At 42.9% G+C, this 72,089-nt stretch overlaps 4 protein-coding genes across 4 annotated transcripts; all 4 read right to left on the reverse strand.

The window, feature by feature from the left end:
* Positions 1 to 8,226: 8,226 nt before the first annotated feature.
* Positions 8,227 to 9,535, reverse strand: LOC138657796 (olfactory receptor 4E2-like). The gene has a single exon (XM_069745451.1). The coding sequence runs from the start codon at positions 9,437 to 9,439 to the stop codon at positions 8,408 to 8,410; it is 1,032 nt and encodes a 343-aa protein (XP_069601552.1). The 5' UTR covers positions 9,440 to 9,535; the 3' UTR covers positions 8,227 to 8,407.
* A 6,448-nt stretch (positions 9,536 to 15,983) lies between these two features.
* Positions 15,984 to 17,181, reverse strand: LOC138657797 (olfactory receptor 4E2-like). The gene has a single exon (XM_069745452.1). The coding sequence runs from the start codon at positions 17,083 to 17,085 to the stop codon at positions 16,042 to 16,044; it is 1,044 nt and encodes a 347-aa protein (XP_069601553.1). The 5' UTR covers positions 17,086 to 17,181; the 3' UTR covers positions 15,984 to 16,041.
* A 6,448-nt stretch (positions 17,182 to 23,629) lies between these two features.
* On the reverse strand, positions 23,630 to 24,827 carry LOC138657798 (olfactory receptor 4E2-like). The gene has a single exon (XM_069745454.1). It carries the CDS (start codon positions 24,729 to 24,731, stop codon positions 23,688 to 23,690), a length of 1,044 nt encoding a protein of 347 aa, XP_069601555.1. The 5' UTR covers positions 24,732 to 24,827; the 3' UTR covers positions 23,630 to 23,687.
* Positions 24,828 to 31,275: 6,448 nt separating this feature from the next.
* Positions 31,276 to 34,327, reverse strand: LOC138657799 (olfactory receptor 4E2-like). The gene is made up of 2 exons (XM_069745455.1): positions 34,246 to 34,327; positions 31,276 to 32,479 (listed from the first exon to the last, which is right to left on the reverse strand). The coding sequence occupies exon 2, from the start codon at positions 32,375 to 32,377 to the stop codon at positions 31,334 to 31,336; it is 1,044 nt and encodes a 347-aa protein (XP_069601556.1). The 5' UTR covers positions 32,378 to 32,479; positions 34,246 to 34,327; the 3' UTR covers positions 31,276 to 31,333.
* Positions 34,328 to 72,089: the final 37,762 nt, after the last annotated feature.

The following is a 72,089-nucleotide window of genomic DNA, read 5'->3' on the forward strand; positions in this document are numbered from 1 at the left end:
TGCACCACCAGGTTCAAGGTGTGAGCCACGCAAGGTATGTGTTCTGAAAGGGCTATGGCAGCCATAATATTCCTTCCGTTATCACTGACTACCTTGCCTGCCTCAAGATGTACACTGCCCAGCCATGACTGAGTTTGTTGCTGTAAGTACTTGGCCAGTACTTCCGCGGTGTGTCTGTTGTCGCCCAAACACTTCATTTATAACACAGCCTGCTGATGCTTACCACTAGCTTTTCGATAATGGGGGACACCTCGTGTGCAACACTGGCAGCTGCGGATGGAGTGGTCGTGCAACTGCGCTCTGTGGACGAGCTTTCGCTTCAGGAGGAGGAGGATTGGTGGCGAACGCCTACAGCCAACTGTTTCCTAGACCGTGGGCTAGGCAGAACTGTCCCACTATGGCTGTCCTCTGTGGACCCTGCATCCACCACAATAACCCAGTGCGCCTTGATAGACACGTAACGTCCCTGGCCATGCCTACTGTTCCATGCATCTGTTGTGAGTTGCACCTTTCAACTGCCTCAGTGCATGGACAATGCGGTCTTTGACATGCTGGTGGAGGGCTAGGATGACTTTTCTTGCAAAGAAGTGCCGACTGGGTAGGTCATAGCGTGGTACTGCCTAGACCATCAGGTCTTTGAAAGCTTCGCTTTCAACCAACCGGTAGGGCATCATCTCTAACGAGATTAGTATAGCAATGTGGGCGTTCAAACCCTGTGTACACGGATGAGAGGATGAGTACTTTCTTTTGATAACGAGAGTCTCTTGTAGGGTGAGCTGGACTGGAGAGCTGCATATGGTGGAACTAGCGGTGGTGGTGGTGGACATGGCGGATTGAGAGAGGGTTGGTGATGGTATTCTTGGTGTTAGCCTACATACAGTGTTTCCTACCAATAACCTTGCGATTCCCTGACTGCTTTGGCCTTGTGACGATACCTCCACATTTGCTGCTGGTGGTGTCCTAACAGGTGGGCTTACAGTGAGGGAAGCAATGTAGCATTGCTGACTACCTTAATTCTGAGCAGGTGCACCAACGGTGCGGGACGTTTGGTAGTTAGTCCAGGCTTGCAAGTGCATGCTGGTTAAATGTCTAAGCATGCACGTTGTATTTAAATTTTGAAGATTCTTCCCTCTGCTAAAGGTCTTTCAGCCTTTCTTACAGATAACTTTTGACTGGTCATTCGGATCCTGGTTAAAAAATTGCCACACTGCACTCTTCCTTCTATGGAATACCTTTTCAGGCATTGCATGCTGTGGTACTTTCACCGGATGGCCATGCTGTCCTAAAACTGTTTTTGTTTTTGACAAACATTTTTGGCCTGATACGGGCCTGCCAGATGACAGCTGTTGCGATGTAGATGGCTGCTGCGGATCATCCTCCTCCGCTTCTGAGCTACTGGCAGCGGCACCCTCTTCCCCCAATGGCTGCCAATCTGGGTCAACAACTGGGTCATCTATCACCTCCTCTTCAATGTCATGTGCACCTTCCTCTGTGTCACCGTGTAAGGTGCTATAGCGTTCGGGACGGGGCACCATAGTCTCAGCAGGGTCAGATTCTGGCTCAGTTCACTGCGAGGGCAATGTAGTGATCTGAGTCAATGGAACAGCATAATAATCTAGCTGTGGCTGTGCATCAGTGCACTCCATGTCCGATTCATCTTGTAATGGGCAGTTAACAATTTCCCTTTCTAACCCAGGCACAGTATGTGTAAAGAGCTCCATAGAGTAACCTGTAGTGTCGCCTGACGCATCCTTCACTTTTGGTTTGGGTGAAGGACACAAGGAAACGTCTTGTTCCTGACCGGGAGCATCCACTGACGACTCGCTGCTTTTATATTTGGAACTTTCTGAAGAGGAGGCGAAAGAGCTAGAGGCTGAGTCAGCAAGGAAAGCCAAAACTTTTTCCTGCTGCTCCGGCTTTAAAAGCTGTTTTCCTACTCCAAGATAAGGGAGCCTTCGAGGCCTCGTGTAGCCAGACGATGACGCTGGCTCAACACCTCCAGCCTTAGGTGCTATTGTGCTTTTGCCACTACCACCAGATGCACCACCACCACCACCACCATCAGTACCAGCTGGCAACCACTGCCCACTGGCTCTTCCACCAGACTTCCTCATTTTTTTGGAAAATCTAAGCAAAATAACAACCGTTATATGGTACTGTAAAACAAGGTAGAAGGTGTATATAAACTTCTTGAGAATTTAAATCTCCCTTTTTTGTGGGAGACTGAACCAAAACTCAGGCCCAGTGTATATAACATCGCAATCTAAGTGGCAGAAAGTGGCTGGCTGACATACGACAAACTAACAGAACTGAAGTATATCCACTTTGTGAGAATTTGAATCTCACTTTTTTGGGGGGAGACTGAACCAAAGCTCAGGCCCTGTGCATAAAACAACACAATGTAAGTGGCAGAAAGTGGACTGGCTGATATACGACAAACTAACAGGACTGAAGTATATCCACTTTGTGAGAATTTGAATCTCCTTTTTTTTGGGGAGACTGAACCAAAACTCAGGCCCAGTGTATATAACAACGCAATCTGAGTGGCAGAAAGTGGCTGGCTGACATACGACAAACTAACAGGACTGAAGTATGTCCACTTTGTGAGAATTTGAATCTCACTTTTTTGGGGGGAGCCTGAACCAAAACTCAGGCCCAGTGTATAAAACAACACAATGTAAGTGGCTGGAAGATATTTGAAAAAATACAAGGACTGTAGTACAATTTCAATCTCCCTACAATGATCTCAGCAAAAGTATGGCAGCAATAAAAAGGACTGCTGCACACAAAAGTGTGGACAAATAAACAAGATAACTGTGCAGAAAGGAGCAACAGGATTTTTGCTTTTAAAAAAGCAGTTGGCTTGCACAGCAGTGTGCAAACAGCAATGCAGCTATCAGGGAGCCTTATAAGGCAGTCTAATAAGCTACAGAGATGTTGCACAACAATATAGCCTCCACTGTCCCTGCAAAAAAATGGTGGTGTTGGACAGTGGAAATCGCTACAGCAGAAGTAGTTTGGGGGTTAGTTTTCCCCCCCTAACTATATCCCTTCTTCTGATGAAGCTGCAGCAACCTCTCCCTATGCTAAGATTGGCAGAAGTAAGATGGCGGCCGGCATGCACGCCCCTTTATAGCCCCTTTGACGACGCAGAAAGCAAGCCAATCACTGTCATGCCCTTCTGTAAGATGGTGGGGACCGAGACCTATGTCATCACGCTACCCACACTCTGCGTCCTCCTTCATTGGCTGAAAAATGGTGCTAAAAGCGTCATATGAAATGCGACTTTTGCGCGCAGATCGCCGACCTCATGGCCGATCCCACACTACTAGAATCGGGTCGGGTTTCATGAAACCCGACTTTGCCGAAAGTCGGCGATTTTTGAATTTGTCCAATCCTTTCCACTCAACCCCAGTCCCGACTCCTCCCGATGCCCTTGCTTGTGTGCATCACATGCACATTGCTGTGTGTGTGCACTGCTGATAGGCTGAGAGACTGCACCGCCCCACTGTAAATGCGGGAAAGAAAAAAAAATGGAGATCGGCGTTATTTCAGCACAGATCTATCTCCCGCTCCCCTCCCCTGTCCACTATAGACTGAAACAGTCTATTAACAATGATAAACAGTTTTAATGTGCAAATCAAGTTAGGCTATTGGTGAACGAACAGTTATCGAACAGAAACTCGAACAGTCGAATTTTAAGCAAATTGTTCGAGTTCGTGGAACGACTCGAACACCGCCCAAAATAGCTCGAATTTGAAATTGGCGAACAGTTCGATTCGAACAACGCTCATCTCTAGTCCCAAGCAGAGACTGGGGTATTTGTCCATATTATTGCAATAAGCCAAACATCTCATAGGGTGGGCAGATAAAAGCCTTTACTTGCTTAAAAAATTGTAAGACTCATTTTAAGTCTGCCCAAAGACATGTAGGACACTCCACAAATGTATGGAAGAAGGTAACATAGTAACATAGAAAAATAGTTAGCAAGGCCGAAAAAAGACATTTGTTCATCCAGTTCAGCCTATATTCTGTCAGAATAAATCCCCTGATCTACATCTTTCTAAAGAACCTAATAACTGTAAGATACAATATTGTTACGCTCCAGGAAGACATCCAGGCCTCTCTTGAACCCCTCAACTGAGTTCGCCATCACCACCTAATCAGGCACGGAATTCCAGATTCTGACTGCCCTAACAGTAAACAATACTCCAGATGCAGAGAATGCCCCCTTGTGATCATCACCTTCCTTGGTATAAACAGATCCTCGGAGAGATATTTGTATTGTCCTCTTATATACTTACATATGGTTATTAGATCGCTTCTTAGTCATCTTTTTTCTAGACTGAATAATTCTAATTTTGCCAATCTCTCTGGGTATTGTAGTTTCCTCATCCCCTTTATGAATTTTGGTGCCCTCCTTCGTATTGCTCTAGTTCCGTTATAACCTTCCTGAGCACCGGTGCCCAAAACTGTACACAGTACTCCATGTGTGGTCTAACTAGGGATTTGTACAGAGGCAGTATAATGCTCTCATCATGTGTATCCAGACCTCTTGTAATGCACTCCCTGATCCTGTTTGCCTTGGCAGCTGCTGCCTGGCACTGGCTGCTCCAGGTAAGTTTATCATTAACTAGGAACCCCATGTCCTTCTCATTGTCAGATTCACCCAGTGGTTTCCCATTCAGTATGTAATGGTGACATTGATTCCTTCTACCCATGTGTATAACCTTACATTGACTGCATTACATTGCTTAGTATCATGTGCAAAAATAGATATTTTACTGTGCACACCTTCTACCCGATCGTTAATAAGTATGTTGAAGATGCTGTGGTCAGACGTGACAAAAGTTAAATTGTTAGGTTAATGATATGCCTGGCGCCAAATCAACACAGGTGATCATCCCAAGAACACCATCCCCACAGTGAAACATGGTGGTGGTGGCATAATACCGTGAGGATGTTTTTGGCAGCATCGACATGGAAAATGGTCGAAGTCAAGGAGAAGATGAATAGTGTGAAATACAGGGATATCCTTTAGCAAAACCTGATTGTCTATCAGTTATTTGAGATGGGGATGAAGGTTCACCTTCCAACAAGACAATGACCAAAAGCATACTGCTAAAGCAACACTTGAGTGGTTGAAGGGGAAACTTGTAAATGTTTTGGAGTGGTCTAGTCAACATAAATACCTTAATCCTATTGAGAATCTGTGGACAGACTTGAAGATTCTTGTTCACCAGAGGAAACCATCCACTCCATGGTCAAGCCTTATCTGGAATACTGTGTCTAGTTCTGGGGACAACACTTTAAAAAAGACATTGAAAAACTGGAGCAAGATAAGAGAAGAGTTACCAGTATGGTGAGCGGATTGTAAAGTATATCCTATGAGGATACAGGATTACAGGATATGGGAATGTTTAGCTTGCAAAAAAGAAGACTTAATAGATGTCTTCAAATATCTGAAGGGATATCACAGTGTAGAGGAATCATTCTTATTCTCTTTTGCCCATGAAAAACAAGAAGCAATGGAATGAAACTGAAAGTAATATACAGGGTGGTGTACCATATTATGGGTGTCATGTCCGAGCATTCCTACATGAACAGTTGTCTGAAAAGTGGATTGGTCTTTGTGGACCCGTTGAATGGCCATCAAGGTCTCCCGATTTGACCCCCTTAGACTTTTATCTTTGGGGTCATCTGAAGGCAATTGTCTATACTGTGAAGATACGAGATGTGCAGCATCTGAAACAACGGATACTGGAAGCCAGTGCTATCATTTCTACTGCAGTGTTGCTATCAGTGTGTCAAGAGTGGGAGAAGCGGGTTACATTGAAAATGCAACACAATGGTCAGCACTTTGAGCACATTGTATAAGTGGTAATAAACTTATAAATAACTCACGAAAGAATAAAGTTACATTAAAACCAAGCACACCATTGTTTTTCTTGTAAAATTCTCAATAAGTTTGATGTGTCACATGACCCTCTTCCCATTGGAAAAAATAAAGATGGATCCAAAATGGCTGACTTCAAAATGGCTGCCATGGTCAAAACCCATCTTGAAAAGCTTTCCTCCTCCCATATACTAATATACCACAAACAGGAAGTTGATATCACCAACCATTCCCATTTTATTTAGGTGTATCCATATAAATGTCCCACCCTGTGCAATGTTATCAGTAATATAATTTAAAGTAAAAACTTGTAACATAAAAAACAAAATGGTAAAATGCCCTGCCAAAATATTAATTTGTTTTTTATTAGAATATGTAAAAAAAATCACATTATGCCTACACATTTTGGAACTGTGAATTTGTGTAATTTATTTTGTCTAGTTTTTGGTGATTTTATGGTGTGTTTTTTATTTGTACCTTTTTCTTAATTTTAAAATTTATTTTAAATGTTTTTGCCTGTTTTTTATGTTTACCATTGTGAGTGGAGTTGAGAGTTTCCAAATGTTTTAGATTGATTTATCATTTGCAACCTGAAAAAAAGCTGCAAAGTTTGTTGCAAATGTACATTTTCCCACATAGTGATTTTATGTACATCAGAAACATTTTGCAAAAATGTGTAACTTTTTGCACTAAAAATAATAAAAATGATTCTTGACTTTGCCCATGATTCATTAATGTACATCATTATGAGGAACTTGGTGCAAAAAAAGTATACCACAAGGCAAAAAAAGAAAAGTGAGGAAGAAGAAGAAGCCAGTGGCAAAACGTGCGTTGGGATGAGAGGACGTTACTCCAGGATCCTGACTACAAGGTGAATCGGTCTCCTATTATTGCGGACACGATCCTTACTACTTACGGGCACTTTCTTTGATTCTATCTAAAGTTATTTGGTGGGTTACTTCTCACTAGTAGATATTACTATACAAACTGTTGGGCCAAGCATTGTATACATGTTGCCATTTTTACGTGTGGTATGCATAATACGTTTCAGTATTCTCCTTGCACTCCCGCGTTATCTGATCGATATTATACCTTTATTCGCTATGGCTGTGATCTAATCATTTAATTCATTACTCATATTGAGGTAGTTACTAAGCAAATGACCGAAACGTTTTGATATTGTGATATGTGAAGCACTAGTCACTTTATAGGGGCTACCAGTTTTGCAAGTTTGTGATTCAGTCCTACTTAAGCATTCAAATATTGTACCTCTACGGAGTGTTAGTTTCGGGTAGCCTGGACCGTCCTCTATGTGAAGCACACTGCTATGTTATTTTTTATTCTTGCATTTTAAATCTTTATGAATAAAAGTTAATTTTTAACCTTCCTTTTGTACCTTAAATGGGATGCGTTTATAACATCTTTTAATATATTGTATGTGATTTTTCCAAAAATTTTAACTTTTTACTTTTGCATCCCATATAGCTTAAATAAGTTTTTTATCTTCAATTAGTTCATCTGTAACTGTTTTCATTATTTTTACTTAAGGAAAGTACGGTAAATGGGGTGAGAGAATTTGAAGATGGGGACAAGCGTTTATCACTTAAGGTACCTTCACACATAACGATATCGTTAACGATATCGTTGCTTTTTGTGACGTAGCAACGATATCATTAAGGAAATCGCTATGTGTGACAGCGACCAACGATCAGGCCCCTGCTGTGATGTCGTTGGTCGCTGAACAAAGTCCAGAACTTTATTTCGTTGCTGGATCTCCCGTGGACATCGCTGGATCGGCGTGTGTGACACCGATCCAGCGATGTCTTCACTGGTAACCAGGGTAAACATCGGGTTACTAAGCGCAGGGCCGCGCTTAGTAACCCGATGTTTACCCTGGTTACCAGCGTAAAAGTAAAAAAAAAAAAACACTACATACTTACCTACCGCTGTCTGTCCCCGGCGCTGTGCTCTGCACTCCGCCTGCACTGGCTGTGAGCGTCGGTCAGCCGGAAAGCAGAGCGGTGACGTCACCGCTCTGCTTTCCGACCGCTGTGCTCACAGCCAGTACAGGAGGAGTGCAGAGAAGCAGAGCGCCGGGGACAGACAGCGGTAGGTAAGTATGTAGAGCTGTCTGTGTGACAGCTCTGCAGCGACCAAACAGCGACGCTGCAGCGATCCGGATCGTTGTCGGTATCGCTGCAGCGTCGCTTAATGTGAAGGGGCCTTTACTATACTGTATATTCAGGTTCTGAAATTATCCCAATAAGGCCACATAGTCATAAATGTTTCATTTTGTATCTCAAAATACGTTCCATGTCAGTAATTAGTAATTCAGTCTCCATTTTTTATTAGACATATATGGTTATATGGTATATGGTTACACAATTGTTAAGAAATTATATAGTATGTTTACTTCTATATAGCATGTTTACTTTACTTTGGAATGTGCTTATATGCTTTAAGAAATTTGTTAAGAGGTCATATCTGCCACAAATAAATTATTTGGTTCTTCTACCCCAAAGTTTTTTTTATAGCTGTCTTCATCTCTTTATTTCGCAAGGTATAAATGATTGGGTTCAGCATTGGTGATATGACTGTGTAGAACACCATAACCACCTCATCAGCCTGAAAAGTTTTGGAGGGTCTCATATAAATAAAAACACAAGGTCCAAAGAAAAAAGTTACCACTGTAAGATGAGAAGCACAGGTTGAAAAGGCTTTGCGTCGTCCTTCCACTGTTCGTATTTTAAAGATAGCCTTAGCAATGCCAATATAGGAAATTAAGACAGTCAGAAAGCAGCCTAGTGATACGATACCACTATTGGCCACTATCATAGCATCAATCATGGCTGTATCAGTGCATGCAAGCCTGATTAATGGTGGGACATCGCAAAAAAAACTGTTAATTTCATTTGGGCCACAGAATGGCAAACCCATTGTTAGTGTTGTCTGGATGTTAGAATGAACAAAACCAATAGCCCAAGTTGCTGCCACCATCCATAGACAAAGCTGTTTACTCATTATGGTGGAATATTGCAAGGGTTTGCATATAGCTACATAGCGATCATATGCCATAGCTGTGAAAAGAAAACATTCTGCACAGGCGAAGAAGTGGAAGAAGTATAGTTGAGTGATGCAGCCATTGAATGTAATAGTTTTTCTTTTAAAAAAAAAATCAATCAACATCTTGGGTACAGTTACACTCGAGTAACAGAGATCAATGAAAGAGAGCTTACCAAGGAAGAAATACATTGGATTATGAAGACGATAATCTGCTCTGATGGTCAACATGATTAAAATGTTCCCGCTGAGAAGTAATATATAGGCCAACAGAAAGATGGAAAAGACAAAGTACTGAAGTCTTGGATTAAAAGCAAAAATCACAAAAACAAATTCTGTTACTTCTGTTATGTTACATGTCTCCACAGTAGACTTTAAAGAACTGGATTTCGTAGCATCTACATGATGATCCGATACGTTATAAAATGAGTCCAGTCCCCCAAAGTTTATCGACAAAGGTTCTACTGTACAGTTGTGCCACATAGTTGAAAAGAAAAAATGTGTAAATCTAATGGATTAAAATGTAAAACTCCTTTTTTATTTTGTGCTTGTCCATCAAAAAGAACCATGTAGACAGCCTAACATCTTTAGAAAAAGTAAGATAAACATTGATAAATCAGTTATTTAGCTAAAAGAATTAACTAGATAATAGATACAAAATCAACAAATGTTAAAACTAGTAAAGAACCTACAATTTACCATGTATATAGGAAGAATTTATTATTTTGACCTCACAATCTTATACTTTAGTATTGTCACTCGATGTATATTTTCAGTGATCCCACCACGGATATTTCTTAGTTTTTTTACTTATAAATGTTTAAAAAAAAGCTGGAAAAATTGTAAAAATATTAAGTGGTAGTGGCACAAAAATTTACATATAAAATATAAAAATGGAAATTCAGCAGTATAAACATAGAGACAAGCGAAACACAACAAAATTATGATGTTTCAAAATTGTACCTTTGGAGACAAATACATGAACAGATCCAGCAAGAGTCCCCTTTCACACTTACAATGTTCTCATACATGTTCTATCCGTGTTTGTCTATTGGGCTGTTTAGTGAAAAGCAAATTGGTGACATTCTAATTGCAGTCTGACTTTCATAGGGGAATTTCATAGGATTTTTTTCATATGTGAATACTAATGAAAGATTTAACACACGCATGCACGCACACACACGCACACACACGTAGTTTGTACCCACCACGAGTACAGTTTTTTGGGGGGAGCCTGAACCAAAACTCAGGCCCAGTGTATAAAACAACACAATGTAAGTGGCTGGAAGATATTTGAAAAAATACAAGGACTGTAGTACAATTTCAATCTCCCTACAATGATCTCAGCAAAAGTATGGCAGCAATAAAAAGGACTGCTGCACACAAAAGTGTGGACAAATAAACAAGATAACTGTGCAGAAAGGAGCAACAGGATTTTTGCTTTTAAAAAAGCAGTTGGCTTGCACAGCAGTGTGCAAACAGCAATGCAGCTATCAGGGAGCCTTATAAGGCAGTCTAATAAGCTACAGAGATGTTGCACAACAATATAGCATCCACTGTCCCTGCAAAAAAATGGTGGTGTTGGACAGTGGAAATCGCTACAGCAGAAGTAGTTTGGGGGTTAGTTTTCCCCCCCTAACTATATCCCTTCTTCTGATGAAGCTGCAGCAACCTCTCCCTATGCTAAGATTGGCAGAAGTAAGATGGCGGCCGGCATGCACGCCCCTTTATAGCCCCTTTGACGACGCAGAAAGCAAGCCAATCACTGTCATGCCCTTCTGTAAGATGGTGGGGACCGAGACCTATGTCATCACGCTACCCACACTCTGCGTCCTCCTTCATTGGCTGAAAAATGGTGCTAAAAGCGTCATATGAAATGCGACTTTTGCGCGCAGATCGCCGACCTCATGGCCGATCCCACACTACTAGAATCGGGTCGGGTTTCATGAAACCCGACTTTGCCGAAAGTCGGCGATTTTTGAATTTGTCCAATCCTTTCCACTCAACCCCAGTCCCGACTCCTCCCGATGCCCTTGCTTGTGTGCATCACATGCACATTGCTGTGTGTGTGCACTGCTGATAGGCTGAGAGACTGCACCGCCCCACTGTAAATGCGGGAAAGAAAAAAAAATGGAGATCGGCGTTATTTCAGCACAGATCTATCTCCCGCTCCCCTCCCCTGTCCACTATAGACTGAAACAGTCTATTAACAATGATAAACAGTTTTAATGTGCAAATCAAGTTAGGCTATTGGTGAACGAACAGTTATCGAACAGAAACTCGAACAGTCGAATTTTAAGCAAATTGTTCGAGTTCGTGGAACGACTCGAACACCGCCCAAAATAGCTCGAATTTGAAATTGGCGAACAGTTCGATTCGAACAACGCTCATCTCTAGTCCCAAGCAGAGACTGGGGTATTTGTCCATATTATTGCAATAAGCCAAACATCTCATAGGGTGGGCAGATAAAAGCCTTTACTTGCTTAAAAAATTGTAAGACTCATTTTAAGTCTGCCCAAAGACATGTAGGACACTCCACAAATGTATGGAAGAAGGTAACATAGTAACATAGAAAAATAGTTAGCAAGGCCGAAAAAAGACATTTGTTCATCCAGTTCAGCCTATATTCTGTCAGAATAAATCCCCTGATCTACATCTTTCTAAAGAACCTAATAACTGTAAGATACAATATTGTTACGCTCCAGGAAGACATCCAGGCCTCTCTTGAACCCCTCAACTGAGTTCGCCATCACCACCTAATCAGGCACGGAATTCCAGATTCTGACTGCCCTAACAGTAAACAATACTCCAGATGCAGAGAATGCCCCCTTGTGATCATCACCTTCCTTGGTATAAACAGATCCTCGGAGAGATATTTGTATTGTCCTCTTATATACTTACATATGGTTATTAGATCGCTTCTCAGTCATCTTTTTTCTAGACTGAATAATTCTAATTTTGCCAATCTCTCTGGGTATTGTAGTTTCCTCATCCCCTTTATGAATTTTGGTGCCCTCCTTTGTATTGCTCTAGTTCCGTTATAACCTTCCTGAGCACCGGTGCCCAAAACTGTACACAGTACTCCATGTGTGGTCTAACTAGGGATTTGTACAGAGGCAGTATAATGCTCTCATCATGTGTATTTAGACCTCTTGTAATGCACTCCCTGATCCTGTTTGCCTTGGCAGCTGCTGCCTGGCACTGGCTGCTCCAGGTAAGTTTATCATTAACTAGGAACCCCATGTCCTTCTCATTGTCAGATTCACCCAGTGGTTTCCCATTCAGTATGTAATGGTGACATTGATTCCTTCTACCCATGTGTATAACCTTACATTGACTGCATTACATTGCTTAGTATCATGTGCAAAAGTAGATATTTTACTGTGCACACCTTCTACCCGATCGTTAATAAGTATGTTGAAGATGCTGTGGTCAGACGTGACAAAAGTTAAATTGTTAGGTTAATGATATGCCTGGCGCCAAATCAACACAGGTGATCATCCCAAGAACACCATCCCCACAGTGAAACATGGTGGTGGTGGCATAATACCGTGAGGATGTTTTCGGCAGCATCGACATGGAAAATGGTCGAAGTCAAGGAGAAGATGAATAATGTGAAATACAGGGATATCCTTTAGCAAAACCTGATTGTCTATCAGTTATTTGAGATGGGGATGAAGGTTCACCTTCCAACAAGACAATGACCAAAAGCATACTGCTAAAGCAACACTTGAGTGGTTGAAGGGGAAACTTGTAAATGTTTTGGAGTGGTCTAGTCAACATAAATACCTTAATCCTATTGAGAATCTGTGGACAGACTTGAAGATTCTTGTTCACCAGAGGAAACCATCCACTCCATGGTCAAGCCTTATCTGGAATACTGTGTCTAGTTCTGGGGACAACACTTTAAAAAAGACATTGAAAAACTGGAGCAAGATAAGAGAAGAGTTACCAGTATGGTGAGCGGATTGTAAAGTATATCCTATGAGGATACAGGATTACAGGATATGGGAATGTTTAGCTTGCAAAAAAGAAGACTTAATAGATGTCTTCAAATATCTGAAGGGATATCACAGTGTAGAGGAATCATCCTTATTCTCTTTTGCCCATGAAAAACAAGAAGCAATGGAATGAAACTGAAAGTAATATACAGGGTGGTGTACCATATTATGGGTGTCAGGTCCGAGCATTCCTACATGAACAGTTGTCTGAAAAGTGGATTGGTCTTTGTGGACTCATTGAATGGCCATCAAGGTCTCCCGATTTGACCCCCTTAGACTTTTATCTTTGGGGTCATCTGAAGGCAATTGTCTATACTGTGAAGATACGAGATGTGCAGCATCTGAAACAACGGATACTGGAAGCCAGTGCTATCATTTCTACTGCAGTGTTGCTATCAGTGTGTCAAGAGTGGGAGAAGCGGGTTACATTGAAAATGCAACACAATGGTCAGCACTTTGAGCACATTGTATAAGTGGTAATAAACTTATAAATAACTCACCAAAGAATAAAGTTACATTAAAACCAAGCACACCATTGTTTTTCTTGTAAAATTCTCAATAAGTTTGATGTGTCACATGACCCTCTTCCCATTGGAAAAAATAAAGATGGATCCAAAATGGCTGACTTCAAAATGGCTGCCATGGTCAAAACCCATCTTGAAAAGCTTTCCTCCTCCCATATACTAATATACCACAAACAGGAAGTTGATATCACCAAACATTCCCATTTTATTTAGGTGTATCCATATAAATGTCCCACCCTGTGCAATGTTATCAGTAATATAATTTAAAGTAAAAACTTGTAACATAAAAAACAAAATTGTAAAATGCCCTGCCAAAATATTAATTTGTTTTTTATTAGAATATGTAAAAAAAATCACATTGTGCCTACACATTTTGGAACTGTGAATTTGTGTAATTTATTTTGTCTAGTTTTTGGTGATTTTATGGTGTGTTTTTTATTTGTACCTTTTTCTTAATTTTAAAATGTATTTTAAATGTTTTTGCCTGTTTTTTATGTTTACCATTGTGAGTGGAGTTGAGAGTTTCCAAATGTTTTAGATTGATTTATCATTTGCAACCTGAAAAAAAGCTGCAAAGTTTGTTGCAAATGTACATTTTCCCACATAGTGATTTTATGTACATCAGAAACATTTTGCAAAAATGTGTAACTTTTTGCACTAAAAATAATAAAAATGATTCTTGACTTTGCCCATGATTCATTAATGTACATCATTATGAGGAACTTGGTGCAAAAAAAGTATACCACAAGGCAAAAAAAGAAAAGTGAGGAAGAAGAAGAAGCCAGTGGCAAAACGTGCGTTGGGATGAGAGGACGTTACTCCAGGATCCTGACTACAAGGTGAATCGGTCTCCTATTATTGCGGACACGATCCTTACTACTTACGGGCACTTTCTTTGATTCTATCTAAAGTTATTTGGTGGGTTACTTCTCACTAGTAGATATTACTATACAAACTGTTGGGCCAAGCATTGTATACATGTTGCCATTTTTACGTGTGGTATGCATAATACGTTTCAGTATTCTCCTTGCACTCCCGCGTTATCTGATCGATATTATACCTTTATTCGCTATGGCTGTGATCTAATCATTTAATTCATTACTCATATTGAGGTAGTTGCTAAGCAAATGACCGAAACGTTTTGATATTGTGATATGTGAAGCACTAGTCACTTTATAGGGGCTACCAGTTTTGCAAGTTTGTGATTCAGTCCTACTTAAGCATTCAAATATTGTACCTCTACGGAGTGTTAGTTTCGGGTAGCCTGGACCGTCCTCTATGTGAAGCACACTGCTATGTTATTTTTTATTCTTGCATTTTAAATCTTTATGAATAAAAGTTAATTTTTAACCTTCCTTTTGTACCTTAAATGGGATGCGTTTATAACATCTTTTAATATATTGTATGTGATTTTTCCAAAAATGTTAACTTTTTACTTTTGCATCCCATATAGCTTAAATAAGTTTTTTATCTTCAATTAGTTCATCTGTAACTGTTTTCATTATTTTTACTTAAGGAAAGTACGGTAAATGGGGTGAGAGAATTTGAAGATGGGGACAAGCGTTTATCACTTAAGGTACCTTCACACATAACGATATCGTTAACGATATCGTTGCTTTTTGTGACGTAGCAACGATATCATTAAGGAAATCGCTATGTGTGACAGCGACCAACGATCAGGCCCCTGCTGTGATGTCGTTGGTCGCTGAACAAAGTCCAGAACTTTATTTCGTTGCTGGATCTCCCGTGGACCGATCCAGCGATGTCTTCACTGGTAACCAGGGTAAACATCGGGTTACTAAGCGCAGGGCCGCGCTTAGTAACCCGATGTTTACCCTGGTTACCAGCGTAAAAGTAAAAAAAAAAAAACACTACATACTTACCTACCGCTGTCTGTCCCCGGCGCTGTGCTCTGCACTCCGCCTGCACTGGCTGTGAGCGTCGGTCAGCCGGAAAGCAGAGCGGTGACGTCACCGCTCTGCTTTCCGGCCGCTGTGCTCACAGCCAGTACAGGAGGAGTGCAGAGAAGCAGAGCGCCGGGGACAGACAGCGGTAGGTAAGTATGTAGTGTTTGTTTTTTTTTTACTTTTATGCTGGTAACCAGGGTAAACATTGGGTTACTAAGTGCGGCCCTGGGCTTAGTAACCCGATGTTTACCCTGGTTACCGGCATCGTTGGTCGCTGTAGAGCTGTCTGTGTGACAGCTCTGCAGCGACCAAACAGCGACGCTGCAGCGATCCGGATCGTTGTCGGTATCGCTGCAGCGTCGCTTAATGTGAAGGGGCCTTTACTATACTGTATATTCAGGTTCTGAAATTATCCCAATAAGGCCACATAGTCATAAATGTTTCATTTTGTATCTCAAAATACGTTCCATGTCAGTAATTAGTAATTCAGTCTCCATTTTTTATTAGACATATATGGTTATATGGTATATGGTTACACAATTGTTAAGAAATTATATAGTATGTTTACTTCTATATAGCATGTTTACTTTACTTTGGAATGTGCTTATATGCTTAAAGAAATTTGTTAAGAGGTCATATCTGCCACAAATAAATTATTTGGTTCTTCTACCCCAAAGTTTTTTTATAGCTGTCTTCATCTCTTTATTTCGCAAGGTATAAATGATTGGGTTCAGCATTGGTGATATGACTGTGTAGAACACCATAACCACCTCATCAGCCTGAAAAGTTTTGGAGGGTCTCATATAAATAAAAACACAAGGTCCAAAGAAAAAAGTTACCACTGTAAGATGAGAAGCACAGGTTGAAAAGGCTTTGCGTCGTCCTTCCACTGTTCGTATTTTAAAGATAGCCTTAGCAATGCCAATATAGGAAATTAAGACAGTCAGAAAGCAGCCTAGTGATACGATACCACTATTGGCCACTATCATAGCATCAATCATGGCTGTATCAGTGCATGCAAGCCTGATTAATGGTGGGACATCGCAAAAAAAACTGTTAATTTCATTTGGGCCACAGAATGGCAAACCCATTGTTAGTGTTGTCTGGATATTAGAATGAACAAAACCAATAGCCCAAGTTGCTGCCACCATCCATAGACAAAGCTGTTTACTCATTATGGTGGAATATTGCAAGGGTTTGCATATAGCTACATAGCGATCATATGCCATAGCTGTGAAAAGAAAACATTCTGCACAGGCGAAGAAGTGGAAGAAGTATAGTTGAGTGATGCAGCCATTGAATGTAATAGTTTTTCTTTTAAAAAAAAAATCAATCAACATCTTGGGTACAGTTACACTCGAGTAACAGAGATCAATGAAAGAGAGCTTACCAAGGAAGAAATACATTGGATTATGAAGACGATAATCTGCTCTGATGGTCAACATGATTAAAATGTTCCCGCTGAGAAGTAATATATAGGCCAACAGAAAGATGGAAAAGACAAAGTACTGAAGTCTTGGATTAAAAGCAAAAATCACAAAAACAAATTCTGTTACTTCTGTTATGTTACATGTCTCCACAGTAGACTTTAAAGAACTGGATTTCGTAGCATCTACATGATGATCCGATACGTTATAAAATGAGTCCAGTCCCCCAAAGTTTATCGACAAAGGTTCTACTGTACAGTTGTGCCACATAGTTGAAAAGAAAAAATGTGTAAATCTAATGGATTAAAATGTAAAACTCCTTTTTTATTTTGTGCTTGTCCATCAAAAAGAACCATGTAGACAGCCTAACATCTTTAGAAAAAGTAAGATAAACATTGATAAATCAGTTATTTAGCTAAAAGAATTAACTAGATAATAGATACAAAATCAACAAATGTTAAAACTAGTAAAGAACCTACAATTTACCATGTATATAGGAAGAATTTATTATTTTGACCTCACAATCTTATACTTTAGTATTGTCACTCGATGTATATTTTCAGTGATCCCACCACGGATATTTCTTAGTTTTTTTACTTATAAATGTTTAAAAAAAAGCTGGAAAAATTGTAAAAATATTAAGTGGTAGTGGCACAAAAATTTACATATAAAATATAAAAATGGAAATTCAGCAGTATAAACATAGAGACAAGCGAAACACAACAAAATTATGATGTTTCAAAATTGTACCTTTGGAGACAAATACATGAACAGATCCAGCAAGAGTCCCCTTTCACACTTACAATGTTCTCATACATGTTCTATCCGTGTTTGTCTATTGGGCTGTTTAGTGAAAAGCAAACTGGTGACATTCTAATTGCAGTCTGACTTTCATAGGGGAATTTCATAGGATTTTTTTCATATGTGAATACTAATGAAAGATTTAACACACGCATGCACGCACACACACGCACACACACGTAGTTTGTACCCACCACGAGTACAGTTTTTTGGGGGGAGCCTGAACCAAAACTCAGGCCCAGTGTATAAAACAACACAATGTAAGTGGCTGGAAGATATTTGAAAAAATACAAGGACTGTAGTACAATTTCAATCTCCCTACAATGATCTCAGCAAAAGTATGGCAGCAATAAAAAGGACTGCTGCACACAAAAGTGTGGACAAATAAACAAGATAACTGTGCAGAAAGGAGCAACAGGATTTTTGCTTTTAAAAAAGCAGTTGGCTTGCACAGCAGTGTGCAAACAGCAATGCAGCTATCAGGGAGCCTTATAAGGCAGTCTAATAAGCTACAGAGATGTTGCACAACAATATAGCCTCCACTGTCCCTGCAAAAAAATGGTGGTGTTGGACAGTGGAAATCGCTACAGCAGAAGTAGTTTGGGGGTTAGTTTTCCCCCCCTAACTATATCCCTTCTTCTGATGAAGCTGCAGCAACCTCTCCCTATGCTAAGATTGGCAGAAGTAAGATGGCGGCCGGCATGCACGCCCCTTTATAGCCCCTTTGACGACGCAGAAAGCAAGCCAATCACTGTCATGCCCTTCTGTAAGATGGTGGGGACCGAGACCTATGTCATCACGCTACCCACACTCTGCGTCCTCCTTCATTGGCTGAAAAATGGTGCTAAAAGCGTCATATGAAATGCGACTTTTGCGCGCAGATCGCCGACCTCATGGCCGATCCCACACTACTAGAATCGGGTCGGGTTTCATGAAACCCGACTTTGCCGAAAGTCGGCGATTTTTGAATTTGTCCAATCCTTTCCACTCAACCCCAGTCCCGACTCCTCCCGATGCCCTTGCTTGTGTGCATCACATGCACATTGCTGTGTGTGTGCACTGCTGATAGGCTGAGAGACTGCACCGCCCCACTGTAAATGCGGGAAAGAAAAAAAAATGGAGATCGGCGTTATTTCAGCACAGATCTATCTCCCGCTCCCCTCCCCTGTCCACTATAGACTGAAACAGTCTATTAACAATGATAAACAGTTTTAATGTGCAAATCAAGTTAGGCTATTGGTGAACGAACAGTTATCGAACAGAAACTCGAACAGTCGAATTTTAAGCAAATTGTTCGAGTTCGTGGAACGACTCGAACACCGCCCAAAATAGCTCGAATTTGAAATTGGCGAACAGTTCGATTCGAACAACGCTCATCTCTAGTCCCAAGCAGAGACTGGGGTATTTGTCCATATTATTGCAATAAGCCAAACATCTCATAGGGTGGGCAGATAAAAGCCTTTACTTGCTTAAAAAATTGTAAGACTCATTTTAAGTCTGCCCAAAGACATGTAGGACACTCCACAAATGTATGGAAGAAGGTAACATAGTAACATAGAAAAATAGTTAGCAAGGCCGAAAAAAGACATTTGTTCATCCAGTTCAGCCTATATTCTGTCAGAATAAATCCCCTGATCTACATCTTTCTAAAGAACCTAATAACTGTAAGATACAATATTGTTACGCTCCAGGAAGACATCCAGGCCTCTCTTGAACCCCTCAACTGAGTTCGCCATCACCACCTAATCAGGCACGGAATTCCAGATTCTGACTGCCCTAACAGTAAACAATACTCCAGATGCAGAGAATGCCCCCTTGTGATCATCACCTTCCTTGGTATAAACAGATCCTCGGAGAGATATTTGTATTGTCCTCTTATATACTTACATATGGTTATTAGATCGCTTCTCAGTCATCTTTTTTCTAGACTGAATAATTCTAATTTTGCCAATCTCTCTGGGTATTGTAGTTTCCTCATCCCCTTTATGAATTTTGGTGCCCTCCTTTGTATTGCTCTAGTTCCGTTATAACCTTCCTGAGCACCGGTGCCCAAAACTGTACACAGTACTCCATGTGTGGTCTAACTAGGGATTTGTACAGAGGCAGTATAATGCTCTCATCATGTGTATTTAGACCTCTTGTAATGCACTCCCTGATCCTGTTTGCCTTGGCAGCTGCTGCCTGGCACTGGCTGCTCCAGGTAAGTTTATCATTAACTAGGAACCCCATGTCCTTCTCATTGTCAGATTCACCCAGTGGTTTCCCATTCAGTATGTAATGGTGACATTGATTCCTTCTACCCATGTGTATAACCTTACATTGACTGCATTACATTGCTTAGTATCATGTGCAAAAGTAGATATTTTACTGTGCACACCTTCTACCCGATCGTTAATAAGTATGTTGAAGATGCTGTGGTCAGACGTGACAAAAGTTAAATTGTTAGGTTAATGATATGCCTGGCGCCAAATCAACACAGGTGATCATCCCAAGAACACCATCCCCACAGTGAAACATGGTGGTGGTGGCATAATACCGTGAGGATGTTTTCGGCAGCATCGACATGGAAAATGGTCGAAGTCAAGGAGAAGATGAATAGTGTGAAATACAGGGATATCCTTTAGCAAAACCTGATTGTCTATCAGTTATTTGAGATGGGGATGAAGGTTCACCTTCCAACAAGACAATGACCAAAAGCATACTGCTAAAGCAACACTTGAGTGGTTGAAGGGGAAACTTGTAAATGTTTTGGAGTGGTCTAGTCAACATAAATACCTTAATCCTATTGAGAATCTGTGGACAGACTTGAAGATTCTTGTTCACCAGAGGAAACCATCCACTCCATGGTCAAGCCTTATCTGGAATACTGTGTCTAGTTCTGGGGACAACACTTTAAAAAAGACATTGAAAAACTGGAGCAAGATAAGAGAAGAGTTACCAATATGGTGAGCGGATTGTAAAGTATATCCTATGAGGATACAGGATTACAGGATATGGGAATGTTTAGCTTGCAAAAAAGAAGACTTAATAGATGTCTTCAAATATCTGAAGGGATATCACAGTGTAGAGGAATCATCCTTATTCTCTTTTGCCCATGAAAAACAAGAAGCAATGGAATGAAACTGAAAGTAATATACAGGGTGGTGTACCATATTATGGGTGTCAGGTCCGAGCATTCCTACATGAACAGTTGTCTGAAAAGTGGATTGGTCTTTGTGGACCCGTTGAATGGCCATCAAGGTCTCCCGATTTGACCCCCTTAGACTTTTATCTTTGGGGTCATCTGAAGGCAATTGTCTATACTGTGAAGATACGAGATGTGCAGCATCTGAAACAACGGATACTGGAAGCCAGTGCTATCATTTCTACTGCAGTGTTGCTATCAGTGTGTCAAGAGTGGGAGAAGCGGGTTACATTGAAAATGCAACACAATGGTCAGCACTTTGAGCACATTGTATAAGTGGTAATAAACTTATAAATAACTCACCAAAGAATAAAGTTACATTAAAACCAAGCACACCATTGTTTTTCTTGTAAAATTCTCAATAAGTTTGATGTGTCACATGACCCTCTTCCCATTGGAAAAAATAAAGATGGATCCAAAATGGCTGACTTCAAAATGGCTGCCATGGTCAAAACCCATCTTGAAAAGCTTTCCTCCTCCCATATACTAATATACCACAAACAGGAAGTTGATATCACCAACCATTCCCATTTTATTTAGGTGTATCCATATAAATGTCCCACCCTGTGCAATGTTATCAGTAATATAATTTAAAGTAAAAACTTGTAACATAAAAAACAAAATTGTAAAATGCCCTGCCAAAATATTAATTTGTTTTTTATTAGAATATGTAAAAAAAATCACATTATGCCTACACATTTTGGAACTGTGAATTTGTGTAATTTATTTTGTCTAGTTTTTGGTGATTTTATGGTGTGTTTTTTATTTGTACCTTTTTCTTAATTTTAAAATGTATTTTAAATGTTTTTGCCTGTTTTTCATGTTTACCATTGTGAGTGGAGTTGAGAGTTTCCAAATGTTTTAGATTGATTTATCATTTGCAACCTGAAAAAAAGCTGCAAAGTTTGTTGCAAATGTACATTTTCCCACATAGTGATTTTATGTACATCAGAAACATTTTGCAAAAATGTGTAACTTTTTGCACTAAAAATAATAAAAATGATTCTTGACTTTGCCCATGATTCATTAATGTACATCATTATGAGGAACTTGGTGCAAAAAAAGTATACCACAAGGCAAAAAAAGAAAAGTGAGGAAGAAGAAGAAGCCAGTGGCAAAACGTGCGTTGGGATGAGAGGACGTTACTCCAGGATCCTGACTACAAGGTGAATCGGTCTCCTATTATTGCGGACACGATCCTTACTACTTACGGGCACTTTCTTTGATTCTATCTAAAGTTATTTGGTGGGTTACTTCTCACTAGTAGATATTACTATACAAACTGTTGGGCCAAGCATTGTATACATGTTGCCATTTTTACGTGTGGTATGCATAATACGTTTCAGTATTCTCCTTGCACTCCCGCGTTATCTGATCGATATTATACCTTTATTCGCTATGGCTGTGATCTAATCATTTAATTCATTACTCATATTGAGGTAGTTACTAAGCAAATGACCGAAACGTTTTGATATTGTGATATGTGAAGCACTAGTCACTTTATAGGGGCTACCAGTTTTGCAAGTTTGTGATTCAGTCCTACTTAAGCATTCAAATATTGTACCTCTACGGAGTGTTAGTTTCGGGTAGCCTGGACCGTCCTCTATGTGAAGCACACTGCTATGTTATTTTTTATTCTTGCATTTTAAATCTTTATGAATAAAAGTTAATTTTTAACCTTCCTTTTGTACCTTAAATGGGATGCGTTTATAACATCTTTTAATATATTGTATGTGATTTTTCCAAAAATGTTAACTTTTTACTTTTGCATCCCATATAGCTTAAATAAGTTTTTTATCTTCAATTAGTTCATCTGTAACTGTTTTCATTATTTTTACTTAAGGAAAGTACGGTAAATGGGGTGAGAGAATTTGAAGATGGGGACAAGCGTTTATCACTTAAGGTACCTTCACACATAACGATATCGTTAACGATATCGTTGCTTTTTGTGACGTAGCAACGATATCATTAAGGAAATCGCTATGTGTGACAGCGACCAACGATCAGGCCCCTGCTGTGATGTCGTTGGTCGCTGAACAAAGTCCAGAACTTTATTTCGTTGCTGGATCTCCCGTGGACCGATCCAGCGATGTCTTCACTGGTAACCAGGGTAAACATCGGGTTACTAAGCGCAGGGCCGCGCTTAGTAACCCGATGTTTACCCTGGTTACCAGCGTAAAAGTAAAAAAAAAAAAACACTACATACTTACCTACCGCTGTCTGTCCCCGGCGCTGTGCTCTGCACTCCGCCTGCACTGGCTGTGAGCGTCGGTCAGCCGGAAAGCAGAGCGGTGACGTCACCGCTCTGCTTTCCGGCCGCTGTGCTCACAGCCAATACAGGAGGAGTGCAGAGAAGCAGAGCGCCGGGGACAGACAGCGGTAGGTAAGTATGTAGTGTTTGTTTTTTTTTTACTTTTATGCTGGTAACCAGGGTAAACATCGGGTTACTAAGTGCGGCCCTGGGCTTAGTAACCCGATGTTTACCCTGGTTACCGGCATCGTTGGTCGCTGTAGAGCTGTCTGTGTGACAGCTCTGCAGCGACCAAACAGCGACGCTGCAGCGATCCGGATCGTTGTCGGTATCGCTGCAGCGTCGCTTAATGTGAAGGGGCCTTTACTATACTGTATATTCAGGTTCTGAAATTATCCCAATAAGGCCACATAGTCATAAATGTTTCATTTTGTATCTCAAAATACGTTCCATGTCAGTAATTAGTAATTCAGTCTCCATTTTTTATTAGACATATATGGTTATATGGTATATGGTTACACAATTGTTAAGAAATTATATAGTATGTTTACTTCTATATAGCATGTTTACTTTACTTTGGAATGTGCTTATATGCTTAAAGAAATTTGTTAAGAGGTCATATCTGCCACAAATAAATTATTTGGTTCTTCTACCCCAAAGTTTTTTTATAGCTGTCTTCATCTCTTTATTTCGCAAGGTATAAATGATTGGGTTCAGCATTGGTGATATGACTGTGTAGAACACCATAACCACCTCATCAGCCTGAAAAGTTTTGGAGGGTCTCATATAAATAAAAACACAAGGTCCAAAGAAAAAAGTTACCACTGTAAGATGAGAAGCACAGGTTGAAAAGGCTTTGCGTCGTCCTTCCACTGTTCGTATTTTAAAGATAGCCTTAGCAATGCCAATATAGGAAATTAAGACAGTCAGAAAGCAGCCTAGTGATACGATACCACTATTGGCCACTATCATAGCATCAATCATGGCTGTATCAGTGCATGCAAGCCTGATTAATGGTGGGACATCGCAAAAAAAACTGTTAATTTCATTTGGGCCACAGAATGGCAAACCCATTGTTAGTGTTGTCTGGATATTAGAATGAACAAAACCAATAGCCCAAGTTGCTGCCACCATCCATAGACAAAGCTGTTTACTCATTATGGTGGAATATTGCAAGGGTTTGCATATAGCTACATAGCGATCATATGCCATAGCTGTGAAAAGAAAACATTCTGCACAGGCGAAGAAGTGGAAGAAGTATAGTTGAGTGATGCAGCCATTGAATGTAATAGTTTTTCTTTTAAAAAAAAAATCAATCAACATCTTGGGTACAGTTACACTCGAGTAACAGAGATCAATGAAAGAGAGCTTACCAAGGAAGAAATACATTGGATTATGAAGACGATAATCTGCTCTGATGGTCAACATGATTAAAATGTTCCCGCTGAGAAGTAATATATAGGCCAACAGAAAGATGGAAAAGACAAAGTACTGAAGTCTTGGATTAAAAGCAAAAATCACAAAAACAAATTCTGTTACTTCTGTTATGTTACATGTCTCCACAGTAGACTTTAAAGAACTGGATTTCGTAGCATCTACATGATGATCCGATACGTTATAAAATGAGTCCAGTCCCCCAAAGTTTATCGACAAAGGTTCTACTGTACAGTTGTGCCACATAGTTGAAAAGAAAAAATGTGTAAATCTAATGGATTAAAATGTAAAACTCCTTTTTTATTTTGTGCTTGTCCATCAAAAAGAACCATGTAGACAGCCTAACATCTTTAGAAAAAGTAAGATAAACATTGATAAATCAGTTATTTAGCTAAAAGAATTAACTAGATAATAGATACAAAATCAACAAATGTTAAAACTAGTAAAGAACCTACAATTTACCATGTATATAGGAAGAATTTATTATTTTGACCTCACAATCTTATACTTTAGTATTGTCACTCGATGTATATTTTCAGTGATCCCACCACGGATATTTCTTAGTTTTTTTACTTATAAATGTTTAAAAAAAAGCTGGAAAAATTGTAAAAATATTAAGTGGTAGTGGCACAAAAATTTACATATAAAATATAAAAATGGAAATTCAGCAGTATAAACATAGAGACAAGCGAAACACAACAAAATTATGATGTTTCAAAATTGTACCTTTGGAGACAAATACATGAACAGATCCAGCAAGAGTCCCCTTTCACACTTACAATGTTCTCATACATGTTCTATCCGTGTTTGTCTATTGGGCTGTTTAGTGAAAAGCAAACTGGTGACATTCTAATTGCAGTCTGACTTTCATAGGGGAATTTCATAGGATTTTTTTCATATGTGAATACTAATGAAAGATTTAACACACGCATGCACGCACACACACGCACACACACGTAGTTTGTACCCACCACGAGTACAGTTTTTTGGGGGGAGCCTGAACCAAAACTCAGGCCCAGTGTATAAAACAACACAATGTAAGTGGCTGGAAGATATTTGAAAAAATACAAGGACTGTAGTACAATTTCAATCTCCCTACAATGATCTCAGCAAAAGTATGGCAGCAATAAAAAGGACTGCTGCACACAAAAGTGTGGACAAATAAACAAGATAACTGTGCAGAAAGGAGCAACAGGATTTTTGCTTTTAAAAAAGCAGTTGGCTTGCACAGCAGTGTGCAAACAGCAATGCAGCTATCAGGGAGCCTTATAAGGCAGTCTAATAAGCTACAGAGATGTTGCACAACAATATAGCCTCCACTGTCCCTGCAAAAAAATGGTGGTGTTGGACAGTGGAAATCGCTACAGCAGAAGTAGTTTGGGGGTTAGTTTTCCCCCCCTAACTATATCCCTTCTTCTGATGAAGCTGCAGCAACCTCTCCCTATGCTAAGATTGGCAGAAGTAAGATGGCGGCCGGCATGCACGCCCCTTTATAGCCCCTTTGACGACGCAGAAAGCAAGCCAATCACTGTCATGCCCTTCTGTAAGATGGTGGGGACCGAGACCTATGTCATCACGCTACCCACACTCTGCGTCCTCCTTCATTGGCTGAAAAATGGTGCTAAAAGCGTCATATGAAATGCGACTTTTGCGCGCAGATCGCCGACCTCATGGCCGATCCCACACTACTAGAATCGGGTCGGGTTTCATGAAACCCGACTTTGCCGAAAGTCGGCGATTTTTGAATTTGTCCAATCCTTTCCACTCAACCCCAGTCCCGACTCCTCCCGATGCCCTTGCTTGTGTGCATCACATGCACATTGCTGTGTGTGTGCACTGCTGATAGGCTGAGATACTGCACCGCCCCACTGTAAATGCGGGAAAGAAAAAAAAATGGAGATCGGCGTTATTTCAGCACAGATCTATCTCCCGCTCCCCTCCCCTGTCCACTATAGACTGAAACAGTCTATTAACAATGATAAACAGTTTTAATGTGCAAATCAAGTTAGGCTATTGGTGAACGAACAGTTATCGAACAGAAACTCGAACAGTCGAATTTTAAGCAAATTGTTCGAGTTCGTGGAACGACTCGAACACCGCCCAAAATAGCTCGAATTTGAAATTGGCGAACAGTTCGATTCGAACAACGCTCATCTCTAGTCCCAAGCAGAGACTGGGGTATTTGTCCATATTATTGCAATAAGCCAAACATCTCATAGGGTGGGCAGATAAAAGCCTTTACTTGCTTAAAAAATTGTAAGACTCATTTTAAGTCTGCCCAAAGACATGTAGGACACTCCACAAATGTATGGAAGAAGGTAACATAGTAACATAGAAAAATAGTTAGCAAGGCCGAAAAAAGACATTTGTTCATCCAGTTCAGCCTATATTCTGTCAGAATAAATCCCCTGATCTACATCTTTCTAAAGAACCTAATAACTGTAAGATACAATATTGTTACGCTCCAGGAAGACATCCAGGCCTCTCTTGAACCCCTCAACTGAGTTCGCCATCACCACCTAATCAGGCACGGAATTCCAGATTCTGACTGCCCTAACAGTAAACAATACTCCAGATGCAGAGAATGCCCCCTTGTGATCATCACCTTCCTTGGTATAAACAGATCCTCGGAGAGATATTTGTATTGTCCTCTTATATACTTACATATGGTTATTAGATCGCTTCTCAGTCATCTTTTTTCTAGACTGAATAATTCTAATTTTGCCAATCTCTCTGGGTATTGTAGTTTCCTCATCCCCTTTATGAATTTTGGTGCCCTCCTTTGTATTGCTCTAGTTCCGTTATAACCTTCCTGAGCACCGGTGCCCAAAACTGTACACAGTACTCCATGTGTGGTCTAACTAGGGATTTGTACAGAGGCAGTATAATGCTCTCATCATGTGTATTTAGACCTCTTGTAATGCACTCCCTGATCCTGTTTGCCTTGGCAGCTGCTGCCTGGCACTGGCTGCTCCAGGTAAGTTTATCATTAACTAGGAACCCCATGTCCTTCTCATTGTCAGATTCACCCAGTGGTTTCCCATTCAGTATGTAATGGTGACATTGATTCCTTCTACCCATGTGTATAACCTTACATTGACTGCATTACATTGCTTAGTATCATGTGCAAAAGTAGATATTTTACTGTGCACACCTTCTACCCGATCGTTAATAAGTATGTTGAAGATGCTGTGGTCAGACGTGACAAAAGTTAAATTGTTAGGTTAATGATATGCCTGGCGCCAAATCAACACAGGTGATCATCCCAAGAACACCATCCCCACAGTGAAACATGGTGGTGGTGGCATAATACCGTGAGGATGTTTTCGGCAGCATCGACATGGAAAATGGTCGAAGTCAAGGAGAAGATGAATAGTGTGAAATACAGGGATATCCTTTAGCAAAACCTGATTGTCTATCAGTTATTTGAGATGGGGATGAAGGTTCACCTTCCAACAAGACAATGACCAAAAGCATACTGCTAAAGCAACACTTGAGTGGTTGAAGGGGAAACTTGTAAATGTTTTGGAGTGGTCTAGTCAACATAAATACCTTAATCCTATTGAGAATCTGTGGACAGACTTGAAGATTCTTGTTCACCAGAGGAAACCATCCACTCCATGGTCAAGCCTTATCTGGAATACTGTGTCTAGTTCTGGGGACAACACTTTAAAAAAGACATTGAAAAACTGGAGCAAGATAAGAGAAGAGTTACCAATATGGTGAGCGGATTGTAAAGTATATCCTATGAGGATACAGGATTACAGGATATGGGAATGTTTAGCTTGCAAAAAAGAAGACTTAATAGATGTCTTCAAATATCTGAAGGGATATCACAGTGTAGAGGAATCATCCTTATTCTCTTTTGCCCATGAAAAACAAGAAGCAATGGAATGAAACTGAAAGTAATATACAGGGTGGTGTACCATATTATGGGTGTCAGGTCCGAGCATTCCTACATGAACAGTTGTCTGAAAAGTGGATTGGTCTTTGTGGACCCGTTGAATGGCCATCAAGGTCTCCCGATTTGACCCCCTTAGACTTTTATCTTTGGGGTCATCTGAAGGCAATTGTCTATACTGTGAAGATACGAGATGTGCAGCATCTGAAACAACGGATACTGGAAGCCAGTGCTATCATTTCTACTGCAGTGTTGCTATCAGTGTGTCAAGAGTGGGAGAAGCGGGTTACATTGAAAATGCAACACAATGGTCAGCACTTTGAGCACATTGTATAAGTGGTAATAAACTTATAAATAACTCACCAAAGAATAAAGTTACATTAAAACCAAGCACACCATTGTTTTTCTTGTAAAATTCTCAATAAGTTTGATGTGTCACATGACCCTCTTCCCATTGGAAAAAATAAAGATGGATCCAAAATGGCTGACTTCAAAATGGCTGCCATGGTCAAAACCCATCTTGAAAAGCTTTCCTCCTCCCATATACTAATATACCACAAACAGGAAGTTGATATCACCAACCATTCCCATTTTATTTAGGTGTATCCATATAAATGTCCCACCCTGTGCAATGTTATCAGTAATATAATTTAAAGTAAAAACTTGTAACATAAAAAACAAAATTGTAAAATGCCCTGCCAAAATATTAATTTGTTTTTTATTAGAATATGTAAAAAAAATCACATTATGCCTACACATTTTGGAACTGTGAATTTGTGTAATTTATTTTGTCTAGTTTTTGGTGATTTTATGGTGTGTTTTTTATTTGTACCTTTTTCTTAATTTTAAAATGTATTTTAAATGTTTTTGCCTGTTTTTCATGTTTACCATTGTGAGTGGAGTTGAGAGTTTCCAAATGTTTTAGATTGATTTATCATTTGCAACCTGAAAAAAAGCTGCAAAGTTTGTTGCAAATGTACATTTTCCCACATAGTGATTTTATGTACATCAGAAACATTTTGCAAAAATGTGTAACTTTTTGCACTAAAAATAATAAAAATGATTCTTGACTTTGCCCATGATTCATTAATGTACATCATTATGAGGAACTTGGTGCAAAAAAAGTATACCACAAGGCAAAAAAAGAAAAGTGAGGAAGAAGAAGAAGCCAGTGGCAAAACGTGCGTTGGGATGAGAGGACGTTACTCCAGGATCCTGACTACAAGGTGAATCGGTCTCCTATTATTGCGGACACGATCCTTACTACTTACGGGCACTTTCTTTGATTCTATCTAAAGTTATTTGGTGGGTTACTTCTCACTAGTAGATATTACTATACAAACTGTTGGGCCAAGCATTGTATACATGTTGCCATTTTTACGTGTGGTATGCATAATACGTTTCAGTATTCTCCTTGCACTCCCGCGTTATCTGATCGATATTATACCTTTATTCGCTATGGCTGTGATCTAATCATTTAATTCATTACTCATATTGAGGTAGTTACTAAGCAAATGACCGAAATGTTTTGATATTGTGATATGTGAAGCACTAGTCACTTTATAGGGGCTACCAGTTTTGCAAGTTTGTGATTCAGTCCTACTTAAGCATTCAAATATTGTACCTCTACGGAGTGTTAGTTTCGGGTAGCCTGGACCGTCCTCTATGTGAAGCACACTGCTATGTTATTTTTTATTCTTGCATTTTAAATCTTTATGAATAAAAGTTAATTTTTAACCTTCCTTTTGTACCTTAAATGGGATGCGTTTATAACATCTTTTAATATATTGTATGTGATTTTTCCAAAAATGTTAACTTTTTACTTTTGCATCCCATATAGCTTAAATAAGTTTTTTATCTTCAATTAGTTCATCTGTAACTGTTTTCATTATTTTTACTTAAGGAAAGTACGGTAAATGGGGTGAGAGAATTTGAAGATGGGGACAAGCGTTTATCACTTAAGGTACCTTCACACATAACGATATCGTTAACGATATCGTTGCTTTTTGTGACGTAGCAACGATATCATTAAGGAAATCGCTATGTGTGACAGCGACCAACGATCAGGCCCCTGCTGTGATGTCGTTGGTCGCTGAACAAAGTCCAGAACTTTATTTCGTTGCTGGATCTCCCGTGGACCGATCCAGCGATGTCTTCACTGGTAACCAGGGTAAACATCGGGTTACTAAGCGCAGGGCCGCGCTTAGTAACCCGATGTTTACCCTGGTTACCAGCGTAAAAGTAAAAAAAAAAAAACACTACATACTTACCTACCGCTGTCTGTCCCCGGCGCTGTGCTCTGCACTCCGCCTGCACTGGCTGTGAGCGTCGGTCAGCCGGAAAGCAGAGCGGTGACGTCACCGCTCTGCTTTCCGGCCGCTGTGCTCACAGCCAATACAGGAGGAGTGCAGAGAAGCAGAGCGCCGGGGACAGACAGCGGTAGGTAAGTATGTAGTGTTTGTTTTTTTTTTACTTTTATGCTGGTAACCAGGGTAAACATCGGGTTACTAAGTGCGGCCCTGGGCTTAGTAACCCGATGTTTACCCTGGTTACCGGCATCGTTGGTCGCTGTAGAGCTGTCTGTGTGACAGCTCTGCAGCGACCAAACAGCGACGCTGCAGCGATCCGGATCGTTGTCGGTATCGCTGCAGCGTCGCTTAATGTGAAGGGGCCTTTACTATACTGTATATTCAGGTTCTGAAATTATCCCAATAAGGCCACATAGTCATAAATGTTTCATTTTGTATCTCAAAATACGTTCCATGTCAGTAATTAGTAATTCAGTCTCCATTTTTTATTAGACATATATGGTTATATGGTATATGGTTACACAATTGTTAAGAAATTATATAGTATGTTTACTTCTATATAGCATGTTTACTTTACTTTGGAATGTGCTTATATGCTTAAAGAAATTTGTTAAGAGGTCATATCTGCCACAAATAAATTATTTGGTTCTTCTACCCCAAAGTTTTTTTATAGCTGTCTTCATCTCTTTATTTCGCAAGGTATAAATGATTGGGTTCAGCATTGGTGATATGACTGTGTAGAACACCATAACCACCTCATCAGCCTGAAAAGTTTTGGAGGGTCTCATATAAATAAAAACACAAGGTCCAAAGAAAAAAGTTACCACTGTAAGATGAGAAGCACAGGTTGAAAAGGCTTTGCGTCGTCCTTCCACTGTTCGTATTTTAAAGATAGCCTTAGCAATGCCAATATAGGAAATTAAGACAGTCAGAAAGCAGCCTAGTGATACGATACCACTATTGGCCACTATCATAGCATCAATCATGGCTGTATCAGTGCATGCAAGCCTGATTAATGGTGGGACATCGCAAAAAAAACTGTTAATTTCATTTGGGCCACAGAATGGCAAACCCATTGTTAGTGTTGTCTGGATATTAGAATGAACAAAACCAATAGCCCAAGTTGCTGCCACCATCCATAGACAAAGCTGTTTACTCATTATGGTGGAATATTGCAAGGGTTTGCATATAGCTACATAGCGATCATATGCCATAGCTGTGAAAAGAAAACATTCTGCACAGGCGAAGAAGTGGAAGAAGTATAGTTGAGTGATGCAGCCATTGAATGTAATAGTTTTTCTTTTAAAAAAAAAATCAATCAACATCTTGGGTACAGTTACACTCGAGTAACAGAGATCAATGAAAGAGAGCTTACCAAGGAAGAAATACATTGGATTATGAAGACGATAATCTGCTCTGATGGTCAACATGATTAAAATGTTCCCGCTGAGAAGTAATATATAGGCCAACAGAAAGATGGAAAAGACAAAGTACTGAAGTCTTGGATTAAAAGCAAAAATCACAAAAACAAATTCTGTTACTTCTGTTATGTTACATGTCTCCACAGTAGACTTTAAAGAACTGGATTTCGTAGCATCTACATGATGATCCGATACGTTATAAAATGAGTCCAGTCCCCCAAAGTTTATCGACAAAGGTTCTACTGTACAGTTGTGCCACATAGTTGAAAAGAAAAAATGTGTAAATCTAATGGATTAAAATGTAAAACTCCTTTTTTATTTTGTGCTTGTCCATCAAAAAGAACCATGTAGACAGCCTAACATCTTTAGAAAAAGTAAGATAAACATTGATAAATCAGTTATTTAGCTAAAAGAATTAACTAGATAATAGATACAAAATCAACAAATGTTAAAACTAGTAAAGAACCTACAATTTACCATGTATATAGGAAGAATTTATTATTTTGACCTCACAATCTTATACTTTAGTATTGTCACTCGATGTATATTTTCAGTGATCCCACCACGGATATTTCTTAGTTTTTTTACTTATAAATGTTTAAAAAAAAGCTGGAAAAATTGTAAAAATATTAAGTGGTAGTGGCACAAAAATTTACATATAAAATATAAAAATGGAAATTCAGCAGTATAAACATAGAGACAAGCGAAACACAACAAAATTATGATGTTTCAAAATTGTACCTTTGGAGACAAATACATGAACAGATCCAGCAAGAGTCCCCTTTCACACTTACAATGTTCTCATACATGTTCTATCCGTGTTTGTCTATTGGGCTGTTTAGTGAAAAGCAAACTGGTGACATTCTAATTGCAGTCTGACTTTCATAGGGGAATTTCATAGGATTTTTTTCATATGTGAATACTAATGAAAGAGTTAACACACGCATGCACGCACACACACGCACGCACACGTAGTTTGTACCCACCACGAGTACAGTTATACAATAAAATTAAGTGCTTGTTTTCACCCTTATCTTTGCTCATATTTCATTAAGAGAGGCTATCTACATTTTCTATATTCATGGATGCTTACAAAATAATCATCTTCCATAACCCACGGGATCCATGAGAGTGACAAAAGGTAAGTATACAGTACCTTCAGTGGCTTAGCTGCTTTTGACACCATCCATGGCTACAAAAAAATATTTACATCACTAGACAAATCTTTCAAGGACTCTAATTTCTATCAAAAGAAATTCAATACAATATCATGTCTTGACAGTCTACAATTTATTCAACCACACGAACACATATAGCATTAACATGTCATGAGTCATGACAGAGTATTGTGAAATAATTTGTTTCCCGAAGCTGGTCATCACATACTATACAAATTGAACAAAGAGTAAAAGCATGGAAGACAATAATGTACTACTACTTTATTGTTGTAACTGGTGTTAATATAATCTTTTTCATAGATTTACATATCAGTTCTAAAGCACCACTCCAGTGTTTTTGCATTATTATTTTGCCATTGGAGTAGTACCACTAATGTCAGTTCCCTGCTGTTAGTAAAATACTTACCAGCGGCTATCTTCTGCTGTTCTCAGTGCCGCTCCTCTTGTCTTCTGCTTGTTGGGACCTGCCGGCTTGCTCCAGTGTTGGCTGGACAGAGCGGAAGTCACATCTCAGTGCAAGTCAGTGCAAGTCTAAAAAAGCCAAAAGGCCAGAATGACGCTCTCGTAGACTCACATTGAGAACTTGTGAAATTGAAAGCTTGTAATACAGAGCTGATTTCCAGTCAGTTAGAAGCTGCTGGAACAAGACAGCGGAACAGGATAGGATATATTGTTGAGAAGAACAGAAGATAACAACTGGGAACTGACATTAGTGATACTACTCTGGTGGTTAAATAAAAAAAATGCTGGATTGATGCTTTAAATGTATAGATGGGGATTTATTTAATGTTAGATATAACTATCTTATTAAATTTAGATAGAATAGTGCAAACAAAACACAGGGTAGAAATTACTTAAATAAATATGCTTAAATATGATGCTTTCCTTTTATAATGTTTACTATGGGTCAACAGTTTGTCCATCAGATTGTGGCTTCTCTCTATTCTTTACCTGTTCTGATCCATGTAACTGTGAACAATTCTGCTTGTATCAAAAATCAGCATGGCAGACATTCACCCTCATCTTCCTAAGTGATATCACAATAGGAGCATTTGGTAGCTTTATTAGAACGATAAGTCCATTGGGAAAGTATTTTCTGGGAATGAATTCAAATAATTCCTACTGATTATTGTTGATAACAATTCCCTGGATTCTTGTTAGTTGTATTGCTCTTGGGAAGCTTACAGTTTAGTTCTTAAATCTTAATTAAAAGTTTGGATTAATGTTTAATACTTCTGTTAAGTGTTTTTAGGACAAAAGTTCAATCAACTTGATTTGCACTTCGTCACATATACTTTGCATAAGAAATATTTCATACAAATTAAAAATTAATTGGCAGGAGTGCCCTGCCATTTTCATACGCATCAGGGGTAAAGCCAACCACTAAGGGCTGATGTTAATATTCTGAGAAGCACACAATAGCCATAAAGGTTCCTAGGCTATTAACAGCTGTTGCTTAGCCTTTACTGGTTATTATAGGGGAGACCTCCAAAAATAGCATGGGGTCCCCCCTATATTCAATAACCAGCAAAAGCTATGCAGACAACTGCGGGCTGGTATTAATAGATTAGGAAAGGGCCATGATCTGGATGATTTGGATAGCAGTCACATCAGTGATGTGACCACTATCCATGCCAGCCGACTCACAATGAAGTGTGTAGTACTGAGTTGTCGTGAGAAAGTTGACTAGAGTTCATAGCTGATGAACCCCGGTAACCTCACTTATGGCACTGCTCATTGTGTTAGAAAGTTGTCACGCAACAAGAGGTGCCATAAGTGAGGTCACCAAGGTTCATCAACTATGAACTCCTGTTACCTTTCTTATTGCAGCTCAGCACTACACACTGCTGGGGAGTGATTATGCTCTTGTCTCAGTGTGAGCTGGCTGGCAGGGAGTGCGGTCACTTCTCTAAAAATAATCCAGATCATTGTGGGACAGTATGGATTATCTTCATGTTGGACAGGTGAGGGATATGGTTGTTTATTATGGGATATGAGCTTCAATGGATTATGCAAAAGTGAGTACAAATGGGCATTTTTATTTCAAATAAAGGAGTCTGTTTCAATATTTCAATTAAAGGATTTTGTTCTGGCTTTTTTGGTGTTTTTTTTTTACAATCTAACTGGAGTTAGAAATGGGGGTGTCTTATAGATGCCTCTCCATTACTCTCCTGTGGGCTTGATGTCAGCGGCCATAAAATATCTAGCATCAACCTGAACTTTACGCCACTTGCCACCACAACATGGAAAGTTGGAAGAGCTGCGCAAAGCGCCAGAATTGGTGCATCTAATAGATGCACCCTTTTTGGTGTTGCTGCGGGCTGCTATTTTTAAGCTGAGGGTGCCAATATCCATGGCCCCTTACTAGTCTGAGAATATCTCCCCCAGCTGTTTGCTTTACCTTGGTCAGTTGCCAAAAATGAATTATTTAAATAATTAAAAAAACAACATAGGCCTCTCTATTTTTGATAACCAGCAATGATAAAGCTGACAGCTGAAAGCTGCAGCCCGCAGCTGTCAGTTTTGCCTGTGCTGGTTATCAAAAATAGAAGAGACCCCACGTCATTTAAAAAAAATGTATTTATTCATAGTGCAGGCGCTGACTGATGACTAATCCCATCAACAGCACTTGCTCTCACTGTTATCAGTGACAGCAGATATAGACTGATGAGATGAGAGTAGTATTCTCACATCAGCCAACACCTATGACTGGTGGAAACCTGTTTACTGTACTAACAGCTGGTGGCTCACGCTTACATCTGACAGTGTGGAAACCCTAGATCTCTGACCGGTGGTAATGATCTCACTGCTCATAAGAGCCACCGGTGTTTTTCGCGCTCTCACACAGATGACAGCGAGGTTAATGGATCACCTCCGTGTAGGACAAGGGGTACTCGGTACTGGGTCCTTCGGTTCTCAAGGGGGATTTCACGGTGGCTGACCCGGTCCGTGGCCCTCGGGAGGTCCGTTGTAAAAGGGAAAGGTATTTATAGGGATAAGTTCATGACGCCAACTGTGACATTCAGTCAGGGTGACAGACGCTGCTTAGGGGTCCCCTGGGGTGATGTTATGGCAGCTAGATGGTATACCTTCCCACTGGTGAAGTGTGTCCCCAGGGCTTCCCAGTGTGTAAGATGGTGAATGGTGAGAGGCGCAGTGAAGAATGAGGACACAAGGTTACAGTCTCTTTACCTTTTACTGAAGGCTTCAGCAACCACAGTCCAGAGCACCAGATCACAGGGCAGACAGAGTCCGGCCGGTTTGGAGGCAAATCCAGAGTCCCCTTATCCAGGTGGAAATCAGTAGCCTTCCTCTAGCACCTTTGGGTTGTACTACCTTACTGCTAAGCCTCTCATAAGGTCCTCACAGATGTTGTAGATGTTATCGATGTTATCTCTTCCTCTCTGTCCCCCAGATGGATAGGACAAACCCGTATGACCGGTGGCGTGAGGCTTTGTACAGGGTCTCCGTCATGCCCTGGCCTCTCGTGGGTGCCACCTTGCCTCCTAGGTATAGGGGCGGATCAGTAACTTGCAATTAGCTGTCCTGCTGGTCTCTGGAGCAAGGCATAAAGGACTGTTGCTCCCTCGGTGTTCCGGCTGCCGGGATCCTGCACCTCAGAAGGAGGCAGCATGTGCAGGGCAGAACTTCTTCTGGTATCAACTCCTTTGCTATGACTTCTTCACCCTCTCTACAATACAGTTCTCTTTTCGTGTCCTTTCTTAGGAACTGCCGCACTTAGGGCTGGCGCAGCTCCGTGACCTTCTGTCTGGATCTCTGACAGGCTCCCACCCCTGTCAGGGACCAACTACCTGAGCCAAGCTCAGCCAGTAACTACCTAACTTCCTATCCAGGCCAACATTTTTACCTAAGTGTGAAGAGTGCCCTAATAAATAGGAGCATAGTGGTGGACTGGAGTGTGAAATGTGTTGTGGTACCTTGTAAAGAGATCTCCTTTATTGCCTCCAAACGTAACATCACTCCCCCAGAGGAGAATTATATTGCTGCAACGACCAGGACCCTGGGGCGCTGCATTAACAGCCAATGATTGGGATGCTGAACCAACAGTAACTCGAACTACCTGGAGAAGTCTGTGTTCAGGGTCCATGCATGAACACTATTTGTTCTGTACAGACCCTGAACTTTACTGTTCAGATTCACTCATCTCTATTTGTAAATCATTCTTAAAGTGAACTTACTCACACTTAAAGGGAACCTGTCACCTGAATTTGGCGGGACTGGTTTTGGGTCATATGGGCAGAGTTTTCGGGTGTTTGATTCACCCTTTCCTTACCCGCTGTATGCATGCTGGCTGCAATATTGGATTGAAGTTCATTCTCTGTCCTCCATAGTACACGCCTGCACAAGGCAAGATTGCTTTGTGCAGGCGTGTACTATGGAGGACAGAGAATGAACTTCAATCCAATATTACAGCCAGCATGCAGCCAGCGGGTAAGGAAAGGGTGAATCAAACACCCGAAAACTCCGCCCATAAGACCCAAAACCAGTCCCGCCAAATTCAGGTGACAGAGTCCCTTTAAGACAACCTTCATTGGGATACACGGTTCAGTGCGGAACTAAATTGATAACTGGATTCTAACTAAGAGGGTTTTCCCCCTTCACCACACATGCCAAATCCGGCTAAGCAGTACTCATTTACCCACCAATGGGAAGAAGTGGGTTAGACCCCAGTGCTGCAAAGTTACAATGTTAACAACTAAGGCCCTATAAATGTTTTGAAAATTTTCTTGAAAATATTAAAAATGAATGAAAAAATGTAAGGCATCGAACATTTTTTAAAAGTAGAATTTTGAATTATGTTAACATAAATGTTAGCCATCACATATTATGTAATGTATAACTACTATCTGTCTTACATTTTGAGCAATTCAAATTTTGAGAGCATCAAACATCAACTTTTTTTATAAATGTTTGTTTTTGATGAATGAAAATAGAATATAGTGACACAAATTTACTAGTAACAGAAGTACAATGGGGCCAGTTTGTCAAGACTGTTAAGACTGACATGGTACAAGCTCGCATCATAACAATCTTGACAGAGTACAAAATGCCCAATTCATTAAGCGATGTATGCCACTTAATGAAATCCAAGCCTTGTCTAAATAGCATATGCCTCCATGCCTTCATGTTCCAGTTACACGAAAAAGGAAAATTGTTACTATGATGTGACTAACTGGAATTTTTTTACATTCATCAAATAACTATCTCCAGACCAACATAGTATTACATGACTAAACTCCCCTATACTTTTGCCAGACTGGAACTTTTTTTTAGCAACTCTGTAATTTTTAATTATACAGTATGCTATCACATTTAGAGGTTTTGTGTTAGGAGTCGAGTTTCCTCTGCTGCACAGGGGGAATCTCGATCCGTCTCCGCTGCGGTCTCCCATTCTCCTCCAGCCGCAGTGGAGTCTGCTCAGCAGGGACGTCGATCCCAGCGTCTCGCTCAGTCTGACTCTGTGCGAAGAGTTACTGCTGCTTTTCCTGCTTCTGCCATTGAAGCCAGTGCTGGGCAGCAGCGAGTGGACGTTTCTGGATCTAAGTCCTTATTTGCACACACTGAGCATGCCCAGGGCAAGATCACCTGTTGGAGATCGAGGGTCACATGCTCAGGTACTGCAGCACATCCCATTGGACCTTTTGGCAGGTCCTGAAAGGGCAAAACTTCTGTAGCTGTTTCCTGTGCTGCAGCTATATAAACTGCGCATGACCGCACGGCTATGCGCTAGTATTGTCTTGTAAATATGTGTGTGTGTTGTGAGTGAAAGTCGCTCTTTAAATAACCCTCCCTATTGAATGACTGTTCGCGGAAGGTGTATGTTTGCTATCTAGCGCCCGACTTATCCAACAGCACGTAACACACATTACAGCTACCAGTTGCTGTGTCTGCCTGTACGGCGCCGTGCGCTTGCTCTGCGCTTTCCTGACCCAAGCCTGGGTGGTTAGTGGCGTCCGTCTGTGCGGCACCGCACGCACTCTTGTGCCTTTATATTATTATTTAGTTTCCTTACACACCCAGTTGCGGTGTTGTGCCAGCAAGTGTCTAATCGGACTTCAATCCTAGTTGGGGTTGAGTTCGCTGACTTCTTGCTCGCGCTCTATGTGCGGTACAGCGGTCCTGTGACGCAACAGGATCGCTTCCTTCACGCAGGGTGAAGTTAACCCGTGCGTGTATACTTATAGTACCGCCATATAGTCCGTCTTACTAGCAGCAGGGTTTTTACCTGCACGGTGGACCTCGGACTGCGAACGCACCTAGTTCCATTTCATCTTGTACTTGGTGCGTTCCGCCAGTCCTTAACAGTTTGTTGGTCTCTAAAGTTGGGTATATTATTTTTGGATGAACTCGTCCTGTATGTATTACCTATACTATAGTATCATCATTATTCTTCCAGCAATATGTACTGAGCAAAGATTTCCTGCAAACATGCCATAGGTTGAGTAGTGATACAACTGGTCTGAGATCCTATAACATACACACGGGCTTGATCTCTTGATTCTTTCAGTGCTCCTCCTTCTTTGAAGTAGTGCTTTATTCGTTGTACTATAAAAACAGCCTTGCTAGAGAACCCAAGACAGCTATGATGATTTGGTTGTATCTGATCCTAAATATTGCATTGCCAGGTATGAGCACCAGCATTCAGGTCATTGACATTAGCCTTGTTCATCATCACGTTCACTGTTCATTTTTTTTTTCATAGCAAGTATTTGCAGAGCTGACTATGTAACACAGTCAAAGCATGAAGAAACTGCAATAGAAGGGAACCAAGTCACTCTGGACTGTGAATATGAAACAAAAAGTACATCTCCATATCTATTTTGGTATGTTCAGTATCCTGGAAAAAGCCCTCTGAATATTATAAGGAAAGCAGGATTTAAGGAGGAAAAGGAGCCATCTATGGGAAAATTTTCAGCAAGACCTGTAGATAAAAAGTTTATTCCTTTGCTTATTTCTCATCTCAACCCATCAGACACTGGAGTCTATTTCTGTGCTGTGAGTGACACAGTGTGTCAGTACAGAGACATTACTGGGCAAGAACCTGTACAATCATACATGATCCAGTATACATTGCCATTTTGAAAACTACCTTCTAAGAAAATGTATTAAGAAGGAATATCAAGAATTGTTGGTGTTTAGAATTAGTTATATTTTGGAGGACAATGACCTTCTTTAAGATTTGTTTTGATTAATCTTATCTTGCTCTTTTTTATCAATAATAATAAAAACCCCTATTATTTTCTCATATAACAAAAAGTGGCAACTATAAAAAATGAAAACAAATAACAAAAATAAAAGTCCAATTTAGAACAAGAAAAAAATATAGACTATAATCATAAATACCAGAATCTTTACATGTAAAACAGCGCTAAGTTTAGAACTATCATAAGAAGCAGTGTGTAAAAATGTCAATACTCCTTTCCATAGGATTTAAGAGAGTAATTAGCATGAAGGTACTATTAATCAAATGCTCTTAACTATTGTTCATCAACAAGTGTGACCACCTCTATAAAAGCAGAGGTTTTGGAAGTTTGCTAGTCTATAGCAAGAGTTAACACATTGTTGAGGAAAGAGAGCAGCATAACTGCAAGAGAACATAACTGCAAGAGAAGTATGCTGCCTTCCAGGTGCGATGATCAAGGATGTGACCGATAGGATACCAAAGCTCTTCAGCTCCAAGGATGTCCACCCATTTCTTCTGATACATGTTGGCACCAATGACACGGCAAGGAAGGACCTACCGACAATCTGCAAGGACTTTGAAGAGTTGGGGAAGAAAGTAAAGGAACTGGATGCACAGGTAGTTTTTTCTTCTATCCTTCCAGTAGACGGGCATGGCACCAGGAGATGGAACAGGATCCTTGATGCAAACAACTGGCTAAGACGATGGTGCAGACAACAAGGATTTGGATTCCTGGACCACGGTGTGAATTACTGGTATGATGGACTCCTCGCCAGAGACGGACTACACCTCAACAAACCTGGGAAACACACATTCGCCAGAAGACTCGCTACACTCATCAGGAGGGCGTTAAACTAGAAGAAGAGGGGACGGGAAGAAAAACATTAGACTCGAACAAAGACGACCCAGGAAAACATACTCAGAAGGGAGGTAAGAACATTTCTAAAACAATCCACAGTGAGGAGATTGGAACAAAACAAAATCCTCTAAACTGCATGCTCGCAAACGCCAGAAGCCTGACAAACAAGATGAAAGAACTAGAAGCAGAAATATCTACAGGTAACTTTGACATAGTGGGAATAACCGAGACATGGTTAGATGAAAGCTATGACTGGGCAGTTAACTTACAGGGTTACAGTCTGTTTAGAAAGGATCGTAAAAATCGGAGAGGAGGAGGGGTTTGTCTCTATGTAAAGTCTTGTCTAAAGTCCACTTTAAGGGAGGATATTAGCGAAGGGAATGAGGATGTCGAGTCCATATGGGTTGAAATTCATGGAGGGAAAAATGGTAACAAAATTCTCATTGGGGTCTGTTACAAACCCCCAAATATAACAGAAAGCATGGAAAGTCTACTTCTAAAGCAGATAGATGAAGCTGCAACCCATAATGAGGTCCTGGTTATGGGGGACTTTAACTACCCGGATATTAACTGGGAAACAGAAACCTGTGAAACCCATAAAGGCAACAGGTTTCTGCTAATAACCAAGAAAAATTATCTTTCACAATTGGTGCAGAATCCAACCAGAGGAGCAGCACTTTTAGACCTAATACTATCTAATAGACCTGACAGAATAACAAATCTGCAGGTGGTTGGGCATTTAGGAAATAGCGACCACAATATTGTGCAGTTTCACCTGTCTTTCACTAGGGGGACTTGTCAGGGAGTCACAAAAACATTGAACTTTAGGAAGGCAAAGTTTGAACAGCTTAGAGATGCCCTTAATCTGGTAGACTGGGACAATATCCTCAGAAATGAGAATACAGATAATAAATGGGAAATGTTTAAGAACATCCTAAATAGGCAGTGTAAGCGGTTTATACCTTGTGGGAATAAAAGGACTAGAAATAGGAAAAACCCAATGTGGCTAAACAAAGAAGTAAGACAGGCAATTAACAGTAAAAAGAAAGCATTTGCACTACTAAAGCAGGATGGCACCATTGAAGCTCTAAAAAACTATAGGGAGAAAAATACTTTATCTAAAAAACTAATTAAAGCTGCCAAAAAGGAAACAGAGAAGCACATTGCTAAGGAGAGTAAAACTAATCCCAAACTGTTCTTCAACTATATCAATAGTAAAAGAATAAAAACTGAAAATGTAGGCCCCTTAAAAAATAGTGAGGAAAGAATGGTTGTAGATGACGAGGAAAAAGCTAACATATTAAACACCTTCTTCTCCACGGTATTCACGGTGGAAAATGAAATGCTAGGTGAAATCCCAAGAAACAATGAAAACCCTATATTAAGGGTCACCAATCTAACCCAAGAAGAGGTGCGAAACCGGCTAAATAAGATTAAAATAGATAAATCTCCGGGTCCGGATGGCATACACCCACGAGTACTAAGAGAACTAAGTAATGTAATAGATAAACCATTATTTCTTATTTTTAGTGACTCTATAGCGACAGGGTCTGTTCCGCAGGACTGGCGCATAGCAAATGTGGTGCCAATATTCAAAAAGGGCTCTAAAAGTGAACCTGGAAATTATAGGCCAGTAAGTCTAACCTCTATTGTTGGTAAAATATTTGAAGGGTTTCTGAGGGATGTTATTCTGGATTATCTCAATGAGAATAACTGTTTAACTCCATATCAGCATGGGTTTATGAGAAATCGCTCCTGTCAAACCAATCTAATCAGTTTTTATGAAGAGGTAAGCTATAGACTGGACCACGGTGAGTCATTGGACGTGGTATATCTCGATTTTTCCAAAGCGTTTGATACCGTGCCGCACAAGAGGTTGGTACACAAAATGAGAATGCTTGGTCTGGGGGAAAATGTGTGTAAATGGGTTAGTAACTGGCTTAGTGATAGAAAGCAGAGGGTGGTTATAAATGGTATAGTCTCTAACTGGGTCGCTGTGACCAGTGGGGTACCGCAGGGGTCAGTATTGGGACCTGTTCTCTTCAACATATTCATTAATGATCTGGTAGAAGGTTTACACAGTAAAATATCGATATTTGCAGATGATACAAAACTATGTAAAGCAGTTAATACAAGAGAAGATAGTATTCTGCTACAGATGGATCTGGATAAGTTGGAAACTTGGGCTGAAAGGTGGCAGATGAGGTTTAACAATGATAAATGTAAGGTTATACACATGGGAAGAGGGAATCAATATCACCATTACACACTGAACGGGAAACCACTGGGTAAATCTAACAGGGAGAAGGACTTGGGGATCCTAGTTAATGATAAACTTACCTGGAGCAGCCAGTGCCAGGCAGCAGCTGCCAAGGCAAACAGGATCATGGGGTGCATTAAAAGAGGTCTGGATACACATGATGAGAGCATTATACTGCCTCTGTACAAATCCCTAGTTAGACCGCACATGGAGTACTGTGTCCAGTTTTGGGCACCGGTGCTCAGGAAGGATATAATGGAACTAGAGAGAGTACAAAGGAGGGCAACAAAATTAATAAAGGGGATGGGAGAACTACAATACCCACATAGATTAGCGAAATTAGGATTATTTAGTCTAGAAAAAAGACGACTGAGGGGCGATCTAATAACCATGTATAAGTATATAAGGGGACAATACAAATATCTCGCTGAGGATCTGTTTATACCAAGGAAGGTGACGGGCACAAGGGGGCATTCTTTGCGTCTGGAGGAGAGAAGGTTTTTCCACCAACATAGAAGAGGATTCTTTACTGTTAGGGCAGTGAGAATCTGGAATTGCTTGCCTGAGGAGGTGGTGATGGCGAACTCAGTCGAGGGGTTCAAGAGAGGCCTGGATGTCTTCCTGGAGCAGAACAATATTGTATCATACAATTATTAGGTTCTGTAGAAGGACGTAGATCTGGGTATTTATTATGATGGAATATAGGCTGAACTGGATGGACAAATGTCTTTTTTCGGCCTTACTAACTATGTTACTATGTTACTATGTTACTATGTTCTAAACAAATGTTGATGCTCATCAATATGGGAAGGGTTATAAGGTAATTTCCAAATCATTTGGAGTTTATCATTCCACAGTGTGAAAAAGTGGAAAATATTCAAAACAGTTAACAATCTTCCCAGAAGTGGGCATCCCAGCTAATTTTCTTCAGTTGTAATATTGGTAAAAACCGTTTGCTTTGTGGTCTCTCGAAACCCCAGAGGCTAATAAAGAGAGTTACCCCTTCTGTCTTCTTCTTTCTTCTGCACCTGCATCACCAGTGGAGTAACTCGAGTCCAATGTGCACTGATGCAGAATGTGGCCCCCTCATGTTGGTCAATTATATGGGTCCTTGTAGTGTTCTAACTCTTATAATGACATAGAAGTTGCCCCTCTTCCATTGTGCAGTAAAGTTATCCTGGGCCTCTTCCAGGTATATACGCTCCCCCGATCATGGTCCCCTTCGTGGCATATATGTCTCTCATCATAGTATATGTTTACCATTTGGGTATATATATCTACCATCCTGGCATATGTTCCTCATCCTGGTATATGTCCCCCTTTCTGGTATATATGTCCCTGATCCTGGTATATATCCCACTTCCTGGTATATATTTTCTCCATCCTGGCATATGATCCCCCATCCTGGCATATGTTCTCCTATCCTGGCATATGTCCCCCTTTCTGGTCTATATGTTCCTCACCCTGGTATATGTCCCTGATCTTGGTATATGTCCCCCTTCCTGGTATACAGTATGTTCCCCTTCCTGGTATATGTCCCCCTTGGTGGTATATATGTCACTCATCCTGGTATATATCCCATTTCCTGGTGTACAGTGGGGAAGTAAGTATTTGATCCTTTGCTGATTTTGTATGTTTGCCCACTGACAAAGACAAGAACAGTCTATAATTGTAAGGGTAGGTTAATTTTAACATTGGGAAATAGAATAACAAAATAGAATAACAAAAATAAAATCCAGAAAATCACATTCCATAAATTATATAAATTTATTTGCATTTTGCACTGAGAAATAAGTATTTGATCCCATACCAACCAAAGAGTTTTAAATTCTACAGACCAGTTAGACGTTCCTAATCAACTCGTTACCTGCAATAAAGACAGCTATCTTACATAGTCACCTTTGTAAAAGACTCCTGTCCACAGACTCAATTAATCAGTCAGACTCTAACCTCTATGACATGGGCAAGACAAAAGAGCTTTATAAGGATGCTAGGGACAAGATCATAGACCTGCACAAAGCTGGAATGGGCTACAAAACCATAAGTAAGATGCTGGGGGAGAAGGAGACAACTGTTGATGCAATAGTAAAAAAATGGAAGAAATACCAAATGACTGTCAATCGACATCGATCTGGGGCATCATGCAAAATCTCACCTCGTGGGGTATCCTGTTGTGGATTCTGTTTTTGGGCTCCCTCTGGTGGTTACAGATGGTACTGGGTGACTCGTGTTCTCTGCGGTCTCTGGTGTCCACCTGTTCTATCAGGATATGGGAGTTTCCTATTTAACCTGGCTTTCTTGTCATTTCCTCGCCGGCTATCAATGTAATCAGTGTGTCTTGTTACCTCTGCTTCCCGCTTCTGTATTCTTCAGGACAAGCTAAGTTTTTGATTTTCCTGTTCCACGTTTTGCTTAATTTTTGTCTTAGTCCAGCTTGCAGATATGTGATTCCTTTTTGCTGGTTGCTCTAGTGGGCTGATATTACTCCTCATGTTCCATGAGTTGGAACATGAGTTCAAGTAATTTCAGGATGGTTTTTTGTAGGGTTTTTCGCTGACCGCGCAGTTCACTTTTGTATCCTCTGCTATCTAGCTTTAGCGGGCCTCATTTTGCTGAATCTGTTTTCATAACTACGTATGTGCTTTCCTCTCATTTCACCGTCATTACATGTGGGGGGCTGCTATTTCTGTGGGGTGTTTCTCTGGAGGCAAGAGAGGTCTGTGTTTCTTCTAATAGGGAAAGTTAGTTCTTCGGCTGGCGCGAGACGTCTAGGAATCATCGTAGGCACGTTCCCCGGCTACAGCTAGTTGTGTGTTGAGGTTCAGGATCGCGGTCAGCTCAGTTTCCATCACCCTAGAGCTTGTTTTGTTTTTTGTGCTTGTCCTTTTGTGATCCCCTGCCATTGGGATCATGACAATATAGCCGGCCAAAAAGTGGTAATCGTATTGGCTGAAGTAGGAGGAAAAGTAGTCTGAGGAAGTTTTTTTTTTTTCCCCTCAGAGTTTGCTGCATAGCCTTAATTGCAGCCTGGCTGCGTCTTACCTCCTCTTAATCCTTGAATGGCTCTGACCTCAGCTGTTTATCATGGACGTCCAGAGTTTGGCTTCCAGCCTGAATAATCTTGCTGCTAAGGTTCAAAATATACAAGATTTTGTTGTACATGCTCCTATGTCTGAGCCTAGAATTCCTATCCCAGAGTTTTTTTCTGGAGATAGATCTAGTTTTCTGAATTTTAGGAACAATTGCAAGTTGTTTCTTTCTTTGAAATCTCGCTCTTCTGGAGACCCTGTTCAGCAAGTCAGGATTGTTATATCTTTCCTGCGGGGTGACCCTCAGAATTGGGCATTTGCATTGGCACCAGGGGATCCTGCGTTGCTCAATGTGGATGCGTTTTTTCTGGCATTGGGTTTGCTCTATGATGAACCTAACCTAGAGATTCAGGTTGAAAAAGCTTTATTGGCTCTCTCTCAGGGGCAAGATGAAGCAGAAATATATTGTCAGAAATTTCGGAAATGGTCGGTGCTTACTCAGTGGAATGAGTGCGCCCTGGCTGCAAGATTCAGAGATGGCCTTTCTGAGGCCATTAAAGATGTCATGGTGGGGTTCCCTGCGCCTACAGGTCTGAATGAGTCTATGACTATGGCTATTCAGATTGATCGGCGTTTACGGGAGCGCAAACCTGTGCACCATTTGGCGGTGTCTTCTGAACAGGCACCTGAGACAATGCAATGTGATAGAATTCAGTCCAGAAGTGAACGGCAAAACTATAGGCGGAAAAATGGGTTGTGTTTTTATTGTGGTGATTCAGCTCATGTTATATCAGCATGCTCTAAACGCACAAAAAAGGTTGATAAGTCTGTTGCCATTAGTACTTTACAGTCTAAGTTCATTCTGTCTGTGACTCTGATTTGTTCATTATCAGCCATTTCCGTCGATGCCTATGTGGATTCAGGCGCTGCCCTGAGTCTTATGGATTGGTCATTTGCCAACCGCTGTGGGTTTAGTCTGGAGCCTCTGGAAGTCCCTATTCCTTTGAAAGGAATTGACTCTACACCTTTGGCTATGAATAAACCTCAGTATTGGACACAAGTGACCATGCGTATGACTCCCGTTCATCAGGAGGTGATTCGCTTCCTGGTACTGTATAATTTACATGATGTCTTAGTGCTTGGTCTGCCATGGTTACAAACTCATAACCCAGTCTTGGACTGGAAAACGATGTCTGTGTTAAGCTGGGGATGTCAGGGGGTTCATGATGATGCACCTCCGATTTCTATCGCTTCATCTACTCCTTCTGAGGTTCCGGTATTTTTGTCTGATTATTGGGATGTTTTTGAGGAGCCTAAGCTCAATTCGCTTCCTCCTCACAGGGATTGCGATTGTGCTATAGATTTGATTTCTGGCAGTAAATTTCCTAAAGGTCGTTTGTTCAATCTGTCAGTGCCAGAGCATACTGCTATGCGGGATTATGTTAAGGAGTCCTTGGAAAAGGGACATATCCGTCCATCTTCGTCCCCTTTGGGAGCAGGTTTTTTTTTTGTGGCCAAAAAAGATGGTTCCTTGAGGCCTTGTATAGATTACCGTCTTTTGAATAAGATTACAGTTAAATATCAGTATCCTTTGCCATTGTTGACTGATTTGTTCGCTCGCATTAAGGGGGCTAAATGGTTCACTAAGATTGATCTTCGGGGTGCGTATAATCTTGTGCGGATAAAGCAGGGTGATGAGTGGAAAACCGCATTTAATATGCCTGAGGGCCATTTTGAGTATTTGGTGATGCCTTTTGGACTTTCTAATGCTCCTTCTGTCTTCCAGTCCTTTATGCACGATATTTTCCGTGAATATCTGGATAAATTTATGATTGTGTATTTGGATTATGTTTTGGTTTTTTCGGATGACTGGGAGTCCCATGTTCAGCAGGTCAGGAAGGTGTTTCAGGTCCTGCGGGCCAATTCTTTGTTTGTAAAAGGTTCAAAGTGTCTCTTTGGAGTCCAGAAGATTTCTTTTTTGGGGTATATTTTTTCCCTTTCTACTATTGAGATGGATCCCGTCAAGGTTCAGGCTATTTGTGACTGGACGCAGCCTACATCTCTTAAGAGTCTACAGAAGTTCTTGGGCTTTGCTAATTTTTATCGTCGTTTCATAACTAATTTTTCTAGTGTTGTTAAGCCTTTGACGGATTTGACTAAGAAGGGTGCTGATGTTGCTGATTGGTCTCCTGCGGCTGTGGAGGCCTTTCAGGAACTTAAGCGCCGGTTTTCTTCTGCTCCTGTGTTGCGTCAGCCAGATGTTTCGCTTCCTTTTCAGGTTGAGGTTGATGCTTCCGAGATTGGAGCGGGGGCGGTTTTGTCACAGAGAAGCTCTGATTGCTCAGTGATGAAGCCATGTGCGTTCTTTTCTAGAAAGTTTTCGCCCACTGAGCGGAATTATGATGTTGGTAATCGGGAGCTTTTGGCCATGAAGTGGGCATTTGAGGAGTGGCATCATTGGCTTGAGGGTGCTAGACATCGTGTGGTGGTCTTGACTAGAGTTGAGCGACCTTGACCTTTTTAGAGTCGAGCCGGGTTTCGCGAAACCCGACTATCTCAAAAGTCGGGTCGAGTGAAATCGGCCGATTATGACGTAAAGTCGGGATCGACCGAAACATGAAACCCAATGCAAGTCAATGGGGCAGCATAGTCGGCAGTGAGTGGGGGCCAGGAAAACACCTAGAGTGCCCATTTTAATGTCAAAACCATCCATTCTTCTTAATGAAGCTTGTCAAGCGTAATTTACCTTATAATAATTGGAAGGCATTTGAAATTGGGGGTCATTTGGCTAAAGTTGTGGTGGGTAGGGCTGGTTCAAGTAATTAGTGGGCCCAGGAAATCTGGACCACGTCACGGCAGTGGAGCAGGGAGAGGTAAGTATTTCAACTTTGCAAGTGCTGTGAACCTGAGCAAGCAGGGGGGGCCCACTCGTTGGCATTGGCACTGGCACAGGGCCCCTCAAAGTACAGCGGTGTGTTTGCACGGCGGGGGCGCCTCCCACCGGCAGCAACACTTTTGCGTACTATGAGAGGCCCTGTGCCAGTGACGTCGCCAACTAGTATTCCTCCCCCCACCTGATGAAGGAACCTGCACTTTCATCTGCACCTTCCTCTTTGTCCCCGTGTAAGGTGGTATGGTATGCGGGAAGAGCAACCTGACTTTCAGCAGGGTCACAATGTTGTTGTGTAGCGTGCACGGGGAATGTTGCGTTATGGGTCAATGTACCAGCAGACTCATCTATCACTGGCTGGGCAATGGGCAGGATGAGGAGGAAACACAGATATAGGCCCAAAGAATAAAGTTGGCTAAATGCAGTTCAAAATTGGTAACACAGGAATAACCAGGGGGCATTGCAGTGGAGGACAACTGGAATGAGAGGCTGACACAGAGAGTAGGCCCAAATCAGTAAGTAGTCGAAATGCAGTTCAAAATTGGCAACCGTAGTAAACAGGCGGCACAGCTTTGTTCAGTGGAGGAGAACAGCAAGGAGTGGCAGACACCGATAGTAGGCCCCAAACCAACTAGTAGGCCAAATGCAGTCTAACATTAACAACTACTTAACGAGCGCCTGAAAACGGAATTTCAGGACAGGAAACCAGGAGAACAGCAAGGAGCGGCAGACACTGTTAGTAGGCCCCAAACCAACTAGTACGCCAAATGCAGTTGTTCCATTTAACCACAATTTAACTAGAGCCTGAAGATAGAAGCTCAGGAAAGGCAACCTGGAGAACACCTTGGAGTGGAACACACCATCTCTCTCCACCCCATACCCATTTTGTAGGCCTAATGCAGTGTAGTTTTCTACAACTACTAAACGAGAGTCGGAAGATCGAAGCAATGGCGAGGAAACCTGGAGAACACCTTGGAGTGTAACACACCATCTCTCTCCACCCCATAGCCAATTTGGAGGCCTAATGCAGTGTAGTTTCCAACAACTACTAAACGAGAGCATTAAGATCGAAGCTCTGGAAAGGCAACCTGGAGAACACCTTGGAGTGTAACACACCATCTCTCTCCACCCGATACCCATTTTGTAGGCCTAATGCAGTGTAGTTTTCTACAACTACTGAACGAGAGTCGGAAGACGGAAGCAATGGCAAGGAAACCTGGGGAACACCTTGGAGTGTAACACACCATCTCTCTCCACCCGATACCCATTTTGTAGGCCTAATGCAGTGTAGTTTTCTACAACTACTAAACGAGAGTCGGAAGACCGTAGCAATGGCAAGGAAACCTGGGGAACACCTTGGAGTGTAACACACCATCTCTCTCCACCCGATACCCATTTTGTAGGCCTAATGCAGTGTAGTTTTCTACAACTACTAAACGAGAGTCGGAAGACCGAAGCAATGGCAAGGAAACCTGGGGAACACCTTGGAGTGTAACACACCATCTCTCTCCACCCGATACCCATTTTGTAGGCCTAATGTAGTGTAGTTTTGTACAACTACTAAGCGAGAGTCGGAAGACCGAAGCAATGGCAAGGAAACCTGGGGAACACCTTGGAGTGTAACACACCATCTCTCTCCACCCGATACCCATTTTGTAGGCCTAATGCAGTGTAGTTTTCTACAACTACTAAACGAGAGTCTGAAGACCGAAGCAATGGCAAGGAAACCTGGGGAACACCTTGGAGTGTAACACACCATCTCTCTCCACCCGATACCCATTTTGTAGGCCTAATGCAGTGTAGTTTTCTACAACTACTAAACGAGATTCGGAAGACCGAAGCAATGGCAAGGAAACCTGGGGAACACCTTGGAGTGTAACACACCATCTCTCTCCACCCGATACCTATTTTGTAGGCCTAATGCAGTGTAGTTTTCTACAACTACTAAACGAGAGTCGGAAGACCGAAGCAATGGCAAGGAAACCTGGGGAACACCTTGGAGTGTAACACACCATCTCTCTCCACCCCATACCCAATTTGTAGGCCTAATGCAGCCTACTTTCCGACAACTACTAAACGAGAGCATGAAGATCGAAGCTCAGGAAAGGCAACCTGGGGAACACCTTGGAGTGTAACACACCCTCTCTCTACACCACGGAAGGGCTGATTCTTAGGAAGGAAGGCTGTCGGAAAGAAACAGGGCGCGTCCGAGGGTGATTTTATTCTTATTAGGTATATACTCACCCTCGGACGCGCCCTGCTTCTTTATTTGTAATGAATGTTTATTTGCAATGTGGTTTTGACTTACTCTATTTTTTTGGTAAATAATGATTTTATTATTTTCATTGTTTTGCATCTTCTTGGCAATAATATAAAGAAGACGCGACAGGACAACACTCGGTGGATGCCATATCTGTGTTTTAAATACTTGCAGGAGAAAGTTATTGTAGCTGGTGGACATTTTTAGTACTGTACCAGATTTTTGTTGTATGTGTTTGTTTTTAATGTTAAAATGTCTGCATTTGATATCTCTCCAGTATTTTCTTTTTTATAAGCAAAATACTTATTTTTATATTTTCTGATGTTGGTTCAAGGGGTACACGGGCAGCAGTAGACAGGTCAGTGGAGGCCTAGTGGAAGGAGGGACCGCAGACAGGCTTCGAAGGCCTAACATAATAAATTGGGCTGGCTGTAGGCAATTTAAAATTTGTTCCAGGGGAACACGGGCAGCAGTGGCCTGGTCTGTGTAGTAGTAGTGGAAAGAACGGGCCGCAGACAGGCTTCGAAGGCCTAACATAACAAAAATTGGGATGTAGGCAATTTACAATTGGTTCCAGGGGAACACAGACAGCAGTAGACAGGTCAGTGGAGGCCTAGTGGAAGGAGGGACCGCAGACAGGCTTCGAAGGCCTAACATAATAAATTGGGCTTGCTGTCGGCAATTTTAAATTGGTTCCAGGGGAACACGGGCGGCAGTAGCCAGGTCAGTGTAGTAGTAGTGGAAAGAACGGGCCGCAGACAGGCTTCGAAGGCCTAACATAACAAAAATTGGGCTGTAGGCAATTTAAAATTGGTTCCAGGGGAACACGGGCAGCAGCAGACAGGTCAGTGGAGGCCTAGTGGAAGGAGGGACCGCAGACAGGCTTCGAAGCCCTAACATAATAAATTGGGCTGGCTGTAGGCAATTTAAAATTGGTTCCAGGGGAACACGGGCAGCAGTAGACAGGTCAGTGGAGGCCTAGTGGAAGGAGGGACCGCAGACAGGCTTTGAAGGCCTAACATAATAAATTGGGCTGGCTGTAGGCAATTTAAAATTGGTTCCAGGGGAACACGGGCAGCAGTGGCCTGGTCAGTGTAGTAGTAGTGGAAAGAACGGGCCGCAGACAGGCTTCGAAGGCCTAACATAACAAAAATTGGGCTGTAGGCAATTTAAAATTGGTTCCAGGGGAACACGGGCAGCAGTAGACAGGTCAGTGGAGGCCTAGTGGAAGGAGTGACCGCAGACAGGCTTCGAAGGCCTAACATAAGAAAAATGTCAATACAATGGTATTGTCAGTGCCAGGCATTGAAGGATGTCAGCGCATAGACTAAACATTGGTGGAGCTGTGAGAGAAAATTTTGCAAGTGGTAGAGCACTGTTTGAGCTGGGGGGGGGGGACTGTCTTGTGGCCGGCGGTACAGGCCCAGGGCCCCTCATATTACAACGGTGTGTCTGACGTTGGGTGCGCACCACCACCGCCAGACACTTTATTGTACTATGAGGGACCTAGTGGCAGTGCCGTCGACCAAAAGCGGGCACACCCACCTCCTCAGACAAACAGTACTCTCACGGGTGCTGGCGCCAAGTGGCGATACCACGGCCCCGTGTGGGGACTTTGGCCATTTAGGGAGGTGTTAACATGTTGGATGCTGGACAATCAGGTGCTGCAAATTACGAGATTGGAAAAGTCGTTCAGAATAGTCCACAGGCAAGACCTTTACATAGGAAAGCTAGGTGTCAGCCGGGCAAGGTGGGGCAAAAGATTTCGAAATCCAGTTGTGGTTCATTTTAATGAAGGTTAGATCATCTACATTTTGGGTAGCCAGACGAGTCCTTTTTTCTGTTAGTATTGAACCTGCAGCACTGAATACTCTTTCTGATAGGACACTAGCTGCCGGGCAAGCAAGCTCCTGCAATGCATATTCTGCCAATTCTGGCCAGGTGTCTAATTTGGATGCCCAGTAATCAAATGGGAATGACGGTTGAGGGAGAACGTCGATAAGGGATGAAAAATAGTTAGTAACCATACTGGACAAATGTTGTCTCCTGTCACTTTGAATTGATGCTGCAGTACCTGTCCTGTCTGCGGTCATAGCAAAATCACTCCACAACCTGGTCAGAAAACCCCTCTGGCCAACGCCACTTCTGATTTCTGCCCCTCTAACACCTCTGGTCTGCTGGCCCCTGCAGCTCGTGTTAGAACGATCACGGGCGCTGTGTGCAGGGAATGCCAGAAGCAAACGGTCAACAAGAGTTGATTGTTTGGTTGCTAATATTAGTTCCAAGTTCTCATGTGGCATTATATTTTGCAATTTGCCTTTATAGCGAGGATCAAGGAGGCAGGCCAACCAGTAATCGTCATCGTTCATCATTTTTGTTATGCGTGTGTCCCTTTTGAGGATACGTAAGGCATAATCCGCCATGTGGCCCAAAGTTCCAGTTCTCAAATCTGTGGTTGTGCTTGGTTGAGGGGCAGTTTCAGGCAAATCCACGTCACTTGTGTCCCTCCAAAAACCAGAACCCGGCCTTGCCGCGCCAACAATTTCCACTGGCCCCGGAAAAGCTTCCTCATTAAAAATATAATCATCCCCATCATCCTCCTCGTCCTTCTCCTCCTGTTCGCCTGCTACCTCGTCCTGTACACTGCCCTGGCCAGACAATGGCTGACTGTCATCAAGGCTTTCCTCTTCCTCAGCTGCAGACGCCTGATCCTTTATGTGCGTCAAACTTTGCATCAGCAGACGCATTAGGGGGATGCTCATGCTTATTATGGCGTTGTCTGCACTAACCAGCCGTGTGCATTCCTCAAAACACTGAAGGACTTGATACATGTCTTGAATCTTCGACCACTGCACACCTGACAACTCCATGTCTGCCTTCCTACTGCCTGCCCGTGTATGTGTATCCTCCCACAAAAACATAACAGCCCGCCTCTGTTCACACAGTCTCTGAAGCATGTGCAGTGTTGAGTTCCACCTTGTTGCAACGTCTATGATTAGGCGATGCTGGGGAAGGTTCGAAGAACGCTGATAGGTCTGCATACGGCTGGAGTGTACGGGCGAACGGCGGATATGTGAGCAAAGTCCACGCACTTTGAGGAGCAGGTCGGATAACCCCGGATAACTTTTCAGGAAGCACTGCACCACCAGGTTTAAGGTGTGAGCCAGGCAAGGAATGTGTTTCAGTTGGGAAAGGGAGATGGCAGCCATGAAATTCCTTCCGTTATCACTCACTACCTTGCCTGCCTCAAGATCTACAATGCCCAGCCACGACTGCGTTTCTTTCTGCAAGAACTCGGACAGAACTTCAGCGGTGTGTCTGTTGTCGCTCAAACACTTCATAGCCAATACAGCCTGCTGACGTTTGCCAGTAGCTGCCCCATAATGGGAGACCTGGTGTGCAACAGTGGCAGCTGCGGATGGAGTTGTTGTGTGACTGCAGTCTGTGGACGAGGTCTCGCTTCTGCAGGAGGACGAGGAGGAGGAGGAGGGGGTGCGAACGGCTACAGCCAACTGTTTCCTAGACCGTGGGCTAGGCAGAACTGTCCCAAACTTGCTGTCCCCTGTGGACCCTGCATCCACCACATTTACCCAGTGTGCCGTGATGGACACGTAATGTCCCTGGCCATGTCTACTGGTCCATGCATCTGTTGTCAGGTGCACCTTTGTGCTCACAGATTGCCTGAGTGCATGGACGATGCGCTCTTTAACATGCTGGTGGAGGGCTGGGATGGCTTTTCTGGAAAAAAAGTGTCGACTGGGTAGCTCGTAGCGTGGTACAGCGTAGTCCATCAGGGCTTTGAAAGCTTCGCTTTCAACTAACCGGTAGGGCATCATCTCTAACGAGATTAGTCTAGCTATGTGGGCGTTCAAACCCTGTGTGCGCGGATGCGAGGCTAAGTACTTCCTTTTTCTAACCATAGTCTCACGTAGGGTGAGCTGGACTGGAGAGCTGGAGATCGTGGAACTAGCGGGGGTGCCGGTGGACATGGCAGACTGAGAGACGGTGGGAGATGGTATTGTTGCCGCCGGTGCCCTAGATGCAGTGTTTCCTACTACGAAACTGGTGATTCCCTGACCCTGACTGCTTTGGCCTGGCAAAGAAACCTGCACAGATACTGCAGGTGGTGCAGAAAATGGTGGCCCTACACTGCCGGAAGGGATGTTGCGTTGATGACTAGCTTCATTGGCCGAGGGTGCTACAACCTTAAGGGACGTTTGGTAGTTAGTCCAAGCTTGCAAATGCATGGTGGTTAAATGTCTATGCATGCAACTTGTTGTTAAGGACTGGCGGAACGCACCATGTATAGATGGTACGAAACTAGGTGCGTTCGCAGTCCGAGGTCCACCGTGCAGGTAAAAGACCCTGCAGCTAGCAAGACGGACAATATGGCGGTACACTAAAGGATACACGCGTGGGTTAAACCTCACCCAGCGTGAAGAAAGCGATCCTGTTAATCCACAGGACCGCAGTACCGCACTAGTGCGCGAGCAAGTGGTCAGCGGACTTAACCCCCGAAGGGATTGGAGCCCGATTAGACCCTTGCTGGCGTAACACCGCAACTGGGTGTGTAGAGAACTTTAAGAAGTATAAGTGCACAAGAGTGCGAGCGATGCCGCACTAACGGACGCCACTAACCACCCAGACTCGGGTATGGAAAGCGCAAGGCAGGCGCACGGCGCCGTACTGGCAGGCACAGCTACAGGACGCTGAGATGTGTGTCTAGTGCTGTAGGCTAAGTCGGGCGCTAGGTAGCAGCCATACACCTTCCGCGAACAGACATTCAATAGGGAAGGGATTTCAAAGGACGACTTGCACTCACAACATACACACATCAACAATTGTTAGACAATACTAGCGCATGGCCGTGCGGTCATGCGCAGTTTATATAGGAGCAGCACAGGAAGTGGCCACAGCACTTTTGCCCTTCTAGGACCTGCCAAGAGGACCAATGGAATGTGCTGCAGAGCCTGAGCACATGACCCTCGATCTCCAACGGGAGACCTTACGCTGGGCATGCTCAGTACATGCAGACAAGGACTTAGTCCCAGAGAAGTCCGCTCGCTGCTGACCAGTACTGACTTTAATGGCAGAGACTGGAGAAGCAGCACTAACTCTCTGAACAGAGTGAGAATGAGCAAGACGCTGGGACCGACGTCCTTGCTGAGCAGGCTCCACTGCGGCTGGACAAGAATGGGAGACCGCAGCGGAAGTGGCTCGAGATTCCCCCAGTGCAGAAGCGGGAACTCGACCCCTAACATTACCCCCCCTCCTAGGGCCCCCCCCTCCTTGGGCCTCGCTACGTTCAAAGGCAGCAATGAGCTGCGGAGCCCGAATGTGCTCCACAGGCTCCCAGGTTCTATCCTCTGGACCATGACCCTTCCAATCCACCAAATAAAATTTTTTGCCACGTACCACCTTGCTTCCCACAATAGCATTCACCTCAAATTCATCCGTGGATGAACCCGATGTCCCAGCAGAAAACTCAGAAAACCGAGACAAGCGAACGGGCTTTAAGAGGGAAACGTGAAAGGTATCGGTGATACCAAGGCGTGGAGGAATGGCCAAACGGTAAACCACAGGGTTGACCTGTTCCAGAACTTTAAACGGGCCAATGTAGCGAGGAGCAAACTTAGTGGACTCAACTCGCAGCCTGATGTTACGGGCGGAGAGCCACACTAAGTCGCCGGGAGCAAAGACCGGAGCGGGGCGCCGGTGTGTATCAGCCGAAACCCTCATTCTCTCCTTGGAGGCCCGGATAGCATCCTGTGTGCGGTCCCAGATGTCACGTGCCTCCACCGCCCAGTCTGCCACCCTAGAATCGGTGGAGGACACGGGCATGGGCACAGGGACACGCGGATGCTGGCCGTAATTAAGGAGAAAAGGAGTTTGACCAGTGGAATCGGCTACGGCGTTGTTCAGGGCAAATTCCGCCCAAGGTAGCAAAGATGCCCAGTCATCCTGCCTAGCAGAGACGAAATGTCGCAAATATGTCACCAGAGTCTGGTTGGTTCTCTCCACCAACCCATTCGTCTCGGGATGGTAAGCAGAGGAGAGGTTTAACTCTATGCTGAGTAAACGGCAGAGCTCTCTCCAAAACCGAGATGCGAACTGGGGACCCCGATCGCTGACAATCTTATCAGGCATACCATGCAAACGGAAAACGTGTTTAACGAACAACACCGCCAAGGCCCGTGCTGAGGGTAACCGAGGAAGCGGCACCAAATGCACCATCTTAGAGAAATGGTCAGTGACAACCCAAATAATGGAGCAGCCACGCGACTTGGGTAGACCCACCACAAAGTCCATTCCGACCATCTCCCAGGGCCTGTCTGCCACCGGTAGAGGGTAAAGCAACCCAGCAGGCCGTTGCCGAGGAGACCGATTCTGGGCGCAAGAAACGCACGCCTGAATGTAGTCCCTGACATCTCGGGCCATATGCGGCCACCAGTATGTTCTCGCCAAAAGCTCTGATGTCCTCTTTGTCCCAAAATGCCCCCCCACTCTGGAGGAGTGAGCCCAAGAGAGAACCTCCGGTCGCAAGTTAGCTGGCACGAAAGTCTTGCCCGGGGGCACAGACTCTAGCGAAACCGGAGCTACAGTTCTCAGGCTCTCAGAAGGGACAATAAGCCGAGGCTCCTCCTCCTCCTCCTCAGATGACACTACGGAGCGGGAGAGAGCGTCGGCACGAACGTTCTTCTCCCCGGAGAGAAAATGGAGAGTAAAATGGAACCGGGAGAAGAACAGGGACCATCTAGCCTGGCGAGAATTCAGCCGCTGGGCCGTCTGTATATACACCAAGTTCTTGTGGTCAGTGAAGACTTGGAAGGGAAAGCGAGCTCCCTCCAAGAGGTGTCTCCACTCTGAAAAAGCCAACTTCATAGCTAGCAACTCCCTGTCCCCGATGGAATAATTCCTCTCCGCTGGTGTGAAGGTCTTGGAGAAGAAGAAGCAAGGATGCTTCCGACCTTGAGCATCCTTTTGGAAAAGGACTGCTCCAGCACCAACGGATGAGGCATCCACCTCCAAGATGAATGGTTTATCTACATCGGGGCGATGTAGGATGGGAGCGCTAGCGAAGTGTGACTTAATCGAGAGAAAGGCCTTGGAGACCTCCTCTGACCACAACTTGGGATTTGCTCCCTTCTTGGTGAGGGCGACCAAGGGAGCTACCAAAGTTGAGAAGTGTGGAATGAACTGGCGATAATAATTAATGAACCCCATAAAGCGCTGCACCGCTTTAAGAGAATGGGGTTCCTGCCAGTCCATTACAGCCTGTAGCTTGGCAGGATCCATAGCCAAACCCTGGGCAGAAATGATATATCCAAGGAAAGGCAAGGACTCCTGCTCAAACACACACTTCTCCAACTTAGCGTAGAGGGAGTTTGCCCGTAAGAGGTCGAAGACTTTGCGAACATCTCTCCGATGGGAGTCTATATCTGGAGAGTAGATGAGAATGTCATCCAGATAGACTACGACCGAGGTGGTGAGCATATCCCGAAAGATGTCGTTCACAAAGTCTTGGAAAACGGCTGGGGCATTACAGAGCCCAAAGGGCATCACTAGATATTCATAGTGCCCATCCCTGGTGTTAAAAGCCGTCTTCCATTCATCCCCCTCACGGATGCGAATCAGGTTGTAAGCACCCCGCAGATCTAACTTTGTAAATACCTTTGCTCCCCGTAGCCTATCAAAGAGCTCAGATATCAGGGGTAATGGGTACTTGTTCTTAACGGTAATTGCGTTAAGACCCCTGTAGTCTATGCATGGACGTAAGTCTCCAGTCTTCTTCTGTACGAAGAAGAACCCAGCCCCTGCCGGTGACACTGACTTCCTAATGAATCCTCTTGCCAGATTCTCCTGAATATACTGGGACATTGCCTCCGTCTCCGGGAGAGATAACGGGTAGACTCGACCCCGGGGAGGCTCAGCACCAGGCAAGAGGTCAATAGGACAGTCATAGGGGCGGTGAGGCGGAAGGGTCTCCGCAGCTCTTTTGGAGAACACGTCTGCATGGGACCAATAGTGCTTGGGGAGAGAGGAAAGATCTGCGGGTACCTGTGTAGAAGCAACCTGAACGCACTCCCTCTGACATCTACCCTCACAGGATTTACTCCATCCCAAAATTCTCCCAGAGGACCACTCAATATGAGGAGAATGGTAGCGAAGCCATGGCATCCCCAACAGGACCTCATCAATTCCCTCAGGAATGACTAATAGGGAGATTATCTCCTGATGTGATGGAGACACAGATAGGGTGAAAGGAATGGTTTGGTGAGTAATCTGTGAAGGTAGTGTTGACCCATTTACCACTCGAACGGTCACTGGCTGGGCGAGCATCACCAAGGGTATTGCGTGACGCTGGGCAAAGGCGGAGGACATAAAGTTACCCTCTGCCCCAGAGTCCAAGCATAGCTCGACCGTGAGAGTGGATGGGCCTATGGTAATTGTCCCCTTGAAGGACAACTTTGAGGCAAACGTCGCCGTGTCTAGTGTACCTCCTCCAACTGCCACTAGACGCTGACGTTTCCCCGACCGCTGAGGACTCTTGGAGGCAAGACGTCCTGACTGCTGGCGAACATGACGAACCTTATGTGCACGAGCGGACTGAGACTTGGATCCCGCTCGTGTCACCTCCAAGGTCTCATGTGACTCAGATGTCTGGACTGGAGATTTCAAAGGTTTGGCGAAGGTAGGAGCCAGCCGAAACCTCTGCCTACACTGGGCTCGTTCCAACCTCCGCTCGTTAAAACGGAGGTCTATACGAGTAGAAATAGATATTAACTCCTCCAGTGTGGCAGGAATCTCCCTAGTGGCCAGAGCGTCCTTAACATGGTCAGCCAGGCCCCTCCAGAATATGGGGATAAGGGCTTTATCCGACCACTCCAGCTCGGAAGCTAACGTACGGAATCGGACGGAAAAATGGCTGACCAAGGACTCACCCTGAGTTAATGCCAGTAGTTGGAGCGCTGTATCATGGGTGAGTTGAGGTCCTAGAAAGACCTTTTTCAGCGTGCTCAGAAACAACGGAGCACTCTGCACCACATGATCATCACGCTCCCACAGCGGCGTAGCCCACTCCAACGCCCTGTCCGACAACAGCGAGACAATAAATCCCACCTTAGCCCGCTCTGTAGGAAAACGTGCAGCCAGGAGCTCGAGGTGGATAGAGCACTGACTCACGAATCCCCTACAAGTTTTGCAATCTCCAGAAAATTTTTCTGGCAACGGGAGGCGGGATAATGTCGGAACAGGGGTGGCAGTGGACAAGGTTGCTGCCGCCACGCCAGCAGCCTTTACAGCAACTGCGGTAACATCCACAGCTGAGGTTGAGTTCTCGAGAACCTTCAACCTACCCTCCAACTGCTGGATATACCGCAAAGATTGCTGAATGTCCGCCATACTAGCCAGACCTTGGCGCTAGTATTATGTTAAGGACTGGCGGAACGCACCATGTATAGATGGTACGAAACTAGGTGCGTTCGCAGTCCGAGGTCCACCGTGCAGGTAAAAGACCCTGCAGCTAGCAAGACGGACAATATGGCGGTACACTAAAGGATACACGCGTGGGTTAAACCTCACCCAGCGTGAAGAAAGCGATCCTGTTAATCCACAGGACCGCAGTACCGCACTAGTGCGCGAGCAAGTGGTCAGCGGACTTAACCCCCGAAGGGATTGGAGCCCGATTAGACCCTTGCTGGCGTAACACCGCAACTGGGTGTGTAGAGAACTTTAAGAAGTATAAGTGCACAAGAGTGCGAGCGATGCCGCACTAACGGACGCCACTAACCACCCAGACTCGGGTATGGAAAGCGCAAGGCAGGCGCACGGCGCCGTACTGGCAGGCACAGCTACAGGACGCTGAGATGTGTGTCTAGTGCTGTAGGCTAAGTCGGGCGCTAGGTAGCAGCCATACACCTTCCGCGAACAGACATTCAATAGGGAAGGGATTTCAAAGGACGACTTGCACTCACAACATACACACATCAACAATTGTTAGACAATACTAGCGCATGGCCGTGCGGTCATGCGCAGTTTATATAGGAGCAGCACAGGAAGTGGCCACAGCACTTTTGCCCTTCTAGGACCTGCCAAGAGGACCAATGGAATGTGCTGCAGAGCCTGAGCACATGACCCTCGATCTCCAACGGGAGACCTTACGCTGGGCATGCTCAGTACATGCAGACAAGGACTTAGTCCCAGAGAAGTCCGCTCGCTGCTGACCAGTACTGACTTTAATGGCAGAGACTGGAGAAGCAGCACTAACTCTCTGAACAGAGTGAGAATGAGCAAGACGCTGGGACCGACGTCCTTGCTGAGCAGGCTCCACTGCGGCTGGACAAGAATGGGAGACCGCAGCGGAAGTGGCTCGAGATTCCCCCAGTGCAAAAGCGGGAACTCGACCCCTAACACTTGTATTGAGACTTTTCAGATTCTGCCCTCTGCTTAAGGTAGTTGAACATTTTTGACAGATGACTTTGCGCTGATCAATTGGATGTTGTTTAAAAAAATGCCAGACTGCACTCTTTCTAGCATCGGATACCTTTTCAGGCATTGCAGACTGAGCTTTAACCGGATGGCCACGCTGTCCTCCAACAGGTTTTGACTTTGCCACGCGTTTTGGGCAAGATACGGGCCCGGCAGATGGAACCTGTTGCGATGTTGATGCCTGCTGCGGCCCCTCCTCCTCCGCTTCAGAACTGCTGCCGCCTGCACCCTGTTCCCCCAATGGCTGCCAATCGGGGTCAAGAACTGGGTCATCTATTACCTCTTCTTGTAGCTCGTGTGCAACGTCGTCTGTGTCACCGTGTCGGTCGGTGGTATAGCGTTCGTGATGGGGCAACATAGTCTCATCAGGGTCTGATTCTTGATCAGCACCCTGCGAGGGCAATGTTGTGGTCTGAGTCAAAGGACCAGCATAGTAGTCTGGCTGTGACTGTGCATCAGTGCACTCCATGTCAGATTCAACTTGTAATGGGCATGGACTGTTAACTGCTTCACTTTCTAAGCCAGGGACGGTATGTGTAAAGAGCTCCATGGAGTAACCCGTTGTGTCGCCTGCTGCATTCTTCTCTGTTGTTGTTTTTGCTGAAGAGGACAAGGAAGCGACTTGTCCCTGACCGTGAACATCCACTAACGACGCGCTGCTTTTACTTTTACCAGTTTCACGAGAGGAGGCAAAAGAGCTAGAGGCTGAGTCAGCAAGATAAGCCAAAACTTGCTCTTGCTGCTCCGGCTTTAAAAGCGGTTTTCCTACTCCCAGAAAAGGGAGCGTTCGAGGCCTTGTGTAGCCAGACGACGAACCTGGCTCCACAGCTCCAGACTTAGGTGCAATATTTTTTTTCCCACGACCACCTGATGCTCCACCACTACCACTACCCTCATTACCAGCTGACAATGAACGCCCCCGGCCACGACCTCTTCCACCAGACTTCCTCATTGTTTTAAAAACGTTACCAAACTAACGGTATTTGTTGCTGTCACACAACTTACACGGTGAGCTATTACTTCAGTATGATTTAGCTACGCCTTTACAGGTGGGTGAGACCACAACGAAAATCAGGCACAATGTTACACACTCTGTTGTTGGTGGCAACAAATGAGAGAGATGCCACACACGCAGGACTGTCACTGAAGCGCAAATGTAAATATTAATCTCCCACTGATTTGTTTGGTTTTTTTTTAAAAGGGAGACTTTAGAAAAGAAAAAATAATAAAAAAAAATGATTTTTTAAGGAAGAATTTATAAACCAAATAAAATGAAATGATTGTTTCAGGGAGAATTTAGAAAACAAATAAAAAAAAAATAGGCTTTCTATGGCCCACTGAGTGAGAGAGGACGCACACAGGAGTCAGGAGTGGCACACAAGCCCAGAGGCCAATATTTATCTCCCACTGATTGATTTAGTGATTTTTTCAGGTAGATTTTGGAACCCAAATCAAGCAAAAAAAAAAATAGGCTTTCTATGGCCCACAATTGGAGAGCGAGAGAGAAATGGCACACCCAGGAGTCAAGACTGGCACACAAGCAGAAAGGGCAATATTAATCTCCCACTGATTTGATTTTTCTTTTTTTTTTTCAGGGAGACTTTAGAAAAAAAAAATACAAAAAAATGATTTTTTCAGGAATAATTTAGAAACCAAATAAAATAAAATGATTTTTTCAGGGAGAATTTAGAAAACAAATAAAACAAAAAATAGGCTTTCTAGGGCCCACTGAGTGAGAGATGATGCACACAGGAGTCAGGAGTGGCACACAAGCCCAGAGGCCAATATTTATCTCCCACTGATTGATTTAGTGATTTTTTCAGGTAGATTTTGGAACCCAAATCAAGCAAAAAAAAAAAATAGGCTTTCTATGGCCCACAATTGGAGAGAGAGAGAGAGATGGCACACCCAGGAGTCAAGACTGGCACACAAGCAGAAAGGGCAATATTAATCTCCCACTGATTTGATTTTTTTTTTTTTTTTCAGGGAGACTTTAGAAAAAAAAAATACAAAAAAATGAATTTTTCAGGAAGAATTTAGAAACAAAATAAAATAAAATGATTGTTTCAGGGAGAATTTAGAAAACAAATTAAAAAAAAATAGGCTTTGTAGGGCCCACTGAGTGAGAGAGGACGCACACAGGAGTCAGGAGTGGCACACAAGCCCAGAGGCCAATATTTATCTCCCACTGATTGATTTAGTGATTTTTTTCAGGTAGATTTTGGAACCCAAATCAAGCAAAAAAATTAATAGGCTTTCTATGGCCCACAATTGGAGAGAGAGAGATGGCACACCCAGGAGTCAAGACTGGCACACAAGCAGAAAGGGCAATATTAATCTCCCACTGATTTGATTTTTTTTCTTTTTTTTCAGGGAGCCTTTAGAAAAAAAAAATACAAAAAAAATGATTTTTTCAGGAATAATTTAGAAACCAAATAAAATAAAATGATTTTTTCAGGGAGAATTTAGAAAACAAATAAAACAAAAAATAGGCTTTCTAGGGCCCACTGAGTGAGAGATGACGCACACAGGAGTCAGGAGTGGCACACAAGCCCAGAGGCCAATATTTATCTCCCACTGATTGATTTAGTGATTTTTTCAGGTAGATTTTGGAACCCAAATCAAGCAAAAAAAAAAATAGGCTTTCTATGGCCCACAATTGGAGAGAGAGAGAGAGATGGCACACCCAGGAGTCAAGACTGGCACACAAGCAGAAAGGGCAATATTAATCTCCCACTGATTTGATTTTTTTTTTTTTTCAGGGAGACTTTAGAAAAAAAAAATACAAAAAAATGAATTTTTCAGGAAGAATTTAGAAACAAAATAAAATAAAATGATTGTTTCAGGGAGAATTTAGAAAACAAATAAAAAAAAAATAGGCTTTGTAGGGCCCACTGAGTGAGAGAGGACGCACACAGGAGTCAGGAGTGGCACACAAGCCCAGAGGCCAATATTTATCTCCCACTGATTGATTTATTGATTTTTTCAGGTAGAATTTAGAACCCAAATCAACCAAAAAAATAAATAGGTTTTCTATGGCCCACTATTTGTGAGAGAGATGGCACGCTCAGGACTGGCACACAAGCCCAGAGGCCAATATTAATCTCCCACTTTTTTTTTTTTTTCCAGGGAAAATTTATAAACCCAATAAAAAAAATAATAAATAGGCTTTCTATGGCCCACTATCTGAGAGAGAGAGATGGCACGCTTAGGACTGGCACACAAGCCCAAAGGCCAATATTAATCTCCCACTGATTGATTTATTGATTTTTTCAGGTAGAATTTAGAACCCAAATCAAGCAAAAAAATTAATAGGCTTTCTATGGCCCACTGAGTGAGAGATGGCACACACAGGAGTCAGGAGTGGCACACAAGCCCTGAGGCCAATATTTTCCTCCCACTGATTGATGTTGTGATTTTTTCCGGTAGATTTTGGAACCCAAATCAAGCAAAAAAATAAATAGGCTTTCTATGGCCCACTGAGAGATGGCACACACAGGAGTAAGGAGTGGCACACAAGCCCTGAGGCCAATATTTTTCTCCCACTGATTGATGTAGTGATTTTTTCAGGTAGATTTTAGAACCCAAATCAAGCAAAAAAATAAATAGGCTTTCTATGGCCCACTGAGTGAGAGATGACACAGACAGGGATGGCACTCTAGCAGAAATGCCAATCTTAATCTCCCACAAAAAAAAAAAAAAAAAAAAGGAACTGTCCTTCAATTACTATCTCCCTGCAGTAATCTCAGCCAGGTATGGCAGGCAGCAATAAGGAGTGGACTGATGCACAAATTAAATAAAAAGTGTGGACAAACAAGCAAGATTGCTGTGCAGAAAGGAAGGAACAAGAGGATTTGTGCTTTGAAAAAAGCAGTTGGTTTGCACAGCGGCGTACACACAGCAATGCAGCTATCAGGGAGCCTTCTAGGGCAGCCCAATGAGCTACAGCGCTGAGGAAAAAAAAAAAATGTAGCTTCCACTGTCCCTGCACACCGAAGGTGGTGTTGGGCTGTGGAAATCGCTACAGCACAAGCGGTTTGGTGGTTAATGGACCCTGCCTAACGCTATCCCTGCTTCTGACGAAGCGGCAGCAACCTCTCCCTAAGCTCAGATCAGCAGCAGTAACATGGCGGTCGGCGGGAACGCCCCTTTATAGCCCCTGTGACGCCGCGGACAGCAAGCCAATCACTGCAATGCCCTTCTCTAAGATGGTGGGGACCAGGACCTATGTCATCACGCTGCCCACACTCTGCGTTTACCTTCATTGGCTGAGAAATGGCGCTTTTCGCGTCATTGAAACGCGACTTTGGCGCGAAAGTCGCGCACCGCATGGCCGACCCCGCACAGGGGTCGGATCGGGTTTCATGAAACCCGACTTTGCCAAAAGTCGGCGACTTTTGAAAATGAACGACCCGTTTCGCTCAACCTTAGTCTTGACTGATCACAAAAATCTGATTTACCTTGAGTCTGCCAAGCGTCTGAATCCTAGACAGGCTCGTTGGTCACTGTTTTTCTCCCGTTTCGATTTTGTGGTTTCATACCTGCCAGGTTCAAAGAATGTGAAGGCGGATGCTCTTTCTAGGAGTTTTGTGCCTGACTCCCCTGGAAATTCTGAGCCCACTGGTATCCTTAGGGATGGGGTGATTTTGTCGGCTGTCTCCCCAGACTTGCGACGTGCTTTGCAGGAGTTTCAGGCGGATAAACCTGATCGTTGTCCGCCTGAAAGACTGTTTGTTCCGGATAATTGGACCAGTAGAGTCATCTCCGAGGTCCATTCTTCTGCGTTGGCAGGTCATCCTGGAATATTTGGTACTAGAGACTTGGTGGCCAGGTCTTTTTGGTGGCCTTCCTTGTCGAGGGATGTGCGTTCTTTTGTGCAGTCTTGTGAAGTTTGCGCTCGGGCTAAGCCTTGCTGTTCTCGGGCCAGTGGATTGTTGTCACCTTTGCCTATCCCGAAGAGGCCTTGGACGCACATTTCCATGGACTTTATTTCGGATCTCCCTGTCTCTCAAAAAATGTCCGTCATCTGGGTTGTGTGTGACCGCTTTTCTAAGATGGTTCATCTGGTACCCTTGCCTAAGTTGCCTTTCTCCTCTGAGTTGGTCCCTCTGTTTTTTCAGAACGTGGTTCGTTTGCATGGGATTCCGGAGAACATCGTTTCTGACAGGGGATCCCAGTTTGTGTCTAGATTTTGGCGGACGTTCTGTGCTAAGATGGGCATTGATTTGTCCTTTTCGTCTGCATTCCATCCTCAGACGAATGGCCAGACGGAACGAACTAATCAGACCTTGGAAACTTATTTAAGGTGTTTTGTTTCTGCTGATCAAGATGACTGGGTTACCTTTTTGCCGCTTGCCGAATTTGCCCTTAATAATCGGGCTAGTTCTGCTACCTTGGTTTCTCCTTTCTTTTGTAATTCGGGGTTTCATCCTCATTTTTCCTCTGGTCAGGTGAAGCCTTCTGATTGTCCTGGAGTGGACATGGTGGTGGATAGGTTGCATCAGATTTGGAGTCATGTGGTGGACAATTTGAAGTTGTCCCAGGAGAGGGCTCAGCAGTTTGCTAATCGCCGTCGCCGCGTGGGTCCTCGACTTCGTGTTGGGGACTTGGTGTGGTTGTCTTCTCGTTTTGTTCCTATGAAGGTCTCTTCTCCTAAGTTCAAGCCTCGGTTCATCGGTCCCTATAGGATCTTGGAAATTCTTAACCCTGTGTCGTTTCGTTTGGATCTCCCGGCATCGTTTGCTATTCATAATGTGTTCCATCGGTCGTTGTTGCGGAAGTATGAGGTACCTGTTGTTCCTTCGCTTGAGCCTCCTGCTCCGGTGCTGGTGGAGGGAGAATTGGAGTATGTTGTGGAGAAAATCTTGGATTCTCGTGTTTCCAGACGGAAACTCCAATATTTGGTCAAGTGGAAGGGTTATGGTCAGGAGGATAATTCTTGGGTGGTTGCCTCTGATGTTCATGCTGCTGATTTGGTCCGTGCATTTCATATGGCTCATCCTGGTCGCCCTGGTGGTTCTCGTGAGGGTTCGGTGACCCCTCCTCAAGGGGGGGTACTGTTGTGGATTCTGTTTTTGGGCTCCCTCTGGTGGTTACAGATGGTACTGGGTGACTTGTGTTCTCTGCGGTCTCTGGTGTCCACCTGTTCTATCAGGATATGGGAGTTTCCTATTTAACCTGGCTTTCTTGTCATTTCCTCGCCGGCTATCAATGTAATCAGTGTGTCTTGTTACCTCTGCTTCCCGCTTCTGTATTCTTCAGGACAAGCTAAGTTTTTGATTTTCCTGTTCCACGTTTTGCTTAATTTTTGTCTTAGTCCAGCTTGCAGATATGTGATTCCTTTTTGCTGGTTGCTCTAGTGGGCTGATATTACTCCTCATGTTCCATGAGTTGGAACATGAGTTCAAGTAATTTCAGGATGGTTTTTTGTAGGGTTTTTCGCTGACCGCGCAGTTCACTTTTGTATCCTCTGCTATCTAGCTTTAGCGGGCCTCATTTTGCTGAATCTGTTTTCATAACTACGTATGTGCTTTCCTCTCATTTCACCGTCATTACATGTGGGGGGCTGCTATTTCTGTGGGGTGTTTCTCTGGAGGCAAGAGAGGTCTGTGTTTCTTCTAATAGGGAAAGTTAGTTCTTCGGCTGGCGCGAGACGTCTAGGAATAATCGTAGGCACGTTCCCCGGCTACAGCTAGTTGTGTGTTGAGGTTCAGGATCGCGGTCAGCTCAGTTTCCATCACCCTAGAGCTTGTTTTGTTTTTTGTGCTTGTCCTTTTGTGATCCCCTGCCATTGGGATCATGACAGTATCCTTGATCATGAGGAATGTGAGAGATCAGCCTAAAACTACACAGAGGGAACGTGTTAATGATCTCAAGGCAGCGCTGACCACAGTCACCAAGAAAACCATTGGTAATACATTACGTCATAAAAATTTAAAATTCTGCAGTGCCCACAAGGTGCTCAAGAAGGCACATGTGTAGGCCCATCTGAAGTTTGCCAATGAACACCTCGATGATCCTGTGAGTGATTTGGAGAAGGTGCTGTGGTCAGATGGGACAAAAATTGAAGTGATTGAAGTTAACTCAACTTGCCATATTTTGAGGAAGAGAAATGCTGCCTATGATCCAAAGAACACCATCCCCACTGTCAAGCATGGATGTGGAAACATTATGTTTTGGGGGTGTTTCTCTGCTAAGGGCGCAGGGCTACTTCACCGCATCAATGGGAGCATGTATGGAGTCATGTACCGTAAAATCCTGAGTGACAACCTCCTTCCTTCCTCCAGGACATTAAAAATGGGTCATGGCTGGATCTTCCAGCAAGACAATGACCCAAAAAATACAGCCAAGGCAACAAAGGAGTGGCTCAAGAAGAAGCACATTAAGGTCACGGAGTGTCTTAGCCTGTTTCTGGACCTTAATCCCATAGAAAACTTATGGAGGGTGTTGATGCTCTGAGTTGCCAATCGACAGCCTCAATGTCTTAATGAATTAGAGATGATCTGCAAAGAGGAGTGGACCAAAAATTCCTCCTGAAAAAAGTACTGCAGTGCGCAGGCACTGGGCCTCTCTGACCTTTCCCAGCATCTGCGCACTGCAGTACTTTGGTCTGCTGGCAACAGGGCAAATAAGTACGCCTGCACAGGAGCGTGATACAGGGGAGCGATGAAGCAACAGGAGGGTGGCATCGCAAGAAGATGGGAGGTGCAGGACCCGGACCTGCAACACCCATCGGACCAGACCGCCCCGCAGGTGAGTAAAATAAAACATCTTTTCTTATCTTTTAGGTCGGGCCGGGGCTTATCTACAGCATTATAAAATGCTGTATATAAGCAATGAAAGGCAGTGGCCGTATCTTATATCAGCCAAAACGGCTGACAGGTTGGCTTTAAGAACAGTAAAAGAAAAGAAATGCGCCATTGCAGGAAGCATATGAATTTGTTCTTTATCAATACAATATTTGGACTAGCACAATGTAAATTTGACACAATTGTGATGTATGTAGAGCTCAGTCTGTGCTAGTCATCATCAAATGTCACTTTTTGCTCCACCTTCTCTTTGCCAAGTGTTTCCTCTTTATATCAGAGAAACAAAGAAAGTGCACACTTCTGGGAGATGCCTTGCACTAGGATGATTTTTTGGTTTTGGGCTACAATTGCCACTACTTTGCCAGGTAATTTCAAGACCATGGAAGCCATGACTTGTCTTTCTTTGGAATTATTTTGTTAATTAATTTCTTTTATTTTTTGTCATGATAGGAATCTCTACTGCAGATACCGTAACACAAACAAACTCAGAAGTAACTGTAGAAGCTAAACAGTTCATTAGCCTGGACTGTGAATACAGCACTACAGATAGTTCCCCATATCTGTTCTGGTATGTTCAGTATCCAGGAAAAGGTCTAAAGTACATTCTAAAAAGTCTTGGACGTTCAGAAGAAGTAAAAGCTGCTCCAAAATTTTCAGCCAAGCATGACATAAAGAAAAAACAAATTCCTTTGATGATTTCTGAGGCGGCAGAGTCAGACAGTGGGGTGTACTTTTGTGCTTTGAGTGACACAGTGTTTGATATCAATGGTTTTCCTTCACTTAAAACACTGCTTAGTGCTTACGCTGAACACAGAATACAAATATGATATTCTCTGAATGCACATCCCACACCGCCTCCAGGTACTTTGTGGAATATGGAACAACATGGTCAACAGTTAACAGTGATCAACAATAGCTGCTACTGTGCAGGTGCTGGCGGCGCTATATTGGAGGACATTTTTGTTCTACAAAGATGGTGCCACCAACGTCTACATAGTAACAGCTATTGGATCACTGATAGCTTCTACTGCGCAGGTGCGGCTGGCGCCATTTTCAATCGTTTTTTTTAAATGAATTTCAGGATAACCTCAAACAAATGAATTACTTTACATATGTGATCAGGCTGCAGTGCGGGCGCCATCGCCCGCACCTGCTTGCCTGCAGAAGGGGAAATTTTTCATAGGAGGATCGGTAAATTGTTAGAAGCCATACAAATACCCATATGAAGACCCCCGCAGAGGTCGCCCTGAAGCTTGAGCATATCATTAACTCAAAACTGAAAATAAAGATTAAAAAACAACCACAAGACAGATTTCATCAACCAAGGTATCATTTTAATAAGTATAATGGCTCCAACCTGACACTGTGTTTAGGTCACTGTGCACAATCCTGCTGACAGGATCCCTGTAACTTGAACAGGCTCTGTAAGACACAAAAAGTAAACTCCTCAGTAACCTCAGCTCAATGTTTCCTTTACATGGAAACCCAGAAAAGTATTGACTTCACATGGGCCACTGGAACATGTTACATCACATTATTCACTTCCATTTTAACTTTACGACAACTTCTTGCACAAATAGGAGAGGATGGTCACCATTACCCCTGGCCATATTTAATCCTTCAATGACCAACCCTATATAAAACTTTATTCAATGAATTAAAAGTTGAAGAAACAAAATAAAAAAATATTTTCATAAACCATTTATAAAAAAGGTAGATCAATTTTGAATGTATATTCCTTTTTAATGCAAAATGGAATGACTGACATGACTAAGTAGTATTTTGATCCACTAGGGGGTAGCCAGACACAGCTCCTCAAAGAACTAAAAATGGGAACTTAGATGAGACAAACGTGTGAAAAACATTTTAAAGAAGCCATAACATAAGGCACCTGGTTGGTTTTCAAAGTGATCGTGAAATAATCTTATAAATCACATAGACTTGTAATGGGATTCATCAGGTTTCTGTCAATTATACATAATTTGTCATAGCAAGAA

Source organism: Ranitomeya imitator, chromosome 1, assembly GCF_032444005.1.
Source record: "Ranitomeya imitator isolate aRanImi1 chromosome 1, aRanImi1.pri, whole genome shotgun sequence".
Lineage (NCBI taxonomy): Eukaryota > Metazoa > Chordata > Amphibia > Anura > Dendrobatidae > Ranitomeya > Ranitomeya imitator.

Excerpts from the sequence above, each read along its gene's own strand:
- LOC138657797 (XM_069745452.1), bottom strand. The coding sequence starts at position 17,085 with ATGTGGCACAACTGTACAGTAGAACCTTTGTCGATAAACTTTGGGGGA.
- LOC138657798 (XM_069745454.1), bottom strand. The coding sequence starts at position 24,731 with ATGTGGCACAACTGTACAGTAGAACCTTTGTCGATAAACTTTGGGGGA.
- LOC138657799 (XM_069745455.1), bottom strand. The coding sequence starts at position 32,377 with ATGTGGCACAACTGTACAGTAGAACCTTTGTCGATAAACTTTGGGGGA.
- LOC138657796 (XM_069745451.1), bottom strand. The coding sequence starts at position 9,439 with ATGTGGCACAACTGTACAGTAGAACCTTTGTCGATAAACTTTGGGGGA.